Source organism: Nelumbo lutea, chromosome 1, assembly GCF_056320005.1.
Source record: "Nelumbo lutea isolate HS-2025 chromosome 1, American lotus-T2T, whole genome shotgun sequence".
NCBI classification, from domain to species: Eukaryota; Viridiplantae; Streptophyta; class Magnoliopsida; order Proteales; family Nelumbonaceae; genus Nelumbo; species Nelumbo lutea.
In genome coordinates, this window is record NC_142684.1 from 100,658,655 (window position 1) to 100,719,602 (window position 60,948).

A 60,948-nucleotide genomic window follows, 5' to 3' on the forward strand; every position below is an offset into this window, starting at 1 on the left:
AACAGAATTGACACCCATACCTGATAGAACGGGGGTAGGACTATAATCACTGGAAATGACTTGCTGAGAGGTGGCAAATGGTTTTAAAGCCTTTCCCCTTTTTGGACAAGGTTGTGAAGTAGACATGGTGAAAGAATCACTTCCTGACGACCTACCCACTTGGAAAACCTTTCTCTATGTTTCTGACACTGGAATACCCGCATCCATCCTCATGGCCGATTCTTGTCCCTCTCCACCAACATCTTGTAGTTCATTAGACTCAGGGTCAGCTCCCTCGACAAAGGAGGAGTTTTCACAGTTTTAGAACCCATTTCTTCACCATTCATAGTCTTCCCGCCACCTGCCTCTTCAGTCTCTTCCTCTAAAAACAACAACTCTGTATGCAAACTTTTTGTTTCAAGAAGATCATTGTTGCTTTTCGGAGACAAACTTCCCAGACTTAGCGTTTCGTCTTTATCAGAATCGTCATTGCTGTTTTGTTCACTCAACCAATCTTCAAGCCTTGTTCTGTTCTCATCACTAGGCTTTAGGTATCTCGGGTTGCGCCTATCTGGTGAGAGACAGTTCGCCAGGTTGGAAGGGACCCATTGTAGAGAGCCTCGAGACTGCGAGTCTTGAGACTTTTTTGCGCTTGATCTGTTCAGTCGAGAGGAAGGGTTTGGGGTTGAAGAAGATAGACGCTTTATCTCGTCTATCAGCTCATCCCTCCTCCCAGTCACGTGCTTACTTAACTTGTCCCTCGGCTCATCTGTCTTATAATGGGCCTTGGGCTCAAGACTATAGGAGCCCAACTCCTTTACTTGAGAAGCCTTCTCCGGCCCACCATAAAAGGGATCCACTCGATTGGGCCCTTCTTTTCGTCCCACGTGACCACTTAAAGAGTCATGCCCCCTATTTTAATGGTCGAACCAGCAACCTTCCCCGTCTGAGATTGCTGGTTCAGCCTTCTCCCTTTCGACACTAGAAGATTTTTGTCTTTTTCCCCTAACACCACCTGCGCAAAGGACCTACCATTTGTCATAACCTCTTCTTGCTTTCTCCAGGTTTGACCTTCCAACTGCCCCAAAGCTTTTTGGCTTCCCATAATTTGTTGGCCCTTTTTAGTGAAACACCCCTTCCCATTTGAATTACCCAATCTCACAAGTCCATGTAGTGCTTCTTGTTCCTCCTCCCCTCCTACCAAACGAGCCTCCTTCCACAGCCCTGCTTCAATGGAGGAAGCTAACCACACAGAGACAAAGCTCCCCTCTGTTCGTACCTCTACCTTTCGTAGAAATTCTTCTGGCTTCACACCACTTAGCAGGATTGCTACTGAATAGAGATCGCCCCAGAAGGCACCTTTCAAGATTCCTCCACACAACACAGCTATAGACTCTGCTATTTCTTGTTTCCATAGATGGAATGGCAAGCCTATTACACGCACCACCACACCATCTTCAACAAAAAAATCCTTGGAGTTGGATGTTGGATTCCATTTGAAGACTGTGAATGATCCGAACTCAGCCTGAACATTGATAGCTAATATTTCCAAATCATTCTCTAATGGATCTAGGATGGCTTTACAATTATCGAAGGGGGTTACTATGAAAACACTCTTCAACTTCAACCTGGTTGCCAGTAAGTCAGCTACCCTCCTCCAATCATTAACCTTTTCCTTGGCTTGTATCACAAACCTACTATCCCACTCCTCTCTCTCTAGACCTCCCACCATTCTGCAATGGCCTTTTGTTTTTGCCATGACCACTGGCCATTGTCGTACCCTGTTGTTACTGAGATAAGCCTTCTCCTCCCTTATGGAGGCTTTTTTCTCATTTGCTACTCTTTGAGCTAAGAACTCTTTGAGCAACCAGTCAACTTCCCCCCAGCCTTGGTTCTGTTTTCTTGCTGGTAGACACACCAGTTGCCTTTGTCCCTTACCAAAAAATTCAGCCAAAGCTATGAAGAACCCCTTTCTATTCCTCTTACATTCAACAACATATCTTCTCCCTTCTAGTGTACTAAAGTCCTGCCAGTTTATCTGCTTACCTTTTGAACAGGCTCCAGCTACGAACTTTCTTAGCCACTCGATCACTTCTAATCCTTCCAGCAATATTGTACCCTTTTTCGCTTCCCTTACCTTCAGGCTTACCTTCCCCTTGATTCTCATCTCTTCAAACAGGAGATTTTTTGCTTCTATCTTCAAGGATCTCCTCCACTGACCTGCCTGCACAAACTCCATTCTCTCCTTGGCTTTTTGTACACCTCCAAGGTATTGATTTTTTGGAGTGCCACTTCCTAGCAAAAGGCCTGAATTCTAAGGGCAGTCCATTGCGAGTTCAAATCAGTCCCCCCACATCCCCTAGCACATCCCCGCCGTGTATTGGGAACATCTCCCGATGATAACATCATCATTTTTGGGATTATCATCGGCAGATGTTCCCAATACACGACGGGGATGTGTTGTGGGACGTTGTGGGGGGTGATTTGGTCTTGCTCATTGCACGAGGCTCTTGCCAATGCGGGGTCTGGGAAGGACAGATGTACATAGCCTTACCCCTGCACATACAAAGAGGCTGTTTCCAAGATTTGAACCCTAGTCATGTCACAATGGAGCAACCCAGCCGCTGCACCTACATGGTGTCTTATTAGTATGAATATTGATAGGTGATACATCCTATCATTATTTATGTTTTGTTTTAGGATTTTATTTTTGAAATACAAAAGACCTAAGGGCTTTGAGGAGAGAGAAAAAAGAAGTGAAGGGCAAAAAATAAGGGTCCCTTAATTCTCTTTTTCTTCCTTTTCTACAATTATTAATATCTATTATAATATTGCTAGCATTGTGTTTTTAATATTTAAATTCATAGTTTTGAAATAGTAATGTCCTTCAAATGTCATGATTTTATATTTTTATCATGTTTTGATATGGAATTCATTGATGCTTAGTAAAGATCATTGCTATCTTTCAATTCTTTTTTTTTTTTTATCAATAACACTTTCATTAATTCATCAGTAGAAAATTTACAAATGGAAGACAAACACACTTATCTTCCAAGAGTCACAAAGAGCTTCAAGAAAGGAAAAAAGAAAATACAAAGACACTAACGTTACAGCTTAGCCCAAAACAATGAATCCCTTTCTGCCCCATGTTTAGCTAAACCGTCAACTAGGGAATTAGCTGATCTTTTAATCCACCATGTCTTAACTTCCATCTCCCGCACCGGCCACTTGAATTTCCTCTTCTCATTATTATACTTCCATAAATCATTTTGATATTTAGTCAGCCACCCTATAACCACCTTTGAATCCCCTTCAATTATAAGTTTCTTGATGTTCAATTCCTTAGCTTTCCGGACTCCTTCCATAACTGCACAGATCTCAGCTCTAAGGGAGTCACCCACTCCAATTGGGCCTGAGAACATAGCAGAGATGACCCCATTTTCATCCCTAAAAACACCCCCGATCCCCGATTGTCCCGGGTTTCCCCTACTACATCCATCAAAGTTTAATTTCAAGAATCCACTAGGGGGGGGGGGGTTCCAAGCCACACTCATTACTGACTTGGTCTGCGTGCAATTTGCAATTTCACCCCACTTCCTCAACATGTCATCCAAAGTGTAATCTGTGAATATTTCCAAAGATTTCAGCCATTGTACCGCCCTAAAATGTATGATAGCCCTCAGATCTGTTGTTCCTCTCTGAGTTTCTGAGAATATCCTGGAGTTTCTTTCTTCCCACAGTGTCCAACATACTGCAGCCCTTAGTCCTCTCCACATTGTCCTTCCCCTTTTTAACCGCCACTTGAAAAAGGAAGGGGAGAAAAGGCCCTACATGTCTGATGGGGGATTCCAACTACATCCAAATAAGGAGAAAGCCCAATCCCACAATGACCTCGCGAAGTGGCAAGACACCATTAGGTGAAAACCAGTCTCCCCATCTGCTTTACACAAAACACACCACTGAGGTGACAAGCAAGTATTGGGTCTCTTCTTTTGGAGTAGATCACCAGTGTTAATTCTTTCTAGATAGGCTTCCCAACAAAAACTACCAACCCTAGGAGGTATAGCTCTGCACCAAACCTCACCAACAGGGAAAGGGGACAAGGTAGGACTGGTGGACTGACTTAAGACTTTGAAGAACAAAGCACAAGAGAAAATGCCATTGGGTGTAGGTGTCCAAATTCTAGAATCCATCCTAGTGGGGTCTAAGACAACGTTATCAAGAAGTGCAAGAAGGCTCGAAATACAGTCGAAGTCTGAGTCCCTCAAATCCCTTCTTAGACCCAAGTTCCACCCAATCCCAGAAGTGGAAGAGGACGTGGTGGTGAAAGACGAGATCAGCTCATTTTTCAAATCAGAAAGAGCATACAAAGACGGAAACTGATCCTTTAGAGGGACGCTCCCCGCCCAGGTTTGTTCCCAAAATTTTATGGAGTTACCGGAATTCAAGTCATACCTGATATTAGGGAAGAAAACTGGTAGTAGGTCATGAATGGCTTTCCAAGGAGAATTGCTTGTGATCCTAGCTCTGATTCCAGCATCCCATCCATTGTGCTCTAACCCATGTATACTTGCCACTATTCTAGCCCATAGCTTCTCCTTCTCCATAGGAAACCTCCACAGCCACTTCCCTAACAGAGTCATATTCCTTCTCCTAATACTCCCAAGCCCCAAACCACCACACGACTTACTCCTACACACTATTTCCCAGCTAACTCTATGATCCCTCTTCTCCTCTCTCGGCTCCCACAGGAAATCTCTCATTATCTTCTCTAATCTGTTAGCAATCTTCATTGGGATTTTAAACACTGACATGAAAAAGATGGGTAAATTAGCAAGCGTGGCCTTAATTAGTGTAATTCTCCCACCAAGAGAGAGGTAGTTCTTTTTCCAGGCTACCAATCTTTTTTCAAACCTTTCCATCATCGGGTTCCAGAAACTCTCTCTCTTGGGATTATCACCTAATGGTAATCCTAAGTAGTTCAAAGGCCACCCCGAAACTTCACACCCCAGCACTTCAGCACTCTCCCTGATCTCTCCCTCCTCCAAATTCACCCCCACTACATAGCTTTTTCCAAGGTTCACCTTCAAATTGGACATTTGCTCAAGCAGTTGTATCACCAACTTTAAGTTCCTGATAAACCTCACATTACCTCCTTCACAAAACAGAATCGTGTCATCAACAAACTGTAAGTGAGTGAGGGGGGTTTCCACCCTCCCAACCCTCCAGCCTCTAATGAGCCCCCTAGAATCTGCTCTGTGAATCAGTTTCCCCAAAACCTTTGCAATTAGTATGAACAAGAAAGGAGAAAGGGGGTCTCCTTGTCTTATACCCCTACTGGCTGGAAAGAAATCTACCACTCTCCCATTCACTAGCACTGAATAATGACAATTTCGGACACAATCCATGATCCACTTACACCATCTAGCCCCAAACCCGAATTTAGTTAAAACTTTCCTCAAGAACTCTCAATCCACCAAGTCATAAGCCTTTTCCAAGTCCAACTTACAAACCACTCCCTTCTTCTTACCCCTCTTAAAGCTCTCCACACTCTCATTAGCAATTAAAATCTGATATGTAATTTGTCTTCCACTCACAAAAGCTCCTTGATAGTGTGCAATGATATCTGGCAGTACCTTCTTCAGCCTCAAAGACAACACTTTTGCAATGATCTTATACAAGCTATTAACCAAGCTTATTGGCCTAAAATCCTTCGGGTGGGATGCGTCTTTCTTTTTTGGAATTTGCTAATTGATACACAAAACTAAGAACCTAACCTGGAAGTTAGATTCTTTTCTTTGTCAGCATGTCACCTAGAATCACCTATATGCCCCGACAACTATGATTGAAGTAGTTAATTGTCTTTACCTAAAATCAACCACGTTGATCAGAAGTTTGGAAATCTCTCTTTCAGAGATATCCTGTCAGCATGTCACCTAGGAATGAACTAGTGCCCCCAAATGAACTTGGGTTGTGCTGTTATGCATGGACCATGCTGGCTTTAGTTAAGGTTAAAAAGCAATATATATTGGACAATTCCAAACTATAACAAGACCAAAGCACCTCCCCCATGGGTATATACATATAAAAGTTAAAATTTCATTGAGGTGCAGCCTCACACTTGAAGAAAAAATAGCAAGATATTTACAACTGTGCCCGAAACAACTGATCCCTCATTACCCCTTGCTTGGCTAAAGAATCAGCCAAACCATTAGCTTCCCTCCCCACCCATTGTATAACCAGATTCATATGTTGTGTTAGCCATTTGAACTTCTTCATTTCATCTCTATAGCACCATATTGCTGATTCCGGATTCTTTTCCCAGCCCACCACCACCATGGAGTCCCCTTCTATCACCAGGTTCTCCGCATCCATTTCTTTTGCTATCTGGACAACTTGTAATACTGCGTACAACTCAGCTTTCAACAAGTCTCCATTCCCCACCTGTCCTGAATAGAGTGCTATTAAATTCCCTTGTCTCTTATGGCCCCTCCAATTCCAGAAGGACCTAGGTTGCCTTGACTACTTCCATCAAAATTTAGTTTCAAAAAATCTTCAAATGGAGGCCCCTCCAAGTCCAAGGCCAAAAGTGTTGCTTTGGAAAGGGAGAAGTGTTAACTTCTAACTTCTAATGAATGTTCTTTTTTGTTTTTTTTTTTTCACTAAGGGTGCAACTAGAGTGGGCTCAGGTTGATCATTTCTTAAATTCCAAAGCCATCTTTGTTGGTTGTGCCTGGCGCACATGTTTTGACCTTGTGTCAATATTCAGACGTCTCTCCTGATTCCATTGTATTAATTCCACTTCATACTCGCAATATGCTCTTTATGGTCCCGGTTCATGATTCAATTGCTGTGTATTTAGTTATTGAACCTCAATGTTTATGTTGTTATGTGATCGCAGCATAAAAGAAAGTCTGAATTTTCCATAGAATCCAGCTCAAAATATTTGATCTTAGATGCAATTGCACCTTGTTTTCTTGGTGAAGAGGTAGTGCGATTCCAGAATAGTGAGAAGAGAAGGAGGAGAAGAGAGGAGAGAAAAGAGAAAAAAGATTTGAGAGGGGAAAAAAGTCACCTGGCGGCGCCAGCCTTTTTAATATTTGTACTAGGGCGACCATACAGAAATTAAAAGGTGTAATTACAAATGTTCCCTTGTGGCACTAAACTGAAAAATAAACTAAGTTATTCAACACACCTCTACTTTTCACAAAAGATGTGTCCCATTTATTCAAAAAGGGTTATGCCCTAATGAATGTATTTTTTATGAGCTCAATAAACAAGTAAAGTTTTGTTCTACAGATAACCTCTATATCTCTTAGGTGTGAACTAACACCTCAATGATCCACTTGGTTTCTGCTATTATAAATGAACCATCCCCTGGATTAAGAGCAAAGCCATGAGTGGACCAAACTGTCAGAAGAAACATATAAAAAATAACTGTTTTATAAGTATAAAAAGATGCATGGAATTATCCAGGAACTGCCTGCCATGCAACTTGTTCCTTGAGGCACCATATGCTACTTGATTATTTTCCACATGTATTAGTCAGATCCTGGCACACTTAATGGAATCGTATCTAATCCTTGAGTTGGCTTTCTCTGATTTATAATATTCAGGGTGGTGGAGAAAGTCTTGATCAACTTCATCAACGATGCACATCTACCTTGGAAAGAATTGGCAGGAAGCATAAAGGTATGGTTTCTTCACAGCTGCCTCTTTGAGAGATTTCTTGGGCAAAAAGAAACATTTACTTGTTCAAAAGTCACTGGATGAATCAGAAAGTGCTGCAAACTATCCTTTAATCGAGCCATCATGTATCACATATGATTCTATATGGCTATTTCATTTTCCTACCTTCTAATATATAATACCCTGTCCTTATAAAAAAATATACAATATCTTGTTTTTATCACATCATGAAGAATGCAACTGTAATTGGAGATTTGAAGTTAGTTATAAGCCGGTTGCGAAATGAGGATTGAGTAGGTGGAATTTGTTGGTTTTGCCCAGCATACATGTTTTGGAGTAAAACCGATTCCTCCTAAGATTGGTGTTTGTTGTTGGGGAGCATTTTTTAAAGCTAACGGTGACCCCCCTGCCAGATGTACAAAGCTTGTTTGCTTCTACTTTCTTCAGCTGGTTGTAAAAGTAGGGAAGAATATTTCAGAGGTGCACAAGAGTTGCAGTTTGGTGGATAATTTGGGGAGAAAGAAACTTGAGAGTTTTTTCAAAGTAGAGAAGCCTTACTTGAAATTATTACCATCAGGGTGGTACATTGGGTGAAACCCTTACTCCTTTGAGGATATAAATGCTAATGGCTTGCATAAGAAGTGGAAGGAGGCGGCAAACTCAGCTCCTCATGCTGCTGTTATCAGGTGGTCTTGGTTCCTGATGGTTGGTTGCTTCACTAAGCTGAATTTTGGTGGTAGTAGTGAAGGAAATCCTTGTCCTTCAGGCATTGGAGGGGTTTTTAGGAATGATGAAGGAAGAATTCTTGCCTGTTTTTTCATGTCCATTTGGTGTTGGTGATTCTTTGAGGGCCGATGGAAGGTATAAGGGCCAAGGAGTTGAATGTTTGGAAATTGATTATTGAGGGAGATTCAAAGTTAGTGATAAGCTGACTGCAAAAGGAGGGTGTGGATTGGTGGAATTATGTTAATGAAAAGAGGAAATTCAAGTGGAGAGTTAAGAGAATTTGTCTCTCCCTTTTGTGATTGTATTGTATATTCTTTCTATTAATCTTTAATGAAGTAATTCAGTTATTGATAAAAAAGAAGAAAAAAGAATCCAAAAGTTCTAAATTAGGCAGATATATTAATATCATCCAAGTACAAAAAAGAATGTTTCAGTATGATGTGATATTGTTCTGGCAGGTACTCCATGTTAGAAATGGATCCCTGCCGGAGTTGTTAGGAAGTTAGGATCAGTTTTCAATCCAAAAGTGGAAGAGATGTATGTTGGAACTAATCTTCAATGCATTAATTTATCTAAACTAGATGGTGCCTATGTCAATTAATTAGTGCCATGTTTTGCTTTTCATTTCTCTGAGTTGCTTTCTTTGTCAGAGTCCAAAAAAATGTTTGTAGTTTAAACTTTAAACTTACCCTCAAACTATGATTGAATAAGCGCATGCCATTGCTTATAATTGAACCTAGCAAAGCCTTAACCAACTATATATGTGGTTGGCTAACAAGTCATGAGTCCTGTTTTGCCATTCCACCCTATGAAACGACAACTCAGGTTCATGTTCATAATGGCTTGGCATAAGTGATACGCTGGCTGCCAGTCTGACAAAAACCTCTTTTGTTGAGGCATGGGAGTGGCAGTGGGAGAGCAAGACAAACTCAATATTAGAAGAGTTGCATCTATAACTTTTCTAGTTTAAGAACAATTGAAGTTTGTACCATAAACCTCTACCATTCTGCCAACCCTTCATGATTTCTTTCTGTATGCATGGCCATGGAAGTTGGATAGTCATAAAAATCTTTGCTGGTGCTGTTTGTTTGGAAACAATTATGGTTATTATTAACACCACTTATTTGGTATTGTCTACCGCAGGAGATAGAGTGGTCGTAGTCGCTCACGGAGGTGTCATCAGATCATTCTACAAGAGAGCTGTCCCAAAGGGACCATCTTCAGGGAAGATACTAAATACGTCTGTTAGCGTATTTCACCTGTCAGACAGGGAGGGTTGGCTAATAAAATCATGGGGTGATGTGAGCCATCTTAGCCAAACAGGGTTTCTCCAGAACGCCTTTGGAGGTGACAAAAATTCAGGATGATTCATAAGCTACTAACTCTAGGGTTCTATTTGATTTGATCCGAAACTGCGGACATAATGTCTCTTTCACTGTGTTTGTGTGCAGATTTATCACCCAAAATGCCACTCAGCCATTAAGAAACCAACAATGATGAACTTATTCACAACTAGTCAAAGCTATAAAGTCATTCACTTAAGCAGTTCAAATGGTCCCACGATGTCATTAAACTCGGGAGGCTTAAGATAAAACCCTTTTTATTCGGTAAAATTTCTGAACATTGGGAAAAAGTTACGCAAGAGTAGAATTTTCACCAATTAACATGGTCATTAGGCGTCTGTTTTTCACTAATTTTCTTTTAGTTTGATAGGAAAATCTTTTTGATGTCTGCAAAATTATTTCCACGCTTATGAAAATCCAATGTTAAGGCATATAAGAGTAGCATAAATATAGTTAATTGATGATTGAGAACATTAAATTTCAGATGCTTTTTTGGTAGCCCATCCCCAACCCAGGTACAGGCGGGATTCGATCCAAATTCTCCGCTACAACCACCAACCAGTTGGTTGGCACCATGATGCATTACAACAGTACAAGAAATTCAGAATATTGGGCAACATTTGACCAATATTCTTAATTTCTTGTACTCTTGTAATGTAAGGTTGCCCAATATTCTTGATTTCGTGTACTCTTGTAATGCATTTAAAGTTTAATTTTCTTGTTTAGTTTTTTTTTTTTAAGCTGTTTGTTTTCTCTGTCGCTTTCTCTTTGCTTGTATTCCGGACTACCAAAACAACCAATGCTTGGAAAATCAGGCCAGCCACTCGGTTGAATGAAGAAAACCAATAATATCCAGAGTTGGCCCTTTCTTTCTATGTGGGAACCTGTTTTTAAAACATTGGTGTATAATGAAGTAATCAACAGATTCCCAGGTCGTGGAAACGCCAATCAAATACCTTATCAACAAGATATCGGCCACCTTGATTTTAATTAGTCTAAAAAAATTAATATTGCCAATCTCTCTCTCTCTCTCTCTAACTAGGATCTTGAGTGATGTTCAAGTAGGACGGCTGTATCTTGTTCTTGTTTGATTATTATCGGAATGCACCATCGGCGTCAGTACATAAAACACAAGGATTCGAAGCGTTTGATTGCAACTTCCATGGCCCATACAGATAAAACGAGCCTTCAATAGAATCGAACCATAGTGTTTTTTGTTTTATTTTGTTTGTATTTGTGGAAATGAATGGAATATTTCATTGCTCAGAAGAATCAGTCGCCAGTACATCATTTACAAAATCAGGAGAAGACAACGTAAATGGCCTACACAAACTGCATGCAAATTTTACTGTTACGGGCGACATGATAAAAAGAGCAATAGAAGAAATCTTTCACTGAGTGACTTGCAACAGGCACTTGATAACAAACAGGCGCCTCCTTCAAATTGAATAGATGAACTGTTGAAGTATTGAACTTGAACATGAATAAGGTCCGGATTTAGTGCCAAGGAGAATCCTTCCAAGAAGGCCATATCTTCAGTTTCCGATGGAATTGCATAGAACTCAGCTATAGGTTGCCTGAATCTGCATAACATCTTGTTGAGGAAAGTGACCAAAAGTAGTATCTGAATAATTTAGGCTGTTTCGGTTTGATAGACAGTAAGAGAGAAACATAAAGTTGAGGGAAGCAAGGCCACCTCAATTTTTTGTTTTTCTGTTATTTTCCTTCAAACCAAACATAAGTTAATGTTTGGGAATCAAAATGTGGTGGTCGATAGTAGGGGTGAGCAAATGGGTAGGTTCTACCCGGAATCGAATGGAACCAACCTCAAATCCGCCTTGAATAAACCCTACTCAGTATGTTATAGGGTTGGATATGGTTCCAAATTCCTAGAACTGACCACCACCCTAGGTCGGTTCTAGGGTCTATGGGTTTACCCTACCCGAATCGACCTTGCTTGGCCTTGATGGAACCGGCCTTGGAACAGAACTTGCTTTTAAATATGCCCCAAAATTTTTTTAAGGATGTGAAGATTTGAACTCAAGCACTCATGGTTACAAAAGCCATGGTCTCACTTTTTCATTGAGTTACTCAAGTGATTTGATAATTTGTTTTCATTTTAATATTTGAATATGTTACCTAAATAATGTAAACGGTAGCATTTACAAAATTTAAATTATAATGACAAATTTTGAACCACATATTAATATATTATGATAATCTATATATTAAATTACTCAATTTAATTAGTAAAGATAATATAAGTTTAAAATTATATATTATCATTATTGAAAATTAAGTTTTTAAAAGAGATGTTTCTTTTTTTTTTTTTTTGAAGGGGAGAGTAAAAAAAGAATAGGTACCACAGGTAGACCTTGGAACCAACGCCGGAACTGCCAACCAACATTCACAGGATTGGTTCCAGATCCAAAAACCTGAAACCAAACCGAACTGACCTATGCTCACCTCTAGTCGATAGCGCATTAACTAATTTCTGTTACCTGTTACTTTGGAACCAATCGCATTCTAACACACCAAACACCCTCCCCATCTCTCTTCATACAGTAATGCAGTCCAAATGGGTAACAAGTGTAGTGCATACACCAGATGATTTCTGAACCTGATGTACAGACCAATCTCACAGCACGTTGCAGCTCTGCATTAGGAACATCTCCTCATGAATGATAACTTACAAGTAGGGAGAGGTTCCAGATATGCACTCCAACTTCTGTAAGGTTCGTGTGAGGAGCAAATCCAAACTCATTGGATCGAAAGTCTATGTCCCTTGTATTCTCATGAATGAATAGTGTGTGTCCAATTGCAAGCATGGGCATGCATCTTATCTGGGCCCAAACCATATATTGCAATCACCATCAACCAAAAGGATGTAGATAGATGGCAACTTTTATTGGTGGTGGTTGCTTTCAAGCAGTTGAGTTTCTTCCTCAACTCTCAACTTTCTCTCTTTTCCCTTTTTTTTTTTATTTCAACAGTATATATATATATATATATATATATATAACCTTTACTTTCCAGGAAAGAAGAAGGGATGCTTTCACTTGGGGTAAAGACAAGATCTTGATTAACTCCACAAATGCCCGTTTTATTCTTGGTCAATTTCGGTGTCTTTTAGTCAAACCACAATGATGGTGATGATGAAGAGAGAGATGGTACAGGATTTCATATCATGGCATCCATGTTTAGTGCAGACCCGGGTACAGGATTTCATATCATGGCATCCATATTTAGTGCAGAACCCACCCATGATCATAATGATTTTAGTGGGGAGAAACAAATCTGAGGCCCAAGGGCCACTTTTGGCTTGGAAGCTGGAATGAGAGATTTTTGGAACTCCTACTCACTCACCCACATCACTAAAAAAGAGCTATATTGGTTCACATTGATGATTGAACTTCTACTTCTTGGTGCATTTGAAAAAATCACGGTGGAGGTGGACCCACCAAGGCAAATTAAACTAATTTTGCAGTGGGACCCTTGTTGGGTTTTGGTTCACACGGATGGTTCATGTTGGCATCATATCAGTCCGGCGTCGAAATGGGCCGCTGGTTAACTTTTCTTTGGTCCATTAATTAGATGTACAAATTAGTGGAGAGAATATATGGGCCTCTGGATACATGCACTGAAGTTTCATTTGTGCATTCATGAAACTGTCAGTCGCTATATGATGGATGGTCGGTCAACTATGTAAAGACATAATAAATATTTGGAAAATACTGGAATGTGAAGGTGTTGTTCATTCTGTATTTAATGAGAATGATTTGTATTGTAACCATATATTCCCCCTTTGTATTGGTTATGTATGTCACTTTTTGATCCTAAGTCTCATTTTATGACCTTATTTCTAATAAAATAAAATGAATGGCTGAGGTATTTCTATATCCTCTATAATGAACAGTGTTACGACATGTAAGTATAACTCTCTAAGGCCTCATTCATTCTGCTCTGCGTTATTCAAGTTACAAGTGATTCCTGGGAAAACGTTGCCCGGGTACTTATAAATATAATGTTTGCCCGGGTAGAATGTTATTTAAGGCATGAGAATTCATGTAATTTGAATTTTCGGTGAATTTAAAAAAAAGTAATTTATCCACCCTTCAAACAAGTCTGGATCTTCTGCTCACACAAACTCTGTCCATAATTATCGCAGCCACACAGAGAATATCTCAACCTCTACATAGTATTATACAGGGGGAGATGTTCCCAATTCATGGGGGTGATGTGTTGTGGGTAGACGTGGGCAGAGTTCTCATGGGCAGAAGATCCGGAGTCCCTCCAAATAACCAAACTGGATTTCCTGCCCACTACTCTCTACCCACTGTGAATTGCAGCCACACATTACCATCTTGAACTGTGAGATGTGCGGCTGCAATTTATGACGGATAGAATGTGGGTAGAAAAAGTGAGTAGGAAATATATTCTCCAAAAAGAAGTTTTCTATGGGCCCCAATGTAGTGGCAGTTGAATACAAGGTTATTGCAATTCCATAGGACCCACCCACTTAGCCCCCACCCCCTCAATTTTACCGGAAAATAAACAACGTCTAAATATTTTGTTCAAATGAAATAGAGATGTTTTCAAGGAAAAAAAGGTAAAAGAAACAAAGATGTTAAATCAAGGGCATGTGTGTGGTTTGTGGTTTAATTCCTGTTCTTAAGGCTCAGTTTGGAAGAAATACAAATAAAAATTTGTAGAGTACAAAACCTTATGTTTTATATTGTTTTGTACATATTTGCACCGTACATATTTGTATTTGTACTCTTTCCAAACTAAACCTAATGATGATAAATCGCTTTTGTTGCTTTCACCATGTTAATTTGTGGTTTTAAAACCAGTAACCCATGATTCTAGAATCAGCAAGATACCAATTATTTTGTATTTTAATTTGGACAATATGCCAATGAGCCATTTGTTCATATGGTTATTTGGCATCCCACTAGAAGAAGATAAAACCCACTCATCCACAGGCTCTTGATGGTAAGGTTAATGGACCTCACGTGTGCCTTGCCCTGTCATCAATAGTATATGAATGATATGGCATGACAGTTATATATTGAATCTCACATATTAAAAATGTTTCTCTTAATAAAAAGGGCAGTCCAATGCACAAGGCAGGGTTTAAGGGGGCACGGATGTTCCCTCATATATAGAGAGTCTGTTTCCAAGTTTTAAAACCCTAATCACCCGGGTCGCAATGGAGCAATTCAACTGTTGCATTAACGTCCACTCTCTTCTCTTACTCAATAACAACCGTACAATCAAAAGTGAGTGGTCAGAATGCATTTACATGCAAGCCAAACAATGAACATAGTTCTTACATATTTAGCCTAAAAAATGAACCTTGAACGAAACAACCTCTTTTGTATTGTTGGGTTAGAAACATGCATTGTCATTTTATGAAAAAGATGATGCATTTTCTGAACCATGCCACCTTTTTTAGAACCACAAACTGAACATCATACCAGTAGGACTTGTTAATCCAAGTGTTAAAGGCAGCCCGTCCAACCCCGTCCAGACTCAGACAGGATGAAAGTTGTCGACCCTATTAAGAGAAAATGGAATGTAGAAACAAACAAAAGATCCTGATATACTGCAGCAGGTTATCTCGGGTAGAGTCTGAATCTATCTTGTGTGAGGTTTATTACCAATCTGAAATTTGAGTAGAAATAAGAAAATTGGATTAACACACAATATAATGAAAAGAAAGAAATAAAAGGTAGATTGGTTCAAGTGGGGTTGGTGGGTCAGGTTTAGGGATGACAATTTCTACCTACCCGGTGGGTATTCGTTCCAAGGGCGTGTTTTTTTTTTTTTTTGTTTGAAGGACGGGTCTTGAAACAGGGATGGTTTTGAGATTCTACAACCCATACTGCATATTATTGGAAATAATATGAACTTTATATATTAGGTGTTAAATTTTATAATATTTTGAATTTTATGTGAAGGATAATTGATGGTTTATGTGTTTTTTGCAAGTTTTAATTAAATAATTGAAATTTTTGTTATTTTACTTATTTATTGCTTATATATAATAAGAAATACTAGAAAATTAGATGTGGCTTCTAAACCCAACCTGCCATACCTTTGAATGCAGAGAGGACAGGAACGGGGAGGATTTTGCATTTTTATGTGTGAGGAGGATTTGGTTTCTCAAAAAACACCCCACTATGAATTTTGGAGTAGGTACGAGTTAGGGGGTTTAGGGAGACAAATAGGGTATTGAATTTATAAAACCCTCCCTAAACCCACCCTATTGCCATCCCTAGTCAGATTAATAAGCACCACCTCCTCTTAAGCCCTCATCTACATCCATTGCGTAAAGGCAAAATATATTGATTAGCTAGTATTGAGGAGGGAGGGAAGAAAGAATCAAAGAAGGTGCTGGGTAATTATACATTGGGAAGAAAGTGTGAAGAGAAAGAGACTACTCATAATTAAAACCACGCATTTTGTAGGTAGGGAGTAGGGAGTCTACTTATTTTAGACACTAAACTTCTCCTAAGCTGTTCATCAGGAAAAACTCTAGGTGATCCATATACCTACATCTATATAATTCAGGCATGTTTAGGGAGTAAACTGGCTACAGATAGCTCAAAGCAAATGCATCTACATAAACCCAGGCATCTTTATCATCTCAACTTTGGTAGCTGTAGGGTAACATGTTTTCTGAATCAAGCCTAATTTTTTTTTTCTTTTTGGGTGATTTACATCAATTCTAATTCTATTCAGTAGGTAGCTTTTCAGCTCAACAGTCCCTGTTATAACACTGCAGAAGAAAGCCCTCTCTTTTAAGTTTCTTCATTTTTTAAATGAAAACTTGTTAAGTGGCTTGCATTTTCCTGAGAAGATATGGACGTAAGGTGGGGTTCAGAGCCGTAGGAACCACTTATCTTTCCGAGACTTCACATCCTTTCCCCCTTGGCAGCAAAGCAGATCAATGAATGGGTTGGTTAGAGTTGAATGATTTTTGGGTTTCTTATTAGTCACTTTGCTTACCGAAAAGAATGAAAGAAAAGAAAATTAAAGAAGGTGAAATTTGATTTAGATGTGTACATGTTGACATGATGAAGAAGCCTAGCTAGCTAAATTGATTACACCAGTTTTACACATTTTTGAAAACAATGGGAAGTTGTATACGAAGATCTTAATGCCGTTTATTTTGAATTTTGATTATCCACTTTAGGTTTTATTTGATCAGAAATAAGATGAAAGAAATCGAACCATTTCTTGAACATTATTGTATTATGGTATTATAAACCTGTTCAAGAATCGGGTAGCCTGATAGACTGGCTCAGCCTGACTTGTTCATTGTCAGGCTTAGACATAATTTTAGGCCTGGGGACCGGGGTCTAATCATCAGGCCCAGTTATATTTTGGGCCACGTTCAGGATTTCTCAAACCAGGCCTGGGTTCAGGTTGAAAATATAAGCTTGATGGTTGGGACAGGCTCGGATTCGGGCCTAGACATAATTGTTGATCACAAGCAAAACTAACCCATGAGCAGGTCTAATGGTTTGCATGCAAAATGACTTACCAAAACAGCCATTTTCAAAAAAATGAGTAATAATTGTAGGAAAATGACATTTCTTCTATTTTTTTTCTCTCAACTGTCATTCTCTTAATAAAAGTTCGTCCTCTTCATTAATATCTTGCAATACTCATATTTCAACTATTCAAGCTAATTTTCTAAATTGAGCAAAACACCAGGCAAATTAAGAATATTATTCCTTTCACTGTGTATCGATAATTTTCAATGGGGATCATTAACTTTTATTTGTTTTACATCCAACCAAAAGAAAGCTTCAAGACATTAATAGGAAATTTTAAGAGAAAGAAGAGCTTCTTTTGTCAAATGCCTAGGTCCTCTGAACTGAACTGTGGCCCATGAATGCACAGACATTAGGTAAAATAGTTTAATGAATGGTAGTTGATTTATGATTATAATGGGCATTGAATGTGAAGGGTCTCAATACCTAAATCAGATCGGCTGAAGGTAAAAAGCATGCAAACATGTTTGTAGCATGCAACATATAAATTTTCCTAGGGGTGAGAGATTTTTAATGGTTTTTTTGGCGGGTGAGTAAACAACTTATCCACTTCCAAGAGAATATCGATTAATCCAAAAGCTTTTGTTCATGGAACTCATTATACTAAATTACAGATGCTTGAATGTTAAAAAAAAAAAAAAAAAAATCAATTACCTGGTTTATCAACTTATCCCCATGAAATAGTCATAAGTCTTAATTCCATAGTCCGTTAAACGAATTCTGATTAATTGAATGTGGAACCAATGATGAAGTTTTTTACATCAGCATTAGTCCCTATCATAAAAGATGCAGGTGTATGTATTTAATACTGACGCCTGATGCCTTATCATTAATTCCAAACTAAAGAAAATTAAAATTTAGAGGGGTGTACTGTACACTTACAAAGCCCACAATTTTTTTTTCAGAAATTCAGAAATTCAGAAATTCAGAGATTCAGGTTAAAAGAAAAATTCCAAGGAAAAGCAAAAGCATTCACAAATCCTTTTATTGTTGTCTGGATGCTCAGATTTTGTGGATAATAATATTAAACAATAATAGCATTGCTCCAATTTCAAGATTCGATACATCTCTTATTATTTTATTACATTAATTTAATAATTTTTATCGTTAATAATAATCGTCTAGGTTACCCGCCGTTAGATACTTAAAACCCAAACCCCCACACTTCCACCGCATAGAAGCTCTGCTTGGCCCAAGGTGATCCCGAAGTCCGATGATCTTCAAATGGATCAACTGGTGGGGCCACGTCTTGGCTAATGGAGCCACCTTTAATTAACCATGTTTAATTAATATTTAAACTCCATTATTTTATTATTAATTACTCACATTTGTTAATTTTTTATTTTAAATTGTTTGTATTTTTCTGTTAATTATTGTCTGTACACCGGAAAGCGGATTCACTGCTTGTCAGAACATCCCAGGTTGTGCTTGTTCTGTGATTTAAAACCCGATCAGAGACGATGGTTTAACAATAAGTCAATAACTATAACTAACCGATAACCTACTCAGGAAATAATCCTGAGTGTACGCCACGTGGCAAGAAAATGTACAGACTGGATTATCCGTGCGTTGACGTACCGTACCTGCAAAAGCGACCACATCAACGTTTATTTTCTACTATTCATCTACTCCTCGTCGTTCTTTCGTTCTTTTTACTCTTTTCTCACTGTCTCCCTCTTCCCGTCTCTCTTTTTTTTTTTACTAGGGTTTTGAGGAGAAAAAAGTCGAGATTAGCAGAGAGGGAGAGAGATAGAGAGAAAGAAAGGAGAGATACTTGAAATCTGATTGAACTGATTTGATTTGGGGAGAGATGTGTTAGACTGGGGTTTAGGTAGGGGAAATGGGGCTCTGCACTTCGAAACCCTCCCCAAGACCTGATCTTTACGCCAGCAGAGAAGAGAAACGTTGGCCAGAAAACCCTAAGTCTTCTGAGGTTTCTGTTAATGGGGGAAATGAGAATCATAATCAGCAACAACAGCATCACCACCAACAGCAACGGCAGCAGCAGAAAGCTGAGGCAGAAGTAGGAAAAAAATCTCCTTTTTTCCCTTTTTACAGCCCAAGCCCTGCTCATTATTTGTTCTCTAAGAAATCTCCGGCACCAAGCTCTAACTCTACGCCGAGGAGGTTCTTTAAGAAGCCTTTTCCACCACCATCTCCCGCCAAGCATATCCGGGCTGTGTTGGCACGGAGGCACGGATCGGTGAAGCCGAATGAAGCCGCTATACCTGAAGGAAACGAATCAGAGAGCATTGCTGGCCTTGATAAGAGCTTTGGATTTTCGAAACATTTTGCCAGTAAGTATGAGCTTGGAGATGAGGTTGGACGTGGTCATTTCGGGTACACGTGTGCGGCCAGGTTTAAGAAAGGAGAGCTTAAGGGCCAACAGGTTGCTGTCAAAGTTATCCCGAAAGCCAAGGTTTGGCCTCTCTATCTTTATATCTCGTTAATGGAAGAGCATTAAAGTTCAGATATCAGTTATTTCTTACCCCTCCGCAGAACTCTTTTCCCACATTTTCTTATGAATTAGTGTTCACTAGGTTGAGGTTATGTGGAATTTTTTATTTTAGTTTATAGAAACTGAATCATGGCTGAATCTGAATGCTTTTGACATTTCAGAGATGGGGCTGCACGCATCAACTGTTTCCATCTAATGATCTGGATGTTTTTTCAGCTAGAATGCATTTATTTCTGATAAAACCAACAATTTTCATTCGCCCTTGTCGTCTGGGATCAAGAAGATGGTTTTGTTTTTCTTTTGGCTTTTCTTTCCTATTGGTTGCATGTGTGAACAATGATCCAGTATTTGGTGCGATTCAAGTTCTACTGGTATTTATGTCTTCTTGAAGTTGAATGAAAAACTGATTGTATACGAAGATTTCTAATACAAGGGTAACAAATCTGTCAATGACAAGTTGACGAACGTATTTTGGGAGAATAAGTTCTTAGCCCATCAGCAGAGGCTCGCTGAGTGTTAGCATAAGAAGTAATTGATGGATGTGTTCGTTGACTTTGTTTAAAGTTTAAACTGGCAGAGCTGACTCATTTTGTGCAGGACCTAATCATAGTTGTCAAGGCAGAGACCGGGTCTGCTCCTCACACCTGGTGCCTCACAGGCGCCTCACACGCACATCCTATTATGCATTGGGAACATCTCCCGTACTTATTAGTGATTATTCATGGGAGATGTTCCCAATGCACGGTGGATGTGCCTGTGAGGCGCCCATTTGTGAGGAGCAGATCCCGTCACGTCAAGGCATTGCCTAGGTGAGTAGGTGCCCTTGGCTGGATACCTTGCCTAAACACCTTGACATATAGCAACTAGAAGCCTGCCTAGGCAACAAAAAAGACAAGGTGGGAACCTTTTATTAATATCATTTATATTATTGTATCTTATTAATATGTGTGTTAATACATTTTATTATATGCTATATATATCATTTATACTTTGTTTTGATGTTTTACTATTGAAATTTAAAATATCAAAGAAAGAAAGAAGGAAAGAAGGAAAGAAAAATAGGAAGAAGAAGAATAGAAAGAATAGAAGTATAGAGAGGTTCTTTTTTTTCTATTCTCTCTCTGTCTCTCTCTCCAATTAAATAAAACAGAAATTCCATCCTTTTTTTATTTTACTTTCCATCTTGAATGTTTATCATATAAAGTTAATAACCTTCTTTAGCTGCTGATTGATATGAAATTGCTCTATTAAATACTTATTATAGTAGTATTATTTTTGAAAACAATGAAATTAATATATGTAAAAGATTTTTTATCTTTTAGTTCTGATGATTTGCCACATTTTTAGAGGAAATTAATGTTCTTAATAAAGAGAATATCTATTTTTTTAATTAATATACATGCTGAATGGTATGCAAAACTAGTGAACTAGCCAAAAGTTAGTTCTTTATATTATAAAATTCTTGTCACCCCGCCACCCTAGTGTCGCCTAGAATCACCCAGTGATTTAAAAGGCGCATTTTAGGGTAGGTGCCTCACCCAGGTCCTAGGTGCAGCACTTCAAAATGCGCCTTGCACCTTGGCTCAGGCTTGCGCCTTTTGAAAATTGTACGCTTTTTTGCTTTTTTTTGAACCTAGCGGCTGGGCTGGGGGCGAAGCCATGGAGCAGTTGCTCAGGTCAGTGATTTAAAAGCCATGCCCAAGTGCATAGGCAAGGCACATTAGCTACCTGAAGCAATGCAATTGGGAGAGAAATAAACAACTTGGAACTTTTATATATGCTTGAATATGTTTTATATGCGATGTTTATGTATTATAATTTTTTTTGAAGATAAAAACATATGTACTATAATTTTCTATGCATTATAATTTGAGTCAATAGGCTTTTTAAAACATTTAGATTCTTTTAAAATTCAGGTTTAAAATTTTCTGAATTAATATTATTTTTAATTTTAGTTTGGCTTATTTTGAATATTTTAAAAATTTTGCGCCTTCCTTGTGTCTTGTGCCTCAGTTGCAAACTTGCAAAGTGTCCCATGTGCTTTTCTTGTGCCATGCACTTTTAGAACACTGGCTCAGGTTATGTATGGCTGCTCAAGGCCTGAATCAAAATGGAACCTGAGTTTCATTGGGCATGTAATTTAACCCATTTTAACCTTGTTAACAATGCTATATATCAGTTGGCTTTGTTGATACTGCCATACTGGTCTGAGTTGCCTTCCTGTTTCTTTTGATCAATAACATCAAACTTTGTTAGTGTAAAGGAGTTATCCCTTTTCTGAAAGGGAATGGAAATATAGTGCAACCAACAAAGATAGAAAGATTCAACATTACTGGGATTACTGTCCTGCAGCATATTGAGAATAACTTTGAAGATCAAGTACACTAGGGTGTCTTAGCATGTAGTAGGACTGTAGGAGATGTTCAACCAAAAAGAGAAGATGCCAGTTTAATTGCAGTGTGACATGGTTTGACTCAAACTGAACCTGCTGACTCAACCTAATTTAGACATTTCTCTTTTCATGCATTTGATTTGTTAAACACAATAAACTAGCATAGGATCAGTAAAATATATAGAAGTCTATATAACTGTATAACATTAGAGACTGGCTCAGATGAAGGGGTCTTGCACTGAGTGGAGGAGGTTGTGTTTGAATCTTGGTTTAGGTTGCTATGATAGCCATCTTAGGCCCAGTTTGGTAGTGCTTTTTGGTCTAGACAGGCTTCTGAAAATGCCACATTTTGAAATGGGCTTTTTGAAAGAACACCTTTTAGTGTTTTTCTGGTCACCAGACTCACGCAGAAAGGGTGCAGGGGCCAATTTGCGCCCAAGGCGCAGGGCAAGGTGCATGAAGCACGGTAAAATAAAAAATGTCAGAAAATTAAAAAAAAGCCAAAAAAATGCAAAAAATAAAAAATATTAAACATAATATTAATAAAAATATAAACTAAATTTTAAAATATATTTTTTTAAAAACCTATTATCTAAAATTAAAATACATAAACATAACATGTAAAGCGTATTCAAATGAAAATTTAAAAATAAAATCAAACATATAAAACATTTTCAAGCATGTAAAACCCACAATATCTTTTTTTCCTCAATTGCATTACTTAAAGTAGCTAATGTGATGTAAAACATATTACATTCCTGATTCTACGAGCCCCCTTTGTGCCACGCCCCTCGAGCCAAGCTCAAACAAGTTCATGTTAGGGTCTTAAATTCTTAATTTTCACACAAAAAAATAATGATTTTATAATTTTAATTGCCTTTTAAGAAGATATTTTATTAGGATGAATGAATGAACAACATTAGCAAATAGGGGCTTCAAAAAAAGCAAAAAACATAAAATTTTCAAAAGGCGCACACCTAGGCTAAGGTGCATCAGGCGTGCGCCTTTTGAAAGTGCTACGCCTAGGACTTAGGTGAGGCACCTACCCTAAAATGTGCCTTGCCTGTGCGCCTTTTAATCACTGGGTCACCAGAATCTTTGTTCAAAATAACTTCTTGCATACTTGGAAACCCTTTTTTGGGTAATTGCGAACTTGAAAAGCTAGATGGAGTTATTTTCCCTTCCTTTTACAAATGAGCTTTTTTTATGAAAAAAATGTTTCGGACTTTTTCACCAAACAATTTTTTGACTTTCTTTTGGTTTCCCCAGTGTGAAAAGCACAAAAAAGTCCATTCGAGAAGCACCCCAAATGGGGCCTTAGCTCAAACAGAAATTTACAACAAATGGATTCAGTTATTATAACCCACTTAAACTTTTTATCAGGGTGAATTGGGGATGTGCTTGGCTTCTTCTCTCTCAATCCTACCTGGACCAAGGTGCACCCTGTTATTTGAAAGCCACCAATGTCACATTTAAGGAGGAAGAGGGGCATTGACTTACAATTGTATGATTCACTTCTTTTTGTCTTTAAGTCTTGTACATCCTCTCATGTACACCCTTCCTCTTTTTTCTTTTTGTGTTTAATATAAAGTTATCTTTTTTAAAAAAAACTGTATGATTCCCTTCTATCAAGCTCCCGAAAGACTACAATTTGAAGCAATAAGACCTTGTAAGCAGGCTGGGACTTAGGTTCTTACAGAATCTTGAGTTTTAGTCATGTGGTTTTTGTTGAACTGGATCATTCTCCTATGTCCAAATGTTTCAGGTACTGTGATGCAATGTAATACTGAAGTTTAATAGATACAGAAAATTCCTGTGTTGCTGTAATACTCAGGCCCTGAATTGGTTTTTAGTCCAAAAGACTGATCCTTGGAGTGTGAACTATAGCCTGTTTTTGCATTGGAAAAATTGATATCTGGTATAATCCTTTCTTTAGGCATGGGAAAGTATATTTCTTTCTTTGCAATTAAACGATAGATTCTTTTTTTTTTTTTCCAAAAAGAAAACGTAATAGTCCATTGTGCTTCACACCATATTCATTTGATTAGATGAGAAACTGGTGTTTGATCTCCAACTTGCACAGACTCTTGCAAGTTCTGTTGAATTCCTTAAGATTTTTACCTTCTATTTTTCAATGGATGACAACTAATTTTTACAAGGCTGTTCATTCCTTGTTGACAGATGACTACAGCTATTGCCATTGAGGATGTTAGAAGGGAGGTGAAAATGTTGAGAGCTTTGACAGGACATAACAATCTAGTGCAGTTCTATGATGCATATGAAGATCATGATAATGTCTATATAGTAATGGAGTAAGCTTGGAACGCATTACATTTTCTGAAATTACATTTCATGACTATGAGTTTGGTGATATTTCTTTTTTTTTTTATTGCTTCTTGATGGGGTTAATGCTTTAAAAAATGTCTGAGATTTAAAATGCAGAGCACATTGCTCACGGTTCACACCTTGAGATGTCATTAGTATGTGTTTGTTTTGCATGGTGCTTGTGTTGTGGCTAGTGTTGCATGGACGTGGACATGAGAATTGGAAATAAACATTAGAAAAATGCAAATACTAGAGTGCCATCTTGGACAATCTAAATCAATGTTTTCAACCTGTCGTTTGACCCGGATGGTTGAACCATCCAAACCATCACTTACCACTTGTCAAAAACTGTTGACTTGGTCAGCAACCAGCCAACTTAGGCAGTTGAACCATTGACCCATTTGACCTAGTCACGAGTTATACACTAAAATGTATTGAAACCTCCAGAATCCAGAGGCCATAACATTGCACTCGGTTATCAGATAGGGGTGATCTTTTTCTTTGATTTTGGGTGGCTTTTCGAGACCTATGTGCTCCCAAGGCGATCGAAAATCCCTTATTCACTATGTATCTGAGCCTGATACATATTTTGGAGAGTTAAACATGATTTGATTCATGAACACGTGTCAGGGGTGCTCACAGTTAACTGAACTGTGGGGTATTTTTTTGAAACTGAACTGGTACTACTGGCTTTTGAAAATCCCTGAATTGAAACCAAACCAAATCACACGGTTAACTAACCGTGGGGTATTTTTTGAAACTGAACCGGTACTAGTGGCTTTTGAAAATCCCCGAATTGAAACCAAACCAAATCAACCAGTTACCCAGTTGACTGGTTTTGGTTTTTGATTGGTTTGGTTTTTCGGTTTTTATATTGATAACATATATTATAAATAAATATATAGATGTACATATATATTATAAAATATAAATATATAACTATAAATATAAAATATTTATATATAATGCATATATATTTATATGTAATATTCTGGATAATATATGATATATATAATATAAATATATATACCAGTTGGTTGGGTCAACTGTTGGTTTTTTAGGTTAACTGAAAACTGAACCAGTCCTTCGGTTTTTTCAAAAATACCGAATCAAAACCAAACTGATCGGTTTGGTTAACTGGATTTTTCGGTTTTTTATGAGCACTCCTACTTGCAAGCCCCCTAAAAGGTTCCCATGCTTTAACCTAGGCGCTAGCACTTAATATAAGGGGCTTAATCTAGGCTGGGCTGGTCCTAGGTGTCCATGCACCAAGTAACAAAGGTTCCCATGCTTTAACCTAGGCACTAGCACTTAATATAAGGGGCTTAATTTAGGCTGGGCTGGTCCTAGGTGTCCATGCACCAAGTAACAAGTACACTATATATCATATTATATGCATATATAAAATTATAAACAAAATTCTGGGCCAGGCTAGGAATGATCACTCTAATTTCAAGCCATTTTGAGGTATTATTTAACATTTAGAACTTCTTAGCAGTTATTAAATGTTTTTGTAAGAATTCAATCTCTAAAGCTCTTTATATTCTCAGCATCTTTAATGTGATAATTTATTCATTTATATGCTTTTCTCAGATAAAATTATATGGCTTATATGCATATTTCTATAATTTTGTTATGTTAATCTGCTGCTTTTCTTAAAATTGTTAAATCATGAGTATTATGCATTACACATCTAAAAGTCCTGGTGCCTTGCCTTACATCTCTGTGATTTTAAAGATTGGTTGGAGTTAATTTGAGAAAGTTAAAGAAGATATTAAGGGGGGTGGGATGACACCAAAAAGAAAAACAATGACAAAATGGCTGCTACTTCAGTTATTTTAATGTTTGTTGTTATGCATCAATGTCCAATGTAGGTGATACATAATGAAGTTGGACTGGGCAGCAGAAGGACCGAAATTGGGCGGAGACTTGGGATCAAATCCCTCTTGCACCTGGGTTCGGGGGGTTATTTGGGGGATGGGCGTTATGGGCCCGCGAATAGGATCTCGTCACAGGTCGGTTAACGGGGAAAACCTCTTGTTTTCCCTTATTTCTCCCTTTCCTCGAGGTACCTATCTTTGGCGCCTTAATGGTGATTTGTTAAAGAGATCACCAACTCTCCTCTACTCTTTCTTGACTGAAAATTTTGATGATTTCATTGAATAACATCTGCTCCTTTAAATAGGAGATTACAAGAAGATAAGAGTCCTTCTTTAGGAAGACATCCTAACAACATTTATCTCTAAATGATAATGCTACTGCCTAATTAATAGGAACACTGAATTTAGCCTAGAGATAAGATAGGAACACTGAATCTAGCTAAGAGATAAGATATGAACACCGAATCTAGCTAAGAGATAAGATAACACTGAATCTAGCTAAGAGATAAGATAGGAACACTGAATTTGGCTATAAGAGATAAGATAGGAACACTGAGTTAATCGCCCATTACTGCTGCTGTCCATTAAACACTGAATTAATCGCCCATTACTGCTGCTGTCCATTACTGCTGCTGTTTGCGGCTGTAAAAGCATCCACAACAATGGGCTACCCCCTGTTGTGTAGCCCTTCAAAAGAAATAAAAAAGGACAAAAATTACTAGGGTTTCAGTTATTTTTCTCTATGTATCCTTTTATCTGATGTTATTCTTCTCAGATTTATGCTCAGCTACTCGGGTTCAGCTGGGTATGGAAATTCTTTAAGAGCTGAGCTAATGGCCTTACTTCAAGGATTAAAATTGCACTTAGTGAATGACTTCACTAGTGTTTTTCTTGTTCCAACTTTGACTTTTCTCTTGCTGTCTTGAAATATACCTATTGATATTATTTTAATGGAAACTTTGACTTGTTCATCATGTAGAGCTTTTTCTTTCTTTCTTTTTTAATTTTAAAAAGATCATCTAGAGCACCATGGAAGAGCTAGGCACAAAAGCCTCTCCCAGTAGGCACCCAGATTGAAACCTACAAAGAGCATAAACAAGTAAAAAGAACAACTATACTGGGAATGGGAGAGATGATTCCAATACAGTTTTGACTTCTTGGCACCTTCCCTACCAGTCTAGCTAGATTCTCTTGGACCCCAAAGAAGGGTGATGAGCATCACCCAAAACAGAACATGAAATGACATCCCTGGGAAAAAAGAGAATACACAACTCCTTTTACCCAGCAGCAGTTAAAAAAACAAAATACTATAACCAGAAAAATACCAAATATACCCTTAAACCCACATGAAGAAATGGTTAGTAAGCCACGAGTGTTGGGTTGTATAGAGTTGCATAGCCAGGTCATCACCAAGTAGTTTTCTTGAACCCATCTTGGGTGAGATATATCCTCCTTGGCTGGTTCTTTTGTATCTCCGGTTACATACCCTAATTTCCATCTCTCCCCAATGGCCATCATTGCTGATTGGGCCCATTCCAAGTAATTTGTTCCGTCAAACCTAACAGTGGTAATCTGGAATGTATTTTCAGTCATGTTACCAGTCCCAAAAACTTCCCCTTGAGTTTTTACCTCACTTCCAGCCTTTTCTATACTAAGTAGATATCAAAGCTCCAAGAAAAAAGATTAATTTTTCCAAGAAAACAGAGAACAAGCAATCTGATCTCAGCAAGGAATAAGCACCAGAACTTAGTTTCAGTTGATAATTTCTTCTTAAAACTATAACTTTAATAAAAAACACCAGATATTAACAGTCCAGAAACTGATTTCAGCAAAGAACAAGAGCCAGAATTGTAACTTTAATCAGAGAATTACAGTCCAGGATTTAACCTCAGCCAAGAGTCCAAACACAGTCGAATACTTTCAAAAAATGCAGTCTCAGTCAAGGATTAACTCCTTGGTAGACAATCCTGGACTGTAATCAGTCCAATATTCACAGTCAAAGATCAAGATAAGATCTTTTTCTGCTGATCCCTCCAAGAAAGGCTCACAGTCAAAAAGAGGTTAGTAGGGTTAAGAACAAGCCCTAGAAAATTCAGATTTTCTCAGCCGTACCTTCTGAATAACTTTAACTTATTTCTTACTATGCTGGTTCAAGAAGGGATGAGATCTTACCCAGAAAACTCTAAACACCTCCTTTAATCTTGATAAAAATCCAATCTTGATTCCTCTAACCTTCTCTGATTCTTCCTGATTACCAAGAAACACTCATCAATCTTTGGCCAGCTGCTAAAGATCTCTGGTAACCTCCAAGAATCAGGCAAAGATAGCTCTTTTCTATTCTTCCAGCCCTAGATAATCCTCATGTGGTCGGCTGGGTTAGAATTCACATGAGAAACCCTAGATCAAGTTCTGATACCAACTTGAATAAAATAGAACTGCTGCTGTGTAATCTGAGAAGAGAAACACAGTTTTGAAGAGAAGGAGAGAGAGAAAAGAAGAGTGGAAGGAAGGAGAAGAGAGAAAGAAAGAAGGGGTTCGGTTGATTGATATCTGCCGCCCCATACACTTCATTATTTATAGCTTTTGGTTCCTTACAAGAATAGGAGATAATCATAAAGTCCTAGTCCTAATAAAACAAAAACATAATATGGATAAGGCCAGCCCGCCCAACTTAAAAGGAATTAAAAATAATTAGGTGTGGGTATGGAACCACACACACTAGAGCCTGAGTGTGGGTATGGAATCCCACACTCGTGGCTTACTAACCATTTCTTCAGCACAAACAGCCAAAACAGTTTCAATCCAGCAAACTCTTGAAGCATTAAAATCCAGTCTACTATCACTGATCCTATATCAGCAGAAAACTTATCTGCATTTCTGCATTTTCTTTAAAAAATTCTTCTGCCCTCTCCTTAATCCCCCAGCATATGCCAAATGAAGTGCAGTTCCCGAATATCTTTGTCTCTCTAACTCTACCTTTTGTACTACCAGGTTGATTTGGCCACAGCCTGAACAGAGAGAAGAAATATCCCCCATACAGAGGCAGCTATTCTGCAAGAGACAAATGAATTCTTGACATCCTTCTCATCTTCTATACAGACATTGACATGTGAAGTTAGAGAGTTGGGTTTGAAATACTTGAGATTTTGAATCAACTCATCAAGCTTCAAAATTAAATGGCTTTAAGGTGAATGGGGTTAACAGGAGAAGATCAATATACGATAAGGTTAAGTTGGCTGGATCTGCATTTTTTCAAAACCTATTTCCAATCTAGGATTTGTTGGTACCCTCAGTGATGTGTTAGATTGAGTATAATATATAGTGACGACATATATGGTAAATGTGATTAGCAGGAGAAGATCAATATATGATAAGGTTAGGTTGGCTGGATCTTCCTTCTTTTTAAACTTATTTCCACTCTAGGATTTGTTGGCACCCTCAGTGTTGTGTTAGATTTAGTATATGGTAACAACATATATGGTTTCTTTGTATTGTGCTTGTCTTACAAGTGCATACCATTGCCAACAACTAGAATATGTGCATGTTTAAAGCTACAATTACATACTTTTGCATTCCAGTTTTATGAACAGCTATTCTTGTCACTCTTTGGTCTGAAATGGGAATGGTAAAATTTGTTCTATTGGAGTTACATGGACACTGGCCTGTTTGTTTCTTTGTAATTAATGTTTATTTCTGTATCACAGCCATGGAGACCATCCATTTTCTTCTTTTTTGTCTGGATTTAGAAACATCATCTGGAGCTGATTATTGCATGTTTTTATAAAAGTTTTGAGTTTTGATACTTTATTTGATAAATTGTTTATGTATTTATGTATTTTTCAGGTTATGTGAAGGAGGAGAGCTTTTAGATAGAATACTTTCTAGGTATTTCTTTTTTCAGTAGCTAAACTGAAATCATAATACTATTTGTCACGCTTTAGCGCATTAATTTAGAGAATTGGCTCCACAAAGTTGCTGGGTGTTTTAGCTTGTGATGAATTAATCTTTTTCTTTTCCTTTTTCTTTTAGGGGTGGAAAGTACTCAGAAGATGATGCAAAAGCGGTCATGGTGCAGATATTAAATGTTGTTGCATTTTGTCATCTCCAGGGTGTTGTACACCGTGACCTTAAACCAGAGGTATTTCATATTCCATGATTACTTTCATAATTAGTACTGGCTTCCTCTTGGGTAGGCCACATTTTCTGAGAATTGCATAGTTGGTCAGTGGCTTATAGTTTAATGGTTGCTTTCTAGGAGATCTCCTGGACACAAGAATGACCTTAATATTTAATAGATCTCAGAATCAGATTTTTAGGTTTCCTCCTTTTTATGTTTCTAATGCTTTTTCTCTCATTCTTTCTGATATGGTTCAGGAGAGGAATTTTAACTGGCATGACAGTCACCCTTTATATTTGTTGTGTCATTTTTTTGATAAGTAAAGAAGAAATTTTATTAAAGAGAATCAAGCATGAATTACAGTAAGTTTCCCTCAAAGAGGCACGAGATGCAGCCTCAAAATTACAGTTTAGCCCAGAAAAGTCTATCCCTAACCTTGTTTAGCTAGACAATCAGCTAGCTCATTTGCCGATCTTCTTTCCCATTGTATCCTCATTGTCATTGTTAGAAGTGATCCATTTAAACCTCTTCATCTTGTTAGTGTTGACTGTATAGGGGGTATTTTTAGTCTTTATATTTATGTTTAAATCTGATGTGTAATGTTTATGTCAAGTGATGTATCCCATACTTAAGTAGGGACGTACTAATCTTTTGTTATTATGGATAGAAACATATAAATTTAATCTGGCTGACTAGAGAGAATTATGTTCTCTAGTTTGAACCAGAATTTTCTTCTTCTCTATTTTCTTCTCTATTTTCTTCTCTTCTTCTTCTACTTCTTCTAGTCTCTCTAATACTTCTTCAACTCTAATTCTAACAGAATTCTAGTGCAGATCAGGTTTATAATATGGTATCAGAGCTACTGTGACAAAATCGAATCTGCCCAGAATTCTGTTTTTCTTGCATTTAGCTAGTTTTTTTTTTTTTCATCATCATCTGTTGAAGATAGGGAAAGGGGCTGAAAAGGAGTGATCGCCCTTTCCCTTTGGAGGTTTCTATGCCTCTGGTCAGTAGGTTTGTGGGTGTTTTCAGTGATTTGTAGGAAGCCCCCCCTAATCAATGGTGAGAAGAGGGCTGTTTCGGGTGATGCAATGGACTGTTGAGTGCAGGTTGATTGTTTGGTGATTAGGTAGGTGGGTTTTGTGGAGTTTTCAGTGTGGATTGAATGGTTGATGAGTTGCAAGCAGTGTGGTGAGAATTCAGGTAGTCGTGTGTAGTAGGGTTTTGGTGTGGAGAGTGAAGAATTCAGTGACGAGTGGTGCTGAGTGCAGTGTGTAGTGTGGTGAGAAGTGAATTAAGAAATTTTTTTTTTCAGATATGAGAGATAATAGTGTAAACAAAACTAGTGTGATGGTTCCCACTGATTACCTGAATGTTTAGATGACTTCTATCAAATTGAATGGGGAGAACTATGTGCCTTGGGCGAAATTTGTAGAGGTCTTTCTTAAAGCTAAGAAGAAAGTGAAGCATATAAGGGCAGAAAAACCCTCTACTGAGTCTCATGAGTATGGTGATTAGGAACAAGAGGATGCATAGATTATGACCTGGTTATGGAATAGTATAGAACCCAAGATCAATGTGAATTTCATGTTCATTGATACAGCCAAGGAGGTTTGGGACCATGCCAAGAAGCTGTATTTGGGACAAGACAACACAACTAGAGTGTATCAGCTTTATTAGGAGTACTTTAATATGCAATATGGTAATTAGAGTCTTGAGGTGTACTATGCTAGCATGAGGAACTTTTGCAATGAGTTGAATGTGTACTAGATTTTTGGTAGGACTGATGCTAAAATTCAGCAACAACAGAGAGAATAAGATGTGACACAAATTTTTGGTAGGATTGAAACCTGAATATGAACCAGTGAGATTACAAATTCTAGGAGGTTCAGCTCTTTCGTCTTTAGAAGAGGTGTTTGCTGGTATTCGAAGGATCTCTATTGGGCCTATAGAGAATTCTAATATCTCCAACAAGTCGGCCTTTGTAGTGTCAAGAGGGGGGAGGCTGTAGTGGTAGCAGTGGACTGGTGTATGGTCGTAGTGGTGGTGGTGGACCTATGTATAGTCGTGGTCGTGAACGTATTGGAGGTTGAGATTCAGGGGGAGTTCATGGTAGAGGACATAGTTCTGGTTCGAGAAAGTGTACACATTGTGGTATGGAAGGACATACCATCAATTATTGTTATGATTTGCATGACCCACCTTCAACTTGGGCAAATCATGCGGTGGCCAGTGATAGTAGTTCCAAACAGGAGGGTCATCAAGCTGATCAGATGCCTTCTATATCTACAGATGTTCCCGGGAAGGAGATGATGAGTGTTCTACGTGATGAGTCTGAGAAATTTGTTCAGGCTACATCTTAGCAGAATACCACTCTTGCACACTCAGGTATGGTTTGTTTGGTATCCGAACCCAACCCCTGGATTATTGACTTTAGAGCTTCCGATCACATGACTAGAACTCCAAGTGTGTTTTCCTCCCTTTCTCAGTGCCCCACATCACATTTTGTTACCCTTGCTAATGGTTCCACATCTTCCATTTGTGGTGTTAGTAATGTAAAGATAGACCCTTTATCTTTATCCCTAGTTTTGTATGTTCCCAAATTTCCTTTTAGTTTTATGTTTGTTGGTAAGTTGACCAAGTCCCTTAATTGCTCTATTACTTTTTACCCTTCTTGTGTTATTAAGGATCTCAAGACGGGGATGAAGATTAGTGGAGGGCATGAAGCTGGTGGACTGTATTATCTTGATGGTGGTGGTAGTGCATTGACAACTCTTCAGACATCCCTTTCTCCTCTTCAGTGGCACTATAGATTTGGTCATCCATCACTTAAAGTATTGAAGTTTCTTGTTCCGTCGTTGAGTCATCTTTCTGTTTTGGATAGTGAGTCATGTCGGTTAGGGAAACATTAGCATGTTCCCTTTAGTCCTGGGGTTGATAATTGTATGTCAAGTCCTTTTTCTTTAGTTCATTCAGATGTTTAGGGTCCAAATAAAATAATGTCATACAATGGTTATAAATACTTTGTTATTTTTGTTGATGATTGATTATTCAAGGATGGTGTGGCTTTACCTAATGAAAGAAAGGAGTGAATTGTTTTCCATTTTCCAAAAATTTTATGCTGAAATTCACAACCAATTTGATGTACACATTAAGATTCTCCGTTCTGATAATGGTCGTGAATACTTTTATACACTGTTTCAGGAATATTTGGAACAACATGGCATTATCCATAAGACTTCATGTACTTACACCCCACAACAAAATGGGGTAGTTGAGAGAGAATCGTCACTTTTTGGAAACTGCTCGATCCCTTATGCACCATATGATACCCAAACATTTGTGGAGTGATGTTGTGCTTACATCTTGCTTCCTGATTAACTGGATGCCCACACCCATCCTTGAAGGTCATTCTCCCTTCACCACTTTGTTTCCTACCTTGTCTCCGTTTCCCCTTACTCCTCGGGTTTTCGGGTGTGTTTGTTTTGTTCACAACCTTGGACCGGGAAGGGACAAGTTAGATGCACGATCCACTAAGTGTATCTTCCTTGGCTATTCCCGGGCCCAGAAAGGGTATAAGTGTTATAACCCTAGTTCTCGATGTTCCTTTGTGTGTGTTGATGTTACTTTCTTTGAGTCCACTCCCTTTTTCTCGAGGTCAGGTGATGTTTTTTCTTCTTCACCACCTCCTCCTCTTCCAGTCCTAGTAGAGGACCCCATTCCACTTGTTCTGGTTGTGACCAAGTCTTTGCCTCCGGTGCAACTTCTTGTTGAATGGCCACCCATTTGTCAAGTGTCTACACATCGACAACATGTATCATCTCCTCCTCCAGCTTCATCACTGTTGACAGATCTGGCAGTTCTTCCCACGCCAGCTACAACCCCAGTTTCTGCCCTCGATCTTCCGATTGCCCTATAGAAAGGTAAATGCAGTTGCACACTTCATCCCATTTTTAATTATGTTTTTGTTACTCATCTTTCTACTTCCCATCACCAGTTTATTTCCTTATTGTCTTCTATTACTATTCCTACGGATGTCCAATAAGCCCTTGCCTTTCTAGGGTGTGCCATGCGATGGAAGAACTCTCCACCTTAACTCATAATCATACATGGGATCTCACCACGCTTCTTCTTTGTAAGTAGGTTGATGGTTGTAAGTGGGTTTACACTGTTAAGCATTTACCTGATGGTAGTGTAGAGCAGTTAAAAGCTAGATTGGTTGCCAAAGGGTATTCCCAAACATATGGTATTGACTACATTGAATCCTCTCCCGTTGCTAAAATTGGTTCAATCTGTGTTGTGATATCTCTAGCTGCTATGTATGATTGGCCTCTCTTTCAACTTGATATCAAGAATGCTTTCTTACATGGTGATCTACTTGAGGAAGTCTATATGGAGCAACCACTGGGATTTGTTGCTCAAGGGAAGGATGGTAAGGTGTGCAGATTAAAGAAGGCCATTTATGGACTTAAACAATCCCCCCGTGCGTGGTTTGGTAGATTTAGTGAAGTAGTAAAGAAGTTTGGTATGAAACAGTGTCAGGTTGACCACTCAGTTTTCAGTCATGATTCGCATGTTGGAAAGATCTTATTGGTGGTATATGTAGATGATATTGTCATTACCGGCAGTGATAGATTAGGAATTGATAGGTTGAAGACCTTTCTGCACGAACACTTTTAGACAAATGACCTTGGTAAATTAAAATACTTCTTGGGGATAGAAGTAGTAAGGTCTAAGCATGGCGTTAATTTGTGTCAGAGGAAATATGTTCTTGATTTGTTGGAAGAAACAGGATAATTAGATGCCAAACCAGCTGAAACACCTATGGAATCAAATACCAAGTTGATATATGGGTGAAGAGTTTGAAGATCCTGGAAGGTACAAGTGGTTGGTAGGTAAACTAAACTACCTAACCATTACCCGACCAGATATTTCATTTGCAGTTAGTGTGGTTAGTTGGTTTATGCAGAAACCTCGGGTTCCACATTGGGATGTAATTCTAAGGATTGTAAGGTATTTGAATTGTAACTAATGTTACAATTGGGACTAATGAATTGTAACATTCCACCACGCTCCGTAGTCCCGATGCTCACTAGGGGAACTAGTGCAAAGCCAACCTACATGAGAGTCGGGACTGCAGAGCGTGGTGGAACATTACAATTCATTAGTCCCACATCGGTAGTATGGGATGCCGTTGTGGGGTGTATATGTGTCTAGGTTCCCTCCCTCTAACAGCTAGCTTTTAGGGGTGAGTTCTCCTACGACACATTACAGTTTCATGAGAGAACAAAGCATATAGAAATTGACTGTCACTTTGTGAGAGAAAAGGTGCTTAGTGGAGTGATAGATACTGCATATGTTAACACAGGGAATCAATGGGCAGACCTGTTCACCAAAGGGTTGAGTTAGGGGAGAGTGAACTACATATGTAACAAGCTGGGACTATACATATACTCACCAACTTGAGGGGTTTGTTAGTGTCGACTGTATAGGGGTATTTTAGTCTTTATATTTATGTTTAAATCTGATGTGTAATGTTTATGTTAAGTGATGTGTCCCATACTTAAGTAGCGACGTAGTAGTCTTTTGTTATTATGGATAGAAACATATAAATTTAATCTGGCTAACTAGAGAGAGAATTATGTTCTCTAGTTCGAACTAGAATTTTCTTCTTCTCTATTCTCTTATCTTCTTCTTCTACTTCTTCTTCTAGTCTTTCTATTCTCCAATGATAACATGAAACATTTATGCACTTTTATTCATTTACAATAGATGTATATGTACATCAATCTGATTGGGGCTAAGGATATACAATGTCTAACAAGATCCAAAGCCATCGTTTGCGTTTTCCTTAGCTACCCCCTTTCCCAAAAGGGTTATCGTTGCTTTGATCCCATTTCCAAAAAGTACATTGTATCCATGGATGTTTTTTTCTTTGAAGATGTGCCTTTCTTTTTTGCTTCTCCTCAGGGGGAGAGTGGAGAGTCCAAGTGAGGAGAAACAGAGACATGTTTTGTTGCCTTCTCCTCCTGACCCTCCTCCATTTCGGGTCTTTCGTAGACAGCGGTGCAAAAGTCAAGGCTGGGGTCAACAGAATTCAATAGGCATAGAGCATCCTGAAATTGTGCAACCTATGCCATCGAACTCTCTGGGGTTGAATCCATCACCGCATCCAGGTACTATTATTCCAGTTGATATCCCTTTTTTTTTTTTGAAAATGAGTTGATATCCCTAAACCCATTGATATTGACACTTCCAATTGTGATATGGATCTTCCAATTGCTAAGAGAAAGGGTGTCAGATCATGCACCACACACCACCCAATGGCTCATTCCTTATTCTATGAGAATGTTTCACCCTCTTTCTGTGCTTTCCTCTTTGCTATTGACAGTATTTCCCTTCTTATGAGTGTTGCAAAAGCTTTACTTGTTCCTAAGTGGATAGATGCAATGAAGGACATCAATGCCCTTCACAAAAAGGGCACGCGGGAGTTGGTAGATCTTCTTGAGGGAAAGGCCCGGTTAGTTGCAAAAGGCTTTTCACAGGTGTATGGAGTTGATTATGCGGAAACCTTTGCACCTGTAGCAAAAATGAATTCTATTTGAGTTCTCCTCTCTTTGGCAGCAAATCTAGATTGGGAGCTTCTTCATCTGGACATTAAAAATGCCTTTCTGAATAGTGACTTAGAAGAAGTGTACATAATCCAACCTCTAGGTTTTTGTGCTAAGGGAAATGAGCAGAAGGTCTGCAGATTGAAAAAATCTTTGTATGGTTTAAAACAATCTCCAAGGGCCTGGTTCAATTGGTTCCACAAGGCAGTTCAACAGATGGGTTTTAAGTAGTGCTAGTTTGATCGCACACTCTTTGTGAAGAGAGAACAAGGAAGAATGGCAGCCTTAATTGTGTATGTCGATCACATTATTATCATCATTGGGACTCAGAGATACAAAGATTGAAGAGATTTATGGCTACTTAGTTTGAAATGAAGGATTTGGGGCCTTTATGTTATTTCCTTGGAATTGAAGTTGCCCGCTCTAATCAGGGTATCTTCATCTCCCTGAGGAAATATATTCTAAATCTCTTGAAAGATACGGGGAAGCTTGGAGCAAAACCTGTTGACACTTCTATAGATGTAAATCACGGGCTTGGGGATTGCAGTGATGAGCCCATAGCAGACACAAAGCATTATCAAAGATTGGTGTGCAAACTTCTCTACCTATCTATGACAAGACCTGACATTGCGTATGCAGTGGGAGTCCTTAGTCAGTTTATGCATGCTCCCAAGGCCACACACTTAGAGGCAACATGGGCATATGAGAGTTGAGGTTTACACTGATGCAGATTGGGCTGGTTCTGTGGATGACATAAAATCCACTAGTGGGTATTGTGCCTTTGTTGGGGGAAACCTTGTTACTTGGAGGAGTAAGAAACAAAGTGTGTTGGCCAGATTGAGTGCAGAAGCTGAATACAGGGCCATGTTTCATGGTGTGGTAGAACTACTATGGATAAAGAATCTCTTTGGTGAATTGGGCTTTCCTCTCAGTGACCCTATGTCACTCTATTGTGACAATAAGGGGGCCATCAACATTGCAACCAATCCTGTTCTCCATGATAGAACTAAACAAATAGAGGTCGGCAAATACTTCATCAAGGAAAAATTGGAAAAAGGAGAAAAATATAATAAAATAAATAAATAGGAAAAATTCATTAAAAATTTTGGAAAAAGGAGAAGTTTGCACTACCTACATCAGCTTTGAGGAACAACTTGCAGACATACTTACCAAAGGGTTAAACTCCATGCAGCACTATAATCTTTGTGACAAGTTGGGGATGATTGATATCTACACCCCAACTTGAGGGGGAATGATGTAATCTTAGTTATGTGCCGCAAAAACCAGAGAGTTGTTAGAAAAATAATACATTATACACTGAAACCAAGCCCCTGATCATTTAAGTGTTTTTTGGGATAAGTAACTGATAGCTTGCATTAATGCTGTACAAGGGATTCAGATTACAAATCAGATTGGGGTAGAGCATCTTTTAATTGAAAGTGACTCACAGGTGGTGGTGGGGTGGCTCCTGAACCCAGATTCTGCCATTTAGAGTTATAGAGACCTCCTTAGAAAAGTGAATTGGCTGACTAGCAACATGACTGTTAGTGTCCAATGGGTGAGCACATTAGCAAATTCTATATTGCTATAGCTGATTCATTAGCCAAACAAGGGGTTTCTCGGGACAGTCTTTTTTGGACTACCTTGTAATTTTTTCAAAATAATTTAAGAATCTTCTTTTGGCTTTTCTGAAGAGGTCGCACCTTGTGCCTCTTCTTGTGTCACTTGTATCTCCTATGTTCTGTGATTAATAAATTTCTTCATTTATAAAAAAAAAAAAAAAAAAAAAATGATCCCTCTACATTGTGTCACTGATAGCTTGCATTAACCTATAATCTCTAAAAATCTTGTTACAATGTAAGGCTTCCATCTGGAGCCACCTTTTCTCATGTGTACAAATTAGCCCAAAGAAATGATCCCTCTACAGCCCTCGCTTTGCTAATGTGTCAGCCATAGAGTTTGCATTCTACTGACCCACTTGAAGGTGGCCTCAACTTCTCTTGATAATCTCCTGATCTCCCTTTCCTATACATCCAATCTCCTGATCATTTAAGTTCTTATAACACCTGAAATAAAATTCACCATTTGACATGAACTCATGATTGGAATTTTAACAGAAATTTAGATGAAGTTGTATTTAAGATTTAAATAAATGAACTACTTTCCAATCTTTATTAATGTTTTGATACTGAGTCCATTTTAAGTAACAAACTTGTGCAAACCTATGCTGTGGAAAATACCAAAGTCTAAAGGATTTCATTCGAGATAACTTTCAAATTGGTCCATGATTTTCATCTAAATCTACTTTATTGTAGTCTTAACTGCTCTGCTATATTTGAAAAGAGCATTTCTGTGAAATAAACTGTTACTCTGTAAGCATGCATCTATTTTTAGATTTACCATAGTTGCATACTCATTGTTTATATCTATATGAAGGTTCTGACTTTTGGTTATCATTTTCTGAGCACTCAAATGCCTCTTTTATTATGCTGACAAAATGCTCACTCGTATTAAAAGTTTTGTTTTTAAAACTTATTATTGGAATGTTTATTTTGAGTTATTATTGGAATGTTTATTTTGAGTCATATTATTGGAATTGCATTTTCTCTTAGGACATGGTGGATTTGTGGCCCTAACTTAATTGGATTGCAATTCATTTCGTTTATTTTAATTAATCTTACTTAGTGATTTGTTGGTATCAGAATTTTCTTTTCAGTTCCAAGGATGAAAACTCGCAATTGAAAGCCATAGACTTTGGCTTATCGGATTTTGTTAAGCCAGGTTGGTCCTGAATCTGAGGTCTATCTCCTTGAGTCCAATCTGGTTGTTTAGATTTGTGTGTTCATGAAAGATTCTAATGCTTCAGGTATTTTGCAGATGAAAGGCTAAATGACATTGTAGGAAGTGCATATTATGTAGCCCCTGAAGTTCTTCATAGATCTTACAGCACTGAGGCTGATGTCTGGAGTATCGGTGTGATAGGTTATATTCTTTTGTGTGGGAGTCGCCCATTTTGGGCTAGAACTGAATCTGGAATCTTTCGAGCAGTTCTGAAAGCTGATCCAAGTTTTGATGAACCTCCTTGGCCTACTCTATCCCCGGAAGCAAAGGACTTTGTCAAGCGTCTATTGAATAAGGACCCACGCAAAAGAATGAGTGCTGCTCAGGCTCTAAGTGAGTGTCCTCGTCCTCTGTAAAGTTTAAAAAAGATGGTGGTTTCTCATGCTATTTTCCATAATGCTACCAACCACCTTTTGTTTCCAGGCCATCCTTGGATTAGAAATTATAATGACGTAAAAGTACCTCTGGACATTCTAATGTTCAGACTCGTGAAGGCATATATGCGCTCATCATCTCTGCGTAAAGCTGCTCTGAGGGTGTGTATCCAATGAAATTGATGAACATGAAGCCATTTCTATCTTTTAGTGTCTATAGACGCGTGACTGAAATATGAGGTTGAACTTTATAGTTTCATGATTTTTTAGTCATAATGTTCCTTTAATTTATTTATTTATTTATTGATAGATTCATAGTATTCTTTTTATTAATTGAGTGGATTGTTACAATTTATTTTATTGAATAATGTATCATAGTTTCTAGGGGCCATTACTTGGTGTAATGGTAAAATCTAGGGTTCGCAAGCCTGAGAACACAGGTTCAAGTCTGAGAGCAACCACTTTGTGTAGAAAAAAAAAGCAAAAAAAAAAAAAAGAAAGAAAGAAAGAAAGAAAGAAAGAAAGAAAGAAAAGGAAAAGAAAAGCCAAAGGTTAGGACTGTATCCAGTCTACCCCTCCCAAGACCTGAGACCCAGAGAGCTGGGACCAACATTGGGTAATGGCCTTATTTTAATGTATCATAGTTTCTATAATTTAGCTATCATTGGCTGATGCTCTTCCTTTATTAAATTTATTTATCTGTCCCCTTTTCATTGTAACTTTCTAAAATTAAAATTCGTATTAAGAAAATGCAAGGCCAGCATTTGATGATGACTGAAGTTACGAAATAAGAGAGCTACATAGTACTATCTGTATGAATCACAGGATATGTTGAATATTTTGGTTCCAATATGTTTCACGTAGATTGCATAAAATTAGTATTCTTATTTCTAATGAGAGTGGCTCACTCTAAAACAATAATTTTTTTTTTTTTTTTTTAACTCGACTAGATCAAGATGGATGGAATATGAATTGCTTGTTGTAACAGTTGAAAATTTAACTATGGAAGTCATTTACACTTGTAATGTTATAAATACAATTGGAATTTTTACAAATCATATAGAAAGAATTTCAAATTCCAAATTTGGTAGCAAAAAAAGATCCTAAGAAAATCCAGAGGGCTTTTCTTTGAAATGATGTGAAAAGAAAAAACTCCATTTGGTTAAAATAGAAATGGATGTCATCCCAAATAGTCTGGAGGTCTTGGTCTTGGCTTTAGAAGAATGAGACATAAGAAATTAAGGTTTACTAGGAAAATAGCTATGGAGATTTCCCAGAAAGGAACTTGCTCTTTGGAGGGGTGATTGATAAATATGGGGAAGGAACAAATGGTGGGGCAACTATATCAATAAACTCCACTTAACAATGCTTTTGATTGGGCATTTTGAATATCTGTAAAATTATGTTTGTTTCACAGAATACAAAGTTGGAAATGGATCTACATTTTTATTTTGGGAAGATAATTGGTCCAGTGCTGGTAAGCTGTGCTCCCTCAACCCGAGGCTTTATAGAGTTTCCTTTCAAGTTGGAAATAACATATTCTGCATTTTTCCTCATCCAATGCAAGGAAGTAGTATGGACACTATCTTTTGTGAGTGAGTCCTTTTAAATAAAGAGAGCATGAAATGTTTTGCTTCTTTTTTAGAAGGTTGAGGAGCAGCTTATCAACCTTCTTTTTTAGAAGGTTGATAACCATAAACTTCTATTAATTAAGAAAAGAATGTACTATGTACAAACTTGCCAAGCATCCCTCCACTTTAGGATAGAAAATAGCCATCTAACCTGTTTCCTTACTCATTAGATTACATTTGACCCCAAAACAAGTGATCCCTATTCACCCTTTGCTTGGCCACCTCTTGAGTCTTTCCAACTTTTGTAGTGCCGCTTGCAGCTCAGCTCTTAGTCTACTAACCTAGAGTAGGCTAGAATGGTCCCATTTTTATAAATACTCCTATGCCTGAGGGCTCCAGATTACCCCTATTGCAGCTCTTAAAGTTTAGCTTTATTTGATTGGTGTGTGGTGGGCAGCGGGCTCCTTTGCACCAAAACAACCGTTCTTGAAGTTGTTGACCATGCCATGCATTTCCATTCCCCAAAGATGTCATGGACCTTCTATGTTGCTTTGGCTAGTCGTGCCATAGAGTGGATTTAGGATTTGTTTGGGGAAAGAAGGTTCTTCCTAGAGTGTAGGCTTTTATGTGGACGCTGTATCTTGATAAGACTTGCTATTGATCACTTCAACCATAAAGCGCATGTTGCTTCACAATATTTGTGCTATGTGCAAAGCAGCCTAGTAAACCATTTTTACTTGTTTTTTCTCAGCCACCTCTTTCCTATCTTCTTCACCTCTCTATCACTGAACAAAATATTCAACCCTGAGGATCAAGAGGTGGGGGCTCCCATCCTTGGAGATGCAAGCAATTTCAAAATTCAGATTATTCCTTCTCTTCAAATAGTTGCCTTTCATTTTTCTTTACTTTTCTTGATGTAAAATCAATTCTACATAGGGCCATCTCTTTTCCTTTGTTTGGTCATATAAATTGAATTATACTTGTACGCATATGGGCTTAAATACTCTTACAAGATTATAGTTGTGTTTTTTAATATGCTATTTAAGGATTTTTTTTTTAAGTGAAAAAGGTAAACAGTGAACTATGTTGGCTGGAACAGTCCACTAGTTGGAATATACAGAAACATGGCCAAAAAATAGCAACTTTTACCCTTTGGATGTGTGATTTCGTGCAGGTATATCTACGTGATTACACGGCATCTTGAAATGCATCAGTTTATAGCTTCTGCTTTAACCTTTAATTATGTCCAGACTGATCAAGAAAATGCCTTATGTGCAGATTAATTGATGATTATGTTCTAATAAACTTGCTTCTTTTTAATATTTGAATCTATATGACAGGCACTGTCAAAAACATTGACTGTGGATGAGCTCTTCTATCTAAAAGAACAGTTTGCACTATTAGAACCAAACAAGGACAACAGTATTAACTTAGAGAACATTAAGGCGGTCAGTTTCTTTCATGTATTCTTTAGATGCCGTTAGTAATAGTGATAAAGGATATCTGAACCATATTGTTTTGGACAGGCCTTGATGAAAAATGCAACAGATGCAATGAAGGAGTCCCGTGCTCATGATTTTCTTGGATCGGTGATTCTCAACTATTGACAGTATAAATTTTCTAGTATGATATTTTTTGGCTTTATAATTTGATGGTTTACCGTTCTGAAGTGGTATCGCTACTTGTTCTTTCTATGACAGCTACTTGCACTTCAATACAGAAGGATGGATTTTGAAGAGTTCTGTGCAGCAGCATTAAGTGTTCATCAGCTCGAGGCACTCGATCGGTGGGAGCAACATGCTCGCTGTGCCTATGAACTTTTTGAGAAGGATGGGAACAGAGCAATTGTGATTGAGGAACTTGCTTCAGTATGTGAATTTTCATTTCTTTAGTAGTAAAACAAAGTTAATATGTTAAGATATTCTAGCAAGCAATACTAGGGTACACAACCAGGCTCTAGTCTATAGAAGACTCTTTTAGCAGCTTTTAGTGCCTCTGAAGTTGCCCGATACCTAACCCGTCATCGAAAATTTTGAATCTGTTATTTGATATCCATGTGAGAATTTCATAGTGGGGAGACATTCGGTTACCTGAGAATGACCCCAGAAATACATGAGAAGGGTAGTTTTGGCATTATATAATGTTTAACTGACAGAATACAAACGGATAGACCCATGTGTCTATTTTTTAGAGTTCAGGGTACTCAAAGTGTTGCAATTGAAAGTTCAGGGCACCTATCACTACCCCAAAGTATAGGGTACTTATCTGTAATTTATCCTAAATTTTATATGCTTTCCAACAATATGTGGATTGGGATTGGGGAGGGTTGGGTTTAGCCTAATACCGTACCCTACCCATACCCATACGGGTTATAGAATTCCAAAACCCATCCTTAAAACAAAAAAAAAAAACAGCCCTGTCGGGGTGGGTACCCACTCAATAGAGTAGAAATTGCCATTCCTAATATACAAATATTTGCATGTGTAAATAAAGGAGCTTGAAATGGTAGTATTTAAATACAAAGAGAAAGACTTGGGTGATATTTGGAAGAGTACCTTGAATATGGATTAAACTGACAAAATCCCTTTTAATAAACAGGAAAATTGCCTTATTTTCTTATTCCAATTTTTTTGGTTATATACTTGTTCGGTTTATTTGATTTTACCCTTCACAAAAATATTGATTGGTCTTTCTATTCTGGAAACTATTGTTTCAGGAACTTGGGCTAAGCCCCTCTGTCCCAGTCCATGCTGTTCTTCATGATTGGATAAGGCATACTGATGGGAAGCTGAGTTTCCTTGGGTTTGTTAAATTGTTGCATGGTGTGTCCAGCCGAACATTCGCAAAGACTCAGTAAATGAATAAAGAGGAAAGAAGCTTGGACATGTCTGAACATCGTAGGTACCGTTGTTTTGGGCGTCGAAAGTTTGAAACAAAGGTAGGGGAGGTGTAATAGTCTTAATTTCTGGTTGATTTTGCAGGTTTGTTGTGCTGGACCAAACATGTCACACTCTCACATGGCAAGTATGAGGTGCATGACAGAAGCTTGTTCTCACTAGAATTGTTGGTGGAAAACGAGGGAGGTGGAGCTGTCCGAAATATGCAGTTGGAATTCTTGCTTGGGCTCTGAGCCACGTGTTGTTGCTCGCTGTAAAGTTTTAGTAGTTAAAATGTGATTTGGGTGAGTATTTTTTAACTGGTTATTTGATAGTAAATGCTCCGTCTGATCGGATTGTATTGGTAACTGTGTTCTATAGCCCCCACTTAACATAACAATATGCTGTCAGTTGTTCCGTTGCTTTCAAAGTGGAAATGTGGAATGAAAAATCCCTTTTATTTTTATTCTCTCAACCATCTGATCTTGGCCTGACCTTTACGTTCTAGAAAAGGAATTTAGTTATTTGCATATAGCCCATGGCCCTTTCTCTTGCGGTCTTGCCTCGTAAATTTTATGACGTGGAGATGGAGTGGAAGTATTTGGGTGGTTGAGTGCCAAATCAGACCCGGATACGTGGTGTCCGTGCCGGAGCAAACTGTTACCGTTTCCGCACCATTGTCATTAGATGTGCCTTAATGGTATTCACATCCAACGACCTAGAATAACTAGAGATAGGCAACTGCCAAATCAACCTAAATTAAGAATATTTCACATCCATTTTGAGCATGGAGCCTGCAACTCGACCACCTCTATTATAAAGCCGTATGGAACATTTCACATTCCATTGTTGAAATGTGGATTGAAGGATTATGCAATTAGTTCCCTACTTAATCCAATTAATGAAACTTTATGTACTATCTTACTGGCATTTGTGATTTGTATGTAGTTTCTTTTGTTTCTTTTTATTTTTATTTTTTGAATTAGGTTACAAAGTCTTAGATGAAAGGTAGAAGTGCAAAATATGAATGAGATACGGATACCTTCAAACTGAACCAAGTTCTGATTAACTTTGGTTGGGCTTGTTGTGGCAAGCTCGACATTTGACATTAGCTTTTTCTGGGCCTAGACCCAAGGTCCAGTGTTAGGTCTGGGTTAGCATAAACCCGGCCTAACCTGATCAAAATTGCATCCCTAAGATGGAACGGCATAAGGACCAGGTCAGGAATGCAAACCCATCAAAGCCCAAAAGTGGTTAATTTGAATGCTGAGAATACAAGGTTGGTTAATATCCATTTGATGCCCTGAACCGGATGTGGTGCTTTGTGTGAGACTCAATATTTGAAACAAAATCTACCAATACAAAGGTTGCACATGATGCATCTCCATTCACTGTATTCATCAGTTCATGGCACTATAAGCGCATATTGGTGACTGGGTATGGAGCCCTCATGATTTGCATTTGTCCTAAGCACTCAGTTTGCTTGTAACAGATCCCTTGGTATGAAAGACATCTATTCATCATTATGTGATGACTTACCAAAGCATTTTGGGAGGTTGAGTAGCCTTGGGAGGTACAGAGATTTTAGGTAGAAGAATACTATTCTTGTAGAATAAGAAAGTTGAAATGGAAGAGAACGCATTACAAATCAAACTATATGTCATTGTTACCATTCAAAAATCTGAAAAAGAACATATTCCATGATCATTTCTTTAAAAAAAAAAAAAAGAAAGAAAGAAAGTCAGAAAATGAAAACTCCTAAGATGGCTCTCAATAATTCGACATTGCTTTTTTCATGTTCAAAAATCCAAATGACATATGTCTAGAGAATATTGCTTTTTATTATCGATATGTTCTTTCTCATATCTTTTTCCTTTTTTTTTTTGTTTTAGGTAACAATGACATACATTTGATTTGTTATGCATTTTCTTTCTTTGTTTTCTTTAAGCTAAATGGCAATGGACTTATCTTGAAAAATAGATAATAGAACACGAAGCGAGTAACTTACTTGCCTAAACAATAAAAACAGGCTAAATTATTAGGCAAAAAAAAAAAAAGATAATCTGACCACCGAGAATGAACATCATGTGAGAGGCGCCAAAATGTCACCAAGAATATATATTGGCACCAAGAATATATTTTAGCTAGTGAAACTCCCACAATAATAAAGAGGGTGTGGTTCTATTTATATTTATTGAGTAAATATTTTGTATTTGTGTCGCTGCAAAACCAAGAAAAGCAATTAATGAGGGCATTTATGATGCATAGGCACCATTAGGCACCACATAACTAAAGTGCCAATAAATGCCTACCAGAAGCTCCAAAAAAAGCTTCTTGAAACAAGAGGCACACAGATTTCAATGTTAGCTTTTGCAAACAGTAATATGTATGAATGTGCATAATGAGGCTTTTGTTGATAGGGCGCTTATGTGGCAGTGTTTACTCAATAAATATAAATGAAACCAAACACATGCTTAAAAAAGTAGCTTTAAAATTCAGCCTAGTGTGTGACTACAAGCACTATGAAACCAATTTTGTGAAGAAAAAAATCCAACTTCATTATTACCCCACTTAATTCTTTTATTTTTTATCTAAAAAAGAAATTCAACTATGATATAGAAAAGATATAATATCTGAAAAGCTTTTCACCGGTCAACTAGAATATAAACGTGATAATCAATCAGTTGTTATTTATCAAGATTAATGAGTGTAGGTTGTTCAAAAAAAAAAGTGTTGCTGCAAACACTTTCTTGCCCTACATTCATGGCAACGTGTCATGTGTATAAAGCTCTCAAACAGCCAACAGCCAATGCTTTCCCTTATTTGTGCCATCAAAGGTATGTCATGTCAAACAGCAAAACATCCGGTGCGGGGGGGGGGGGGGGGGGGAGGTGTTCAAGTTCTAGATATATTAATTTTTACATATTTTAGAATATGAACTTCGGATGACCGGCCAGTAGTTGCACCCTTTCTGTCCCCACCCCTTTCCCCCTTGATGTGTATTACCTAATATCAAAAGTGATGGAGCGCGATCCGGCCGGTCTTAGCTGTCCACGACCTTGCTTCTGAACGGGGTAGCAGGGAACCTGAAACGGAGGAGATGAGGAAGTTCCGGGGGGAACCCGGTGTAGCGGCTCCGAAGCTCAAGTTAGAATCTTTCAAAAGCAAGATAATACCAGATAGTGCAAAGTTTGCATACCTTGTTTGTTGGGGGTAGGGGGCTCTTATAGCCACTTCGCGCACTCGCTCTGAGGCCCTTGTCAGGTCGGGTATGATTACCCTTGTGCTTGTCAATTCGGCCGTCGTCCTTTCTACTGGGACAGAACCGTCACTGCCTAATCGTCTCTCTAACTGGAGATGGCGGTGTCAGTGGCGGTGGCAGGTGGCCATTTAGAGTGCGGCCGCCAAACGTTAGATCCCAAGTCAGTCAAGTGCGGCGCCCTCGGGCACGGACTTCCTCAGTGTCAAGCATGGTACGACTTGTTTGGTTTTGGTGCCCAGAAGGTGATGCGGAGTGCTGAGCGAGGCGAAGTCTTGAGCTCGGAGGTATCTATAGGGCAGGTCAGTTCGGCGAGGTGTATCCCGAACTGTTACAAGGTTGGCCAGTTCAGCGAGGTGTATCCCGAACTGTTACAAGGTTGGCCAGTTCGGCGAGGTGTATCCCGAGCTGTTACAAGGTTGGTCAGTTCGGAGAGGTATATCCCGAGCTGTTACAAAGTTGGCCAGTTCGGCGAGGTGTATCCCGAGCTGTTACAAGGTCAGTTCGGCGAGGTGTATCCCGAGCTGTTACAAAGTTGGTCAGTTCGGCGAGGTGTATCCCGAACTGTTACAAGGTTGGCCAGTTCGGATTACTCTGGTTTTGGGCCAAGGGTGAGTTCGGGCCCCCCGTAGGGAGTTCGGTCCGCTGGTGTCCCCTTTCACGCCTTAGGCTTGGCCCCTTTTGCCGAGCTGTTGTTTCGGCCACGTGTCGTAGAACAGTGAGGTCGGTCCAAATCTTCCTTCATCAATTGCCCCCCACTCCTTGTGCCAAGGGTCTTGCCATGGTGTGGGGAGTTTCGCGAGGTAGAAGGTGGATTTGTCCCGTCCTTCAAATATTGACTGCGCGAGTTGCTTTTGCCAGGGTTCTTCGGTTTCCGAGAAGGCTGGAAACGTGCCTACTCATGAATGCTGATGGTTGTGACAGCGTGCGTTTTAAATTTCAAAAATTCACGCCGCTGGGATGTGACAGTGGGTCAAAAAAGGCGTGTCACTGCTGTACGTGCGCAGGCGGCTGTCAGGGAGACGTGCGACGCATCAATTTCGGAAAGAAGCGTGTCGAAGCGACGTCGGTTTCAAAAAGACGTGCGCTAACGTTTCGCTTTTTTCGGAAAGATGTGCGCCAATCACGTCTCGACCTTATGGGACGTGTGGTCAGCGAAAACGTGGGCCGTCGAATCGTCTTCGATATGTACAGTCGATTCTTGGTTACTATAGATATAAATAGTGGGGGACCCTAGTCGATTTATCACTTCTGCGGTTTGTCTACTGAGCTCGCGTCCAAGTTTTTTCCAGCTCGCGTCAAGGCTGGTTATATAGCCGTCAAGGTTCTTTGGCTTGTTCCAGTCTCCGGAGCCTTCAAACTTTCTTCCGGTGAGTACTTTCCTGAATCCACCTTTTCCCTAATGTCTAGCTTTGATAGCTCAGACGATTCTTCAAGTAGGGCCGACGTAGGTTCTACCAACCGAGCCGTGTCCCCTGACTGCCTCAGTGATCCTGAGGTGGAACTCGAGGACTATGAACCAGTAGGCCGAGCCGCTTCGGCAGTTTGGCGTCCACCTCCCGCCGAGGTCGGATGCTAGACAGGTTTGGTCCCTCGACCATGACGCTTGAGGGGCGTAGGTTTCTAGCTATGCGGTTTCTTGCTTGCTTGGTTCTTTTCATTTTTTTTGATGTCGAACTCGTTTCTATAGGTGTGATGAACGCGGAGAGAACTCGTGGGGGGCGTCTGTTCCAAGGTATGAAGAGGAGGAAGCAGGTCGCCAAGCGAACTCATATCGAGCTGCCCCTGGATGAGGAGCCCCAAGTTCCAGAGCACACGCCAGAGGATCTACCCAGGGAGCCCGAGGTGACTCCACCGATGCACGAAACTGCCGGGGCGCCTTACGCTGAGACCACTCATACGGGCGCTCCTGCATACTCAAGTGCTCCTGCTCACTCTGGGTCCGCTCATACACGGGCTGGGCCCTCGGGCTCGGGAGCTCAAAGGGAGTTCAAGAGCGTGTTGACGCCGAACTACGCTCTTCAGAAGAGTAGGGAGGCTACTTTCCCTGAAGAGATCGCGGCGTGGACCGATCTTCCCTTGAATCAGGTCGCCTGCCGCGCCGTAACACATGCTATGGTGATAAGTTAGATTTCGTCTGCCTTTTTCATTTTCTGTCGCTTTTGCTGTTATTGCTCACTTGTTTCTTTTGGTAGGTGAATTCTTCAATTCATGCCTTAGCGGCCCAAGTGGAGAGGAGCTAGCGACAGGTGCGAGCTGTTGAGGCTGTCGCTCATGCTGCTGAAGAAGCTTTCCGTGCTGCAGAGGCAAATACCTGGGCTGCTGAGGCGGCAGCTTATGCTGCCGAAGAGGCTGCTCGCGTCGCGATGGCCAGGCAGGCAAGGTCTCAACGTGACGCCGAGGCCATGGGGGTAGTTGTCAAGCATATGGCGGACTTGAAGTTGGATTTGCAGCATCAAGTCGAATATCTTCAGGAGGACATCAGGGAGAGAACACAGATTTTTTCCCAAGGCATTGAAGACGCCAAGAAGAAGGCAGTTGAAGACTACATTGTCTCTCCGCGTTTTGACGATTTGATGGTGGATTCTTACAAGAGGGGGTTCAAATTGAGCAGGTGGATGATCCGGAATACGCACCCCGACCTCGATGTTAGTGCCATATCCACTTCGCGTATAACTGAGGAGATGGCCAATGCTGCCGATGGTGAGCCAGACTCTAAAGGAGAGGTAGGGCCTTCGGGTGTTGTTGAAGTGCCTTCTGATGGCGAAGAAGTAGCTCCGGGCATGTAACTTTTTTTTTTGTAAGTCCCTTCTGATGGGCAATGTACTCCTGTTTCTTGCAACGGGATAGATAGTCCTTTTTCCCAAGTGTTCCTTTTCCCCGAACTGATTCTTTGTCGATGCCACTTTGTCCGGGTTATTATGCTTCCGCGACCTGTTTTGCCGCGAAGGCTTTTTTGCAGCGAACTGATTTTTTTCCGAGCTGATAATCTGCTCGACTTCTTTGCTTGTTTACACCGAGGTTCCTCTTGGCTTGCATCGTGGCCCATAGGACCTAATTTCATCCACTTCGCTTGGTGGTTTATAGGTAGTATCGCCTTAAGTTCACGATGTTCCACGCTCGAGATACTTATTTGCCTTCCAAGGTTTCGAGTTCGTATGCCCCCCCGAGCGCTCTTTTTACTTTATAGGGCCCTTCCCAGTTTGGTCCAAGTTTGCCCACGCCAGGTTCGGGCACCATAATCTTACGAAGGACCAGGTCGCCGACTCGGAAGCTTTGTTGCTTTACTCTGGTATTGTAGTAGTGAGCTACCTGCTGTTGGTATGCCGCTGTTCGGATGTGCGCGAGGTCCCTTACCTCGTCCAATAGGTCAAGGTTGGTACGTACTCGTCTCTGTTCGTCCGATCGTCGTATGCTTCTAGTCGCAATGTTGGTACTTCAATTTCCGCCGGGATCACTGCTTCAGTGCCGTAGGTGCGGTTGAAGGGGGTTTCTCCCGTGGCAGTTTTTTCTATAGTTCGGTGAGCCCATAAGACACTTGGTAGCTCTTCGGCTCACAATCCCTTAGCTCGATCCAGACGTGCTTTCAATCCGTGCAGGATGGCTCTGTTCATTACTTATGTCTGACCGTTTGCCTGTGGGTGTGCGACTGATGTGAAGTTTTTCCGAATCCCCATGTTCTGGCACCACTCTTGGAACTTGATATCCTCGAACTGCTTGCCGTTGTCGGAGATTAGTACCTGAGGTAACCCGAAGCGACATACTATGTTCTTCCAAAAGAAGTTCTGTATGTTTCGGGCCGTAACAGTTGCCAGAGGTTCAGCTTCTATCCACTTCGTAAAGTAATCTACTACGACAACTAGGAATTTTCTTCCACCTGTTGCTGGTGGGAATGGCCCCAGGAGGTCGATGCCCCATTGTGCAAAGGGCCACGGGCTGGCGAGGTATTTGAGGTCGGAGGCAGGTTGATGGTGGATATTGGCGTGCTTCTGACACTTGTCGCATTTTCTGACGAGCTCGACAGCTTCTACCTTCATCATTGGCCAGTAGTATCCTTGTCGAAGTGCTTTTTGGGCGAGTGCTCTGCCCCCCAAGTGTCCGCCGCACAGGCCTTCATGAGTGTCGCGGAGTACGAACTCGGCTTCGGCAGGTCGCAGGCAACGCAAGTAGGGGAGCGTGTACGACCGTCGGTATAACCGTTTGTCTATTATGACGTATTTGGCTGCCTAGCGCTGCACCCTCTTGGCCGCGTTACGTTCTGTAGGGAGGGTTCCGTCTATCAAGAAGCTCGCGAGTGGGTCGATCCAGCTCAGCTCTGCTTCCAAGACGGGAGCGACCTCCTCTGTCCCCCCGAGAATACTAGGCCGAGGTAAGTCCTCTATGTAAACAGTTCTCATGTTGTTGTGACTTGTGCTGGCTAACTGGGACAGAGCTTCGGCCTCAGTGTTCTCTAACCTCGGGATTTGCCTGATGAAGTGTGACTAGAAGTTGAGCAGGGCTTCTTTTACTTTGGCCAAATATGCGATCATGGAGAGCTCGCGTGCTTCATACTCGCCTATAACTTGGTTGACCATGAGCTGGGAATCGCTGCAGATGACCAAGTGTTTTGGCTTTACCTTTCACGCTAGGTCCAGCCCAGCTATCAGTGCTTCATACTCTGCCTCGTTGTTGGATGCCGCGAACTCAAAGCGTAGCGCGTATTCTAATTTTGTGTCGCCTGGGCCGCATAAGACTATTCCAGCTCCGCTGCCTTGTCGGTTCGAGGAACCATCCATGCGAAGGATCCAGGGCTCCTCATCCCAGTTCGCGTTTCGCCTGACTAGGAGAGATGCCACACTAGCTGCTACTTCATGGGGTTTGGACTCTATTGGCTCGGGAGCTCCGGGTTTGCTCGAACTGGGGACCTCGCGCTCGACCTGTGGGGCTTCGTGGCTGAAAGTGCACTCAGCGATAAAATCTGCCAAAGCTTGGGCCTTAATAGCGGTTCTTGGTTTGTACTAGAGGTCATACTCATTGAGTTCGATGGCCCATTTCGTCAGTCAACCGGAAACCTCGGGTTTGAGTAAAACTTGTCTCAAAGGTTTGTTAGTCAGGACGATGACGGTGTGAGCCTGGAAGTATGGGCGGAGTTTCCGAGCTGCTGTCACTAGGGCGTATGCTAGTTTTTCTATCTGCGGGTACCTTGTCTCTGCTCCCTGCAAAATTTTACTAACATAATAGATGGGTTGCTGGACCCAGTCTGTTTCTTTTATTAGTACCAAACTGACCACCTCGTCGTTTGCCGAGAGGTACAGTTCTAAGACCTCGCCCACCTCGGGCCGGGCTAAGGTCGGCACACTAGCGAGGTAACCTTTTAACTCGTCAAACGCGAGCTGGCAGTCCTGGGTCCACTCGAACCCTTTGCCTTTGATTGGCTTGAAGAAGGGTAGGCAGCGGTCTGCTGACTTGGACATGAAGCGGCTTAGAACGGCTATGCGGCCGTTTAGCCTCTGAAGCTCTTTTACTTTCCGAGGTGGTCTCATATCTAGAATGGCTTTTATTTTGTCTGAGTTGGCCTCAATACCTCGCCGATTGACAATGTACCCTAGGAATTTGCTCGAGGTGACGCCGAAGACACATTTGTTGGGTTTCAATTTCATGCTAAACTGACGCAGGATTTGGAAGACAGAATCTAAGTCTTGTAATAATTCTTGTGAAAACTGAGTCTTGACGACCATGTCGTCTACATAGCACTCTATCTTCGTGCCAATCAGGGGCCGAAATAGCCTATTTACAAGTCTTTGGAAAGTCGCCCCGGCATTTTTTAGTCCGAAGGGCATGACCTTGTAGCAATATAGGCTGAACTCGGTTATGAAGCTGGTTTTTTCCTCATTGGATGGGTCCATCCTGATTTGGTTGTAGCCCGAGTAGGCGTCCAGGAAGCTTAGTAACTCATTTCCCGAGGTCGTGTCCACTAGGCGGTCAATTCTAGGGAGGGGGAAGCAATCTTTCAGGCAAGCTCGGTTTAGGTCGGTGTAGTCGATGCACATGCGCCACTTGCCGTTTGCCTTTTTTACCAACACCGGGTTGGCTACCCAGCTCGGGTAATGGACATCCCTTATGAAGTTTGCTGCGAGGAGCTTCTCGACCTCCTCGTCGACCACCCTCCAGCGTTCTAGGGCTAAGTTGCGTTTCTTCTGTCTAACGGGTCTGACTACAGGGTCAGTATTAAGTTTGTGAGTTATTAGGCCGGGGCTAATGCCGGGCATGTCAGCCGCGGACCGGGCAAAAATATCTAAATTTTGAAGTAAAAAACTCACCAGTTCGGGATTGCGACCGTTTCCTTCGTGGGCGAAGCTCGTTCCTCACCTTGCTCCGCAGGCCGCTCCAGTTCGAGGTCGTCGGCCGCCTCTGTTTTTCCCTTCAGGGCGGCAACATAACACTTGCGGGACTCGAGCTGGTCGCCCCGCGCTACCCCCACACCGAAGTCTATAGGGAACTTCATGGCCAAATAGTAGGTGGAGACCGCCGCCCGTAGGACATGCGTGATCAGCCGCCCTATTATGGCATTGTATGGGGAGGGGGTCGCGACTACCAGGAAATCATGGTTGAGTCTGACTACACAAGGCCATGTGCCGACTTCCACAGGTACTGTTATTTTTTCGAGGGGTCTGGCTTCCTCTCCGCTGAAACCCACCAGAGGAGTGTTTGCGGGCTTCAGCTCGCTCCTCTGTAACTGCAGCTGGTCAAATGCTGATTTAAAGAGGATGTCCGCTGAGCTGCCCGAATCTACGAGTTCGTGTCTAACCTCGAAGTCGCTGATCCTTTGTTTAATGACAAGCGCGTCATCATGGGGGTAGCGGACCCCTCGTGCATTGTCCTCCGTGAAGAAGATTGGTTCTTCGGTCTTCGGTCTCTTTGGGGGGTTCCGTTCTTCGAGGGCCGCTTCACGAACTGAAGTTCGGGCCGCTGCGGAGGTACACCCCGCTACCACCGAACCTCCCACAATTACATGGATGGTTCCCCGAACTGGCCTCTCTTCCGAAGGCTGCCGCTGCAACAGTTCGGCAGGTCTGTTGCTAGACTCGGGGATGAGCCCCGAACTATACAAAGTTTCTCAAGTATCCGCGACGGATGAGCCCCTCTATCTCGTCCCGAAGGTTATTACACTGCTCGGTACTATGACCATGGTCTCTATGGAAACTACAATACAAATTCTTATTTCTCTCGTTCAGATTTCCCTTTAGGCGAGGTGGCCACTTCACGTACGGGGCATCTTTGATCGTCATTAAGATCTCGGTCTGCCTTGTATTTAACGGCGTATAGTCCGTTCGAACTGCTAGGGGAGCCCGAAATGACTGGTTCGGCTTTGGCTCCCGGGCCGGGTTTTTTCTGTCGACTGGGTTGGAGAGCTCGCCTTCTCTCTTTCTTTTCTCGTTCCCGCCTTCGGTTCGTTGGTTGATTTCTTCCTCTGTCCTCATGAACTTATCCGCGAGCTTGAGGAATTCAGCCACGGTTGCGGGCTGGTTAGCCACCATGTGCCATTTGAATTCTTTGTGCGTTACCCCTCTTTTGGCCGCCGCGAGCTGCACTACGGGGTCCAACCGCGGTATCTACAAGCATGCTTCGTTGAATCGTTTGATGTAGCCCCGGATGGATTCTCCTTCTCTTTGGACTACTCCGAAGATGCTTTCCTCTGTTCTGAGGCACCGTTGGGTGGTGACAAAGTGTGCGGTGAAGACCTGCACGAACTGGGCCCAGCACTTTATCGACCCGGGGGCCAGGTTCCTGTACCAAGTGCGGGCCACCCCCCTGAGGGTGGTGGTAAAGGCCACACACATGCACGATTCGCTGGCCCTAGCGAGGTGCATTTGGGACTAAAAGGCGTCAACGTGGTCGTTGAGGTCGAAGGACCCGTCGTACTTGTCCAAAGGTGGGAGCTTGAAATTTCTGGGTAAGGGGACCGCCAGGAGTTCTGATGCGAGGGGGGAAGGAACCGAGAGAATCGAGGCAGCTCCTACCTCGTCCGAGCTCGTCTCTTTGCCTCCGAGTTTTGACAAGGCACGGGTGGCGGTTCGGCGACTTCGACGGCGCCTTCGTTGTTGAGTGGGCCTTGTACTGGCATTGCTGGCCTCCGTGTTACCGAGCTCGATGGGCCCGGAATGCTGTTAGTCTGCCGCCAAGGCGCCGAATCAGTTTTTCGTGAGCGGGAACTCGGGCTTGGAGCGCCGGGGTGCCGACCTCGCGGGCGAGGTTCCCGACCCGCCTGCGGGTTGCAAGGCGATGATGATATTTTTCTCTCTTCGCCCTGGGGACGAGGCATGGATGTTAGGGGGGTTCTAGGGCCGGGAGGCCTTCGCCTGGTGGGGGCGTCCATCTTGCGGGGAGGCCTTGACCGGCCTCAGAGCCGGGTGGCAAGGTGGAAGTAGTGGCTGGTTCAGTGGCAGTTGGGGGAACTGCTGTTGATAGTGATACTGGGAGATGTTGTGCAGTACTTGGTGCTGGTGAAGCTGGTGTTGCTAGAACTGTTGCATTTGGGCTTGTATTGCCTGCATGCACTGCATTAGGTCGTCCAACCGGTTTTGGCTGGCTGCCAGGGGGACGGCAGTCGGTTCAGTAAAGGTTGTCTCAATAGGGAGAGGAAAGGGTATGTTTGTGGTAGGAAGGTTTACGGGCGCCACTGCTTGTGGCGCGTTCAAGCTGGGGATCCCATCCACCGAAAGGGGGATGGTGAACTGTCCGACGCACACCACGGGGACTTGAAGTTGTTCCCCGGTGGTGTTTGTTTTCGTGCCACGCCCAGCGTTGCTGGAGGAGGCCATGAGTGTTGGGTTTTTTGAAGAAAATGGGTTATGGAAGTTTGGAGGGAGGCTTTTTGAAGCTTTCCCACAGACGGCGCCAATTGATGGAGCACGATCCGGCCGGTCTTAGCTGTCCACGACCTTGCTTCTGAACGGGGTAGCAGGGAACCTGAAACGGAGGAGATGAGGAAGATCCGGGGGGAACCCGGTGTAGCGGCTCCGAAGCTCAAGTTAGAATCCTTCAAAAGCAAGATAATACCAGATAGCGCAAAGTTTGCATACCTTGTTTGTTGGGGGCAGGGGGCTCTTATAGTCACTTCGCGCACTCGCTCCGAGGCCCTTGTCAGGTCGGGTATGATTACCCTTGTGCTTGTCAATTCGGTCGTCATTCTTTCTGTTGGGACAAGACCGTCACTGCCTAACCGTCTCTCTAACTGGAGATGGCGGTGTCAGTGGCGGTGGCAGGTGGCCGTTTAGAGTGTGGCCGCCAAACGTCAGATCCCAAGTCAATCAGGTGCGGCGCCCTCGGGCACGGACTTCCTCAGTGTCAAGCATGGTACGACTTGTTTGGTTTTGGTGCCCAAAAGGTGATGCGGAGTGCTGAGCGAGGCAAAGTCTTGAGCTCAGAGGTATCTATAGGGCATGTCAGTTCGGCGAGGTTTATCCCGAACTGTTACAAGGTTGGCCAGTTCGGCGAGGTGTATCCCGAACTGTTACAAGGTTGGCCAGTTCGGCGATGTGTATCCTGAGCTGTTACAAGGTTGGTCAGTTCGGCGAGGTGTATCCCGCGTTGTTACAAAGTTGGCCAGTTCGGCGAGGTGTATCCCGAGCTATTACAAGGTCAGTTCGGCGAGGTGTATCCCGAGCTGTTACAAAGTTGGCCAGTTCGGCAAGGTGTATCCCGAACTGTTACAAGATTGGCCAATCGAATTACTCTGATTTTGGGCCAAGGGTGAGTTCGGGCCCCCCGTAGGGAGTTCGGTCCGCTGGTATCCCCTTTCACGCCTTAGGCTTAGCCCTTTTTGCCTAACTGTTGTTTCTGCCACGTGTCACGTAACAGTGAGGTCGGGCCAATTCTTCCTTCATCAAAAAGAAAAATAAAATCTATCACTATTTATAATTAAGGATACGTTCGTTTGCTCTGAGGTCTCATACATTAAGAGATATATTGATAAAGTTAATATTTTGATAATATCAAAGAACATTAGTTATAAATTATATAACATGTAAGCTCATCTAAATTTATTATTGGTAATATTATTATTATATTTATTTGGGCCAGATGTGGGGCTTGTTTGCATGAATTCACATCTGTGCCCGACAATGCCCCACAGCACATCCCCATCTTTATTGAGAAAATCTGGAGATGTGCTGCAGAGGCCTATATTTGCATGATGGCAGGCCACATCTCCGATTCTATGCACAAGCCATAAGTGGTGTTGGTAGGAAGAACTGAGCATTTAGACCACGCCTACATTTGATATATATGACCCAACTTCAGGCCTCAGGCTGTCAAATCGAAGACAAGAAAACCTCTTTCCTGTGTGTCAGGTCATTAATTTGTACTAATCTTGATTCAATCCAGAATAATGAACCCATACATTGAACATTCAGACTTAATCCAGAATGACGAACCCATACATTGAACATTCAGACTAGACCAGACATCCAATGAATCTGTGTTCTACCCGGGATAGTACTTCTCTGGCACGCAGCAGGCTGACAGGTAATTACTATTCTTTCTACTGCGTGCCAGGTAATTACTATTCTTTCTATTCACCTACTACGTACGTACACCTGTAAAACATTGTGAGCGGAACTGAAGTTACAGAACCCATTACAATACTTTGTGGAGTTGTATCACCTGATTTTGACATATATGTCAGTTAGGAGCTGACATTGGTGTATTTTGATCGATTGGCCCAGTATTACGAGTGAAGCTTTATACTAATTGAAATCTTTCATTAACGAGAGTATAATGCACTACACTTGAGAATTTTAAATTCCACTGTAGATTTATAATAATTCAAAATTTCAAATATATATATAAAATTTCGAGCTGGCACCTATCTTACCGTGAATCCTTGATTGAAGGATTATCCAGCCATCACGCTCTCATTAACGATGACACAAAATACCGAAGTGTTGTTTATGGTTAAGCAAGCAAATGAAACAGAGTACGCTCAATTGTCAATGAGCTGTTGACGACGCTTTAACACGCCATTTACGCATATAATAAGCAGAAGCGGCACAACACCATTTATTATTGCACTATATATAAACTTTGAGGGGGATCGGGAAATCGATCTATGTATATAGACGAGAGAATCTTAGAAGGTGGGACGATACCCAGGATTATCTGTAGTTGGAGATCGAAGATCGACCTCCTGGGTCCAAGCACCTCGGTCCTGGACGTGCAAGTGCCAGTACGTCTGAGCCAAAGCGTCCGGATCCATGGACCCGCCTCCTCCGCATTGTTGCTTCCCAACCAGAGATGTATTACCATGAGGCGTCGGTGGTGATCTGAAACCCAAAACCATCTAGCGTTATTATTGCACCTTGTCTGTTACCAAGAAGAAGAAGAAGAAGAAGAAGAACCTAGGTAGGCCGACGACACCATCGATGATAACATGAGCCACATGGATGCCCAAAGGATGGAACTCCCTCGCCAGGCACTGCGCCAGACCTCTCAGCGCGAATTTTCCACAGCCTATGAATTACAATGATATATGTATGTTTGGGTTTCAAAGTTAGAACAAGTTATATATACAAGAGTATCATTTTTCTTTTTCCTTCGGTAAAACTGAAAAGAAGAAACAGAATAAGTTTATCAAGTTTTATTACTTAATTCAGAATAACCAGCAGCACCGTTGACAGAAGCAGAGCAGCCACTGAAGAGGATAGTTCCCTTCCCTCTTTCAATCATGCCCGGCAGAACCTTCACACAGTCGCAGATCCCAGAAAGAAAATCAAATATAAAAAGAAATCAAAATCCAGGACAAATATATTTTTATTTTATGCTAGGACAATTTTCTGTTCTTGATTAATGGGTGAGGTGTGAGCAGTAGGGTTGAGTGGTTTACCTGTTGGGCGCAGTGAAAAGCGCCGACAGTACAGACGGCGAGGGATTTCTCGAATGATTGGATGGGGATATCGGTGAAGCTGGTGGGATGCCATGAATCGGGCTGGAATGCGTTGTAAACCAGAACTTCGACGAAACCAAGAGATAGAACCCCCTCGAATGCCTCCCGAATGCTTCGAGAGTCGGAGCAGTCGATGCGGATGGCGAACACCTGAGCCTTTTCTTCTCTTGCTATCTCGTCCGCAAATCTCGACAGTTTATCTGTATGGTTCGTTAACTATATATCATCAATAATGATAATAATATATATAATTGCCACACACAGAGTCACAAGAGAGAGAGAGAGGTGCCTAGGTCTCGGGCGAGGATGGCGACGGTGTAGCCTTGGTGGGAAAACTTGCGGGCAATAGAGCGGCCGAGCTTGGGGCCGACCCCAACGATAGCAGCGATGCCTCTTAGTGAGGAAGTAACGCTGCTACTAGTTTTACGCATCTTTGCTTTGCTTGGACCGCATGGAGAGATGGACATAGCATCCAACTCTCTTTCTCTCGGATGCTTTAATTAGTCTTGCCTTTTTTATCTTAATATAATAACTGGCCGACGGGCCTGCTTTGAAGGGCTGAAAGGAATTAACATTGCTATTTTCTATATTAAAAAAGATAATAGTTTCTTGATAACAAACTTTAAATTATAAATATACAAGTCTTGAAACTTATATAGACTTAAAAGAGATTATCGTGTGTTTGTTTTTTAAATATTGCTTCAGCAAAGCATCTCATATAAAAGAACACGACCAGACAATGATAGTTCTACTATATGAGTTTTACTTCATAATTGTCTTTGTTTCACATTGAGAACTCCCGGTTGACTCGGACAGTAGGACCGTTCGACTCGGGAACAGTCTAGGCAATTGGTTCTATTTTACCCCAAACCCGGTGCCTGGCCAAAAATTGTTGAATCAGTCAACGATCCATTGACCCGGGTGGTCAAACCATCGATCCATCGACCCGTTCAACAGTTTTTGGCCATTTTTTATTTTTTAATTATTTTTGTTATTTTTGTTGTCAAAACGAGCCATTC

At 40.7% G+C, this 60,948-nt stretch overlaps 3 protein-coding genes across 5 annotated transcripts in view; 2 read left to right on the forward strand and 1 right to left on the reverse strand.

Annotated features, from left to right (window-relative positions):
• LOC148876426 (Phosphoglycerate mutase family protein) overlaps positions 1 to 9,946 on the forward strand; it is a 24,643-nt gene extending 14,697 nt beyond the window's left edge. Inside the window, exons 6-7 of the mRNA XM_088966807.1 lie at positions 7,596 to 7,671; positions 9,538 to 9,946. Of these exons, the coding sequence (XP_088822933.1) occupies positions 7,596 to 7,671; positions 9,538 to 9,761 (300 nt within the window). The 3' untranslated portion in view covers positions 9,762 to 9,946. The remainder of the gene's footprint in view (positions 1 to 7,595; positions 7,672 to 9,537) is intronic.
• An 8,943-nt stretch (positions 9,947 to 18,889) lies between these two features.
• On the forward strand, positions 18,890 to 45,222 carry LOC148876427 (CDPK-related protein kinase). 3 transcript variants are annotated; one of them, XM_088966808.1, is made up of 12 exons: positions 18,890 to 19,721; positions 24,334 to 24,464; positions 30,201 to 30,242; positions 30,387 to 30,495; positions 39,788 to 39,866; positions 39,963 to 40,259; positions 40,350 to 40,462; positions 43,212 to 43,319; positions 43,398 to 43,460; positions 43,572 to 43,739; positions 44,588 to 44,768; positions 44,853 to 45,222. In XM_088966808.1, exons 1-11 carry the CDS (start codon positions 19,143 to 19,145, stop codon positions 44,726 to 44,728), a joined length of 1,830 nt encoding a protein of 609 aa, XP_088822934.1. In that variant the 5' UTR covers positions 18,890 to 19,142; the 3' UTR covers positions 44,729 to 44,768; positions 44,853 to 45,222. The 3 variants fall into 3 exon arrangements, with proteins under 3 accessions (XP_088822934.1, XP_088822935.1, XP_088822936.1); XM_088966809.1 differs by having other exon boundaries at positions 18,917 to 19,721; positions 44,588 to 44,772; XM_088966810.1 differs by lacking the exon at positions 18,890 to 19,721 and adding an exon at positions 23,539 to 23,656.
• Positions 45,223 to 58,911: 13,689 nt separating this feature from the next.
• On the reverse strand, positions 58,912 to 60,421 carry LOC148876428 (uncharacterized). Its single transcript, XM_088965582.1, has 5 exons — positions 60,219 to 60,421; positions 59,870 to 60,129; positions 59,631 to 59,724; positions 59,385 to 59,496; positions 58,912 to 59,309 (listed from the first exon to the last, which is right to left on the reverse strand). The coding sequence occupies exons 1-5, from the start codon at positions 60,394 to 60,396 to the stop codon at positions 59,117 to 59,119; spliced, it is 837 nt and encodes a 278-aa protein (XP_088821708.1). The 5' UTR covers positions 60,397 to 60,421; the 3' UTR covers positions 58,912 to 59,116.
• Positions 60,422 to 60,948: the final 527 nt, after the last annotated feature.

Coding starts and splice junctions, on each gene's coding strand:
- LOC148876427 (XM_088966808.1), top strand. CDS start 19,143: ATGGGGCTCTGCACTTCGAAACCCTCCCCAAGACCTGATCTTTACGCC. Junction 30,243..30,386: donor TTAGATAGAATACTTTCTAG/GTATTTCTTTTT, acceptor TTTTTCTTTTAG/GGGTGGAAAGTACTCAGAAG. Junction 43,740..44,587: donor TGATTGAGGAACTTGCTTCA/GTATGTGAATTT, acceptor CTATTGTTTCAG/GAACTTGGGCTAAGCCCCTC.
- LOC148876428 (XM_088965582.1), bottom strand. CDS start 60,396: ATGTCCATCTCTCCATGCGGTCCAAGCAAAGCAAAGATGCGTAAAACT. Junction 59,497..59,630: donor TGCTGGTTATTCTGAATTAA/GTAATAAAACTT, acceptor TGTAATTCATAG/GCTGTGGAAAATTCGCGCTG. Junction 59,310..59,384: donor GGTGTCGTCGGCCTACCTAG/GTTCTTCTTCTT, acceptor TTTGGGTTTCAG/ATCACCACCGACGCCTCATG.